The 72089-nt window shown below is 43.8% G+C and overlaps 1 protein-coding gene across 2 annotated transcripts; it reads right to left on the bottom strand.

Moving 5' to 3' along the window:
- Positions 1 to 29870: 29870 nt before the first annotated feature.
- Positions 29871 to 71116, bottom strand: KIF11 (kinesin family member 11). 2 transcript variants are annotated; one of them, XM_075841003.1, is made up of 23 exons: positions 71096 to 71116; positions 59748 to 59829; positions 59448 to 59580; positions 57259 to 57356; positions 56101 to 56179; positions 55684 to 55869; positions 55476 to 55600; positions 53818 to 53908; positions 52971 to 53213; positions 52135 to 52230; positions 50160 to 50248; positions 48862 to 48949; positions 48507 to 48695; positions 47027 to 47234; positions 46154 to 46326; positions 45085 to 45210; positions 44317 to 44475; positions 42135 to 42274; positions 36360 to 36639; positions 35481 to 35703; positions 35221 to 35375; positions 31715 to 31822; positions 29871 to 30280 (listed from the first exon to the last, which is right to left on the bottom strand). In XM_075841003.1, the coding sequence occupies exons 2-23, from the start codon at positions 59822 to 59824 to the stop codon at positions 30152 to 30154; spliced, it is 3195 nt and encodes a 1064-aa protein (XP_075697118.1). In that variant the 5' UTR covers positions 59825 to 59829; positions 71096 to 71116; the 3' UTR covers positions 29871 to 30151. The 2 variants fall into 2 exon arrangements, with proteins under 2 accessions (XP_075697118.1, XP_075697117.1); XM_075841002.1 differs by lacking the exon at positions 71096 to 71116 and adding an exon at positions 68563 to 68679.
- Positions 71117 to 72089: the final 973 nt, after the last annotated feature.

Here is a 72089-nt window from a genome sequence, read left to right as displayed (position 1 = left end):
TGGAGCCTCCTCGCAGCCTCTGATGCTGTCCTATCAGCATGAAGCTGCTTCACACAGTGTGAGAGACTGAGGCTGGAGGGAAGGGGGATCACTTCAAATAGCCATATATCCGGCTGTGGACCACATAGAACAGCGGTTCTGGTGGCATATGAAAGATGAGAATCTAAATCGCACTTCTAGCTCAGAAACAACTGAAGATATCATCAGTTGAAAACACAGTCAGGAATGGAAGCTGTATACTATATGATCACGCTGTGTTGCTGGGCTGGGAAGAGGAGAAGCTGTATGCTGATTGGACAGCGTCATACAGAAAACATTACACCGCCCAGAGTCACCTCCTATTTGGCTATTAGAGCCATATTAACATATTTAGAAAAATTAATATAGCTTTGCAAATAATAAATGTTTTTTTAAAAAAAATTACACTGTAGTTATCAGCATCATAGCGCCTATTAGATTAGTTAGGAGATAGGGAATTAATAAACTTGTAACAGATCCTTTTTAAAGGTAAACCAAAGTGGTCAGGTTTTAAAAGGGCGGACATACATATTGACAACAATGAATGGAGAGACACCTGGGAGCAGCACAATCAGACACAGTCCATAGACAAAAGGTGAGCTGTTACAGGCGGGAGACCCTTCCTTCAAATCCTGGACAACCCCTTTAAGGGGTGTAACTACCTTTTAAAATTTAGCACATATTTTCGAATTATAACTAGCTCTCCATTCTGTCCTTTATAGTCTCGCTTCAATTTACCGCTATCCCTCATATGATCTATACGGAAGCTCCCCTCTTTCTATGTATGTATGTATGATCTTGATCTCATAGGAGGCCACTAACTTCATTCATTTCTAGTTTGCCCCCTGCTGGCCAAACCCATCAATACACTGAATACACAGTCTCTGTCTGGACCCAGCACTGTCGCTCATACATCCAAGCAGCCCTCTCCATCTTCTCACTTCACCCTCCTGACGTCTCACAAGACTTCTCCTCTGTCTGTGTGGCGCCGAGCTTTGTACCACTGTTGACTTTGCTCTTTAATTGGTGTTTTATCTCTGTGTAACAAGAGTGAGCTCTGCTAAGTACATACACTACATCAGCCCTATCACAACAGATTACATGAGCAGATGCACCCACCCAGGACCCTCACCCCCACCCATAAATATGTGCAATATACATCTATAGCCCATGTTAAGGGGCTTTTACACTGGACAATTATAGGGCAGACGAGCGTTCATATAACAGGGCAGCGATCAGCAGATAATAATAATAATAATCTTTATTTATATAGCGCCAATATATTACGCAGCACTTTACAATTTAGAGGGAACATAAACAGACAATATCAGACATTACATAGTGACAAAGCTAATTTACAATTCAAACCTGAAGAGTGAGGACCCTGCTCGCAAGAGCTTACAATCTATGAGGAAATTAGGGAGACACAAAGTGTAACAGTGTTTGTTCTGTACAATAGTCCAGCCATTTTTATACACATGGGGTGGTAACATAAAGCTGCATGAGCCGGTCACCAGCCAGTATCCGTGTATGACGGACATGAAGAGAAGGAGTGTGAGGGAATCTTATTCTGATGACTAATGTAAAAGGAGGACAAAATAGACGAGGAGACAGCACTTCCAAAATATGTCAGCTTTTTAATCACCTGTGCGACGTTTCAGTCCAGCAGGACTTTTCTCAAGCAGTCCTGCTGGACTGAAACGTCGCACGGGTGATTAAAAAGCTGACATATTTTGGAAGTGCTGTCTCCTCGTCTATTTTGTCTATCTGATATTGGGGACCGCGGATCCGGTCCTATTGAGGCGTGCACCAACTTGTGGTCCAGTGCTGTGGTAATTTTCTGCTTTGGATTAATCTAAAAGGAGGGCCATGGAAAGGAGTCAGATTAGGGAATGTTATAGGTCTGTCTAAACAGATGTGTTTTCAGGGCACGTTTAAAACTGTGGATATTGGGAATTAATCTGATTGTCTGGATTAGCACATTCCAGAGGACGGGTGCAGCACGAGAAAAATCTTGGAGAGTGGGAGGTTCGGATTATGGAGGATTTTAATCTAAGGTCGTTGGCAGAACGTAGAGCCCGAGTAGGGTGGTAGTCAGAGATGAGGGAGGAGATGTAAGGAGGTGCAGCACTGCGGAGAGCTTTGTGGGTGAGAGGAATAAATTTGAATTTTATTCTGAAGGGGATGGGCAACCAGTGCAGTGACTGGCACAGATTAGAGGCGTTGGTGTAGCGGTTGGTCATAAAGATGAGCCTGGCTGCTGCATTGAGGATAGATTGGAGAGGGGAGAGTTTAGTGAGGGGAAGACCGATTAGTAATGAGTTACAGTAGTCAAGACGAGAGTGAATCAGAGCAACAATGAGAGTTTTGGCGGTTTCCTCCGTAATAAAAGAGCGGATTCTGGAGATATTTTGGAGGTGAAAATGACAGGAGCGTGAAAGTGATTGAATGTGAGGAGTAAAGGAAAGATCTGAGTCAAAAATAACCCCAATACAGCGGGCGTGCTGCTTAGGAGTTATGGTAGTGCCACACTCTGAGATGGAGACATCAGGTTTGGGTAGGTTAGTAGATGGTGGGAACACAAGGAGCTCAGTTTTAGAAAGATTCAGTTTCAGATAGAGAGAGGACATGATGTTAGAGACAGCAGGTAGACAATCACTGGTGTTTTGTATTAGAGCAGGGGTGATGTCACGTGGAACCAGCAAATGACACACTTAAAGGGAATGTGTTGCCAGAAAAACATGTTTTTTTTTAAAAAATGAAACATTTAGTGTGTGGGTGATTAAACATTGTTCAAATTTTTTTTATTTTTTTCACGAGTCAGGAAATATTATAAATTAATTCTAAATTTATAATACTACCCATTTTTGGTCACTAGATGGAGCTATTCCCAAAATTGCAGCAGTGCAACATAGGGTTAAAAGCCCTCGCTCTAGTGAGCTCTCAGCATCCCCCCCCTCCTTTATCCTGGCTAGTGCCGGGATAAACGAGGGGTTTGAACGGTGTAACCTCCTACACTGTGTGTCGCCATTTTTTGAGCTAACACACAGTGTAGTAGGTTTACATACAGTAGTAAACACACACAAACACGAACATACATTGAAATCTCTTACCTGCTCCTGCCGCCGCGGCTCCCTCCGGCCCGTCCGCTCCGTTTGCTGCCGCTGGTCCAAGTGCACAAATCCGGAAGCCGCGACCGGAAGTAGTAATATTACTGTCCGGCCGCGACTTCCGGTCCACAGGAAAATGGCGCCGGACGGCGCCAATTTCGAATTGGACTGTGTGGGAGCGGCGCATGCGCAGTTCCCACACAGACGCCGTACACGGAAGTCAATGGGACGGGAGCCGTTCGCAGTCCCTATGGGACTGTGGCTGCCGTATTCCATGTCTGTATGTGTCGTTAATCGACACAGACAGAAATGGAAAAAAAATGGCAGCCCCCATAGGGAAGAAAAAGTGTAAAAATAAGAAAAAGTAAAACACAAACACACAAATGAATATAAACGTTTTTAATAAAGCACTAACATCTTTAACATATAAAAAAATAATTTGTGATGACACTGTTCCTTTAATGAGCGGTCAGAGAGATAGGAGGAAAACCAAGAGAGAGCAGTGTCCTTGAGGCCAATAGAGTGGAGCATGTTAAGTAGGAGTTTGTGGTCTACAGTGTCAAAGGCTGCAGAGAGATCCAGAAGAATCAGTAGAGAGTATTTACCGTCCGATTTAGCCGCCAAGAGATCATTTGAGACTTTAGTAAGGGCAGTTTCTGTGGAGTGTAGAGTGCGGAAACCAGATTGTAAGGGGTCAAGAATGGAGTTGGCAGAGAGGTAGCGGATAAGGCGAGAGTAGACCAAGCGTTCCAGGAGTTTGGAGATGAAGGGCAGATTAGAGACTGGTCGGTAGTTAGCAGCGCTGGATGGGTCAAGAGTTGGTTTTTTCAGTAATGGGTTTATAATGGCATGTTTAAAAGAGGAGGGAAAGATACCAGAGGAAAGAGAGACGTTAAATATTTTAGTCAGGTGACTAGTGACAGCTGGGGAGAGGGACTGGAGGAGGTGTGAGGGGATAGGATCACCTGGACAGGTAGTAGGACGAGAAGAAGAGAGGAGCCTCGAGACTTCTTCTTCTGTTATTGGGTCAAATGCTGAGAGTGAAGAAGAGGGAGTGCGGTAGGGAAGGGGATCGATGTTACTAGGGGACTGGGAGATAATATCATGGCGGATGTTGTCAATTTTAACTTTAAAATAATTGGCCAGGTCTTCAGCACTGAGATCTGTGATTGGCGTCTGCACTTTAGGACTAAGGAGGGAGTGAAAATTATCAAAGAGGCGTTTTGGATTATTAGATAGTGTGTAGATGAGAGAGGTGAAATTGACTTGTTTGGCGCGGTGAAGGGCAGAGTTGTAAGTTCTCAGCATAAATTTGTAATGGACGAAATCTGCATCCAAATGCGATTTTCTCCACAGTCGTTCGGCACATCTCAAGCACCGCTGAAGAAAGCGGGATTGAGGCGTGTGCCAGGGTTGTCGTCGTCTTTGTCGGGTGGTTTGGAGTGTAGGGGGGGCTGCTTCATCCAATGCATTCTTGAGAGTGTTATTGTAATGTTTGGCGGCCAGATTGGGACAGGAGAAGGAAGAGATAGGGGACAATGAGGACTGTAGACTGTCTATGAGTTTCACAGTGTTAATGGCATGTAGATTTCTGTATGTCTGATACGTAGAGATGACCTGAGAAGGCAGAGAATATTTGATAGTAAAAGAGAGAAGGTTGTGGTCAGAGAGCGGGAGAGGAGAGTTAATAAAGTCAGAAACTGAGCAGAGACGGAAGAAGACGAGGTCAAGTGAATGCCCGTCGTCATATGTAGGAGAGTTAGTAAGTTGTGACAGACCTAGGGACGAGGTTAAAGATAGAAACTAGGAGGCAGATGGGGAGATTGGGTTATCAATGGGGATGTTGAAGTCACCCATGATGAGAGTGGGTGTTTCAGAGGATAGAAATTGTGGAAGCCAGGCAGCAAAATGATCCAGGAATTGGCGGGGTGAGCCCGGTGGGCGGTAGACAACTGCCACTCGGAGGGAAAAAGGGTGAAAGAGTCTGAGGGTGTGGACTTCAAAAGAGGGAAATGTGGGTGAGGGGACCGGGGGAATGACCTGGAAAGTGCAGTGTGGGGAAAGAAGTATACCTACTCCTCCACCCTGCCTGTTCTCAGGTCTAGGGGCATGAGAGAACTGGAGACCACCATAAGATAGAGCAGCAGGGGAAGAAGTGAAAGAACAAACGCCGGATCATCTGCTGGTCGTATCGTTTTAAAAAAGTGAAATATTATCGTTGACACATCTTCCTGTGTAAATAGGGAGACGCGCTGCCGACATGATAATAATGTAAGGGGACGAGCGATCAGAGTAACGACCACTCGACCCATCCATAGCTCCATGTGACAGGAGCAAACGAGTGCCGATCAACGATGTCTCGTTGATCGGCGCTCGCTACACTGGCTGCTTATCGGCCGGTGTAAGAGGGCCTTTAGGGCTGGGCAATTAATAGAAAAATAATCTAAATTCAGCGCAATTCATCGACGTCATCTTACAAATTTCGGTTTTATCAATTATTTTCTCCTGGTTTACACTGTATCTGCATCTTCAGGACACAGATACGGTGAAGGTCCCTGCTCTACCGTAAGGTCCCTGCTCTACCATTCACTATGTATCGTTAGATACGAGGCAATGACGTCACCGTGCCTGTCTGCGCCGAGCTGCACAGACCAGAGGAGCAGAGAGATCTCCTCCACTCGTCATTGGGAACGGCGTTAGGTGGGGCCATTATACAGCGTGGGGGCAGCTATGGGGGTATTATACTGTGAGGTGTGCAGCTATGGGGGTATTATACTGTGTGAGGGCAGCTATTGGGCATTATATTGTGTGAAGGCAGCTATTGGGCATTATACTGTGTGAGGGCAGCTATGTGGCATTATAATGTGTGTGGGGACCTATGGGGCATTATACTGTGTGGAGGGCAACTATAGGGGCATTATAATGTGTGTGGGGAGCTATGGGGCATTATACTGTGGGGAGCACTATGGAGGGGCAATATACTGTGTGGGGGCAGCATCAGGGGGTATATTATCTACAGTAGTATTCAGCAGGCTCAGGGGATAAATATTAATTCAATGGCGTAGCATGCAAATAGGGGGCATTGTATCTATCTATCTGTCTGTCTATCTATCATCTCTCTCGCTCATATATATATATCTAACTCATATTTATCTATCTATCTATCTATCTATCTATCTATCTATCTATCTATCTATCTATCTATCTATCTATCTATCTATCTATCTATCTATCTATCTGTCTGTCTGTCTGTCTGTCTGTCTGTCTGTCTGTCTGTCTGTCTATCTATCATCTCTCTCACTCATATATATATCTAACTCATATTTATCTATCTATCTATCTATCTATCTATCTATCTATCTATCTATCTATCTATCTATCTATCTATCTGTCTGTCTGTCTGTCTGTCTGTCTGTCTGTCTGTCTGTCTGTCTAACTATCATATCTCTCTCTCTCTCTCTCTCTCTCATATCTGTCTATCGATCTCATAGCTAACTATATGATTGTTGATGTGTATATGCATTAACTGTATATACATACTAGGGGAAAGCTATAGGCACTTATATACTGTACATAGTCTATAGCTATAGAGAGATGTGTTGCAGCATGCAGAGCTCATATCAAGGACAGACACATTTATAGTTATTTATTCTATTCAACACAATGTAACGCCAAATACATGCAATCTAACAAAAGCCACCCCTGCTTTAGATAGACTTACAAACCTAATAGATTTCAGACAACATAATGACTTAGGAAATGGCTTTGAATATACAATAATGACTAAAAGATAAACTCCCAGAGGGGAGCTGCAATGTTTTCTATCACTTCTTTACTCAATCTCTGAAGGTAAATGGATGTCTTATTGCCCCCTGTAAAGTATAAAAACAGCAGGGTGTAATGACAGCAGATGTGCCAGACGGGGGCAGTGCTGAGACAGAGAGAGATAAGGAGTCCGCACTAGTTCCAGCAATCACTGTCTTGTTACAATGAATCGATTATCAGGTTGTGGCGTCCAAACTTTGAGATCAATATGAATAAGTTGTCAGTTTATCTCGCTGTCTGCTGGTTTATCTGAGCCTGCTGTGATACAGCCCGGCCTGGATGCATAGAAACAATTCTATCTCATTTCTATATCCACAAGCACACAAATATCCTATCAAAGCTGACTGCACACAAGGGACCCTCAGAGAGAGGGGGAACTTATAGGATTTCCATTGCATTTCCTGTTTTAAAAACAACAGGATATTGATTTCCACACCACAAATAAAACCATCTACTAAACTCACTTAATAGATCAGCCATTGGCAGTGCATGTGTTTGCTTGGGGTTTATAGAAGCCATCTCAATTTAATTATCCTTATCATAGTGAATAATGCAGCGCTTTATACTGCAATGAATATCTCCTGTAAACAGAAAAGCAATCAAAAGCCACCAATAAAACCAGCAAAACAGTCCACAATAATTGGATTGGCTGCAACCAATGAAGCCGTTTAATTTGTTTTTGTGTTTTTATCTTGCCAAAATATGTTGAAGCGGGTATTATAAACTGGAGTATTTATACAAGGCTTTACAAGCGTACCCTTACCTATAGGACATGCACTGACACTGCACTGACTCCTGTTCCTATCAAATAACGCTGCGGCATTCCACGTAATACCTAAGTACTGATATTATTAAATTAATATTTGGTCAAATAACATGTATGTAATGTATTAACCGATTAGGCTCTGTTCACATCTACGTTGGTCCTTCCGTTTTTTTCCGGAACTGTCAAATTTAATGGAAACTGAGGCAAAAATTGATCCAAAACTGAAACAAACCAAAGATACACTTTTTCTGTTTTTTTGACAGATCTGTAAGCTGGAGCCGTAAAAAAAACCTGAATCTTTACCTTCTACTTGTTTCAGTTTGGTATCCTCTAGGCTGGGTTCACACCTGCGTCGGGTCATTTAGTTGCTCTGGATCTCATATCTGTCTATCGATCTCATAGCTATCTATATTATTTTTAGGCTACATTCATACGAACGTAGCCCACCTCGGACGTGAAAAAATGCAGTTTTCCAGGTCCGAGGTGGACTCGTACTAAAGTCTATGGAGGGATGCGTGACACGCTGTAAAATAGGTTGAAACAATGGTCGTGTGAACGGCCCCATTGAAATGCATGAATCCGTGTGACGGCCGTTTCTTTAACAGCCGTCACACAGACGAGATTCACGTTCGTGTGAATGAGCCCATAGGCTATGTTCACATTGAGTTTTTTGCAGGCGGAATTTCTGCCTCAAAATTCCGTTTGGAAGTTTGAGGCAGATTTTCCTCTCCCTGCACGCCGATTTTCGCTGCGTTTTTCGCCCGAGGCCATAAATCGCCACGAAATACGCTTTCTCTGCCTCCCATTGAAGTCAATGGGAGGTCAGAGGCGTAAACGCCCGAAGATGGGGCATGTCGCTTCTTTTGCCCGCGAGGCGGTTTTACCGCTCGCGGGAAAAAGACGCCTCCGCCTCCCATTGAAATCAATGGGTGGCATTTTCGGGCCGCTTTTGACGAGTTTTTTGGCGCGGTCTCCGCGTCAAAAAACTTGTAAAAAAACTCAGTGTGAACATAGCCTTAGAGAGTATTAACTGTTTATACATACTAGAAGAAAGCAGAACAACGAAATGACCTTATTCAGGTGTGTACCCAGCTCAACGGATGCCATCCCATTTGTATCTTTTGTATCCGCCATTCATTGACTTCAATGTTTAATTTAGAAAAAGAAAAAAAGAAAAAGATTTTTTCCGTCATTTTGGATGAAAAACACCTCATGCACACGAGCCTGTTCGGTCCGTGATATACGGACCGCATGTCGGCCACATTTCTTGGACTGAACACAGTTCAGGGAGCCGGGCTCTTAGCATCATAGTTATGTATGACGCTACGTGTCCCTGCCTCCCTGCTGTCCGAATATCACAAACCGAACACGGTCTTGTGCATGAGCCCTAAGGCTAAAAAGACCTTTGAAATTAATGGATACTTTGACGGAAACAGTTTTGCTCGCTTTTCTGTTCCTATCACGGAACAGAATAACAGAAAACACAACGCAGATGTGAACGGAGCCTTACCAATTTTTTGTTTTCAATCAAATACAAATGGAACTATGAGTTTAATCTTTCTATAGGGGTATGGCCAGAGACACACACAATGTAGTGACTTGTGTATCATCAAACTATACCAGTTATGTGTGCGAAAAATGTACATGACCAGACGGCCATGATGCGGCCACATTACAGCCGTCTGACGCAAGCCTTGGACCTCATGCACACAGCCATATTACAGCTGTTTTACAGAGACATAATAGGGCACCTATAGAGGGGCATTGAGCCAATGTATACCTCCAATTTCATACAGGGATTTTTTTTGATCAGATTCTGAAGGAATCCAACAGAAAGAAAAAAATGCACATGATGGAGATCATTGCCATAAGGGCCTCATGCACATTGCGGTAATACAGAACTGTAATAAGGTGTCCATACTGTGCCTCCAGTTTTCAGACGGTATGTGAGGGAACTAACCCATTCTATGGATAGGTCATCGGTATGAAAAATGGTCCCATCTTATCTTTAGTACCACTAAGGGACATGCGGTCATTTGATGGCTTATATAATACAAGGCGACACTGCTGTCAGACTATTAAGCGTATAGCCTTCGTCAAAACCCTGGTTACCATGGCAACATATGAACAACCCACTCTTGTGTTGCCTGGCGCTGACGAGGTGACAGAGGGAGCCCTTAGCTGCCGCTGTTGTTGTTGTTGTTGTTGGTATTGACCGCTGCATCTAATAGATTATTTGGCCGGGATCTGAGTTATTTCGGATCCTGGCCATTGCGGCGGGATGTCGGCTGTATATCCCACTCAATTACGTACTAAATTAAAAATTACAACTTACATTTTTTGTCCATTGTGGGGATTCATTTGACACTTTACATATAGAATAAATCTAGATAAAGACATAAATAACTGTGTAAATACATTACATTATTAGGGGCTCTTTTATCAAAATTGTAGAACAGAAGAAAAAATTACAGTTCACCTTTTATTTTTTCTGTTCCTGAGTTACGGCCTGAATTCTGGGTTAGAGCTGCATTTACAATTCTGAAGGCTTCACAGCACAAATCTTCCAGCATTCCTTAGGCCACGGTCACATCACATTTTTGCCAAATGTTTAGCGTATACGCCGGGAAAAGCTTGTTAAACATAGACTGTGATCGATGCCTAAAAGTGGCACCCATCACCCGTAGGCTATTAGGCATATGCCTAACGTATATATCATGAGCTATTTATGGGCTTTTCATTATGTATACGTTAAACAGATGCCATAATAGCCCATGGATAACGGATGCCACTGTATAGCATCCATCACAGACATTCGTCACTCATAGGCTATTATGGTGTCTATGCTTGAGAAAGGTCCTGCTGGACTGAAACGTTGCATTGGGTGAATAAAGGGGGTTTTACACTGGGCAATTATAGAACGCTCGCTGACGATAATTGCCCTGTGTAAACAGGGCAGCGATCAGCAGATGAATGAGCAACTGCTCATTCATCGGCTGATCGTGTCATTTAAAAAAAAGGATCGCTCGTCCCCGTACATAGCTCCTTGTGACAGGAGAAAACGAGCGCCGATCAACCAGCTGTCTCTTTGATCGGCGCTCACTGCACCGGCCAAAATCGTCCGGTGTAATAGGGCCATAAAGCTTCTATTGATATTTTGGAAGTGCTGTCTTGCTTTTTTCTTTTTGTCATTTAACGTATACGTCATGATGACATATATGTTGAATGGCCTCATAGGAGCTCAGCTAACCTGTGAGGGGTGTGTCTGACAAGTTTGTCAACTGTTTCTAGTGACAACCAGGAGACTTGTGTATACAGGCTGTAACTTGTGATCAGTACAAGATAAGTAATGAAATGTATTAAAGAGGCTCTGTCACCAGATTATAAGTGCCCTATCTCCTACATAATGAGATGGGCGCTGTAATGTAGATAACAGCACTGTTTCGTTTTTTTAGAAAAACGATCTATTTTCACCAAGTTATGAGCGATTTTGACTTTAGGCTAATGACTTTCTTAATGCACAACTGGGCGTGTTTTTACTTTTGACCAAGTAGGCGTTGTACAGGAGTGTATGACGCTGACCAATCACCGTCATACACTTCTCTCCATTCATGTATTCAGTACATATTGATCCTACATTGTTCACTATGTGCTGTCACATACTCACACATTAACGTTACTGAAGTGTCTTAACAGTGAATAGACATCACTTCCAGCCAGGAAGTGATGTCTATTCACAATCCCGACACTTCGGTAACGTTTGTGTGTCACTCACACAGCACATCGAGATCACACTGTGCTGTCCTTTACAGTGTGATCTCACGAGATTACGCTTGCTGTGCTTTAAGTCCCACACAAACATTACCGAAGTGTTGGGATTGTGAATAGACATCCCGTCCTGGCCGGAGGTGATGTCTATTTACTGTCAAGACACTTCAGTAACGTTAATGTGTGAGTATGTGACAGCACATAGTGAACAACGCAGGATCACTATGTACTGATTACATGAATGGAGAGAAGTGTATGACGCTGATTGGTGACTGATTGGTCAGCGTCACACACTCCTCTGTACAATGCCCACTTGGTCTAAAGTAAAAACACGCCCAGTTGGTCATTAAGAAAGTCATTAGCCTAAAGCTAAAATCAATCATAACTTGGTGAAAATAGATCGTTTTTCTAAATAAAAAAACACTGCTGTCATCTACATTACAGCGCCCATCTCATTATGTAAGATATAGGGCACTTATAATGTGGTGACAGAGCCTCTTTAACAAAGATCCTGAACTCTTTATGTAGATGTTATCTATATATATAAACTGAGCTCAAATGTGGACATATCCTTTAAATGGGACAGAAAAGGTCAGGACGGGAGTTCCGATTTTTACTTAAACAGGCTGAAAAAAACGTTTAAAAAGTCAATTTAAGATCAGTTATCAAGCAAAAACCGTGCCTCAAAAAACCGCAAGTGTGAAGCTAGCCGGACTGAATATCCCAGCATTGCCAAGCATTGCGCTACAGGATTAGAATGATCTAAGCTCAACATCTATACCGAACCCTCCAGCTGAGTGAGCTTTTATTTGCTGTGTTAAAACAGCGTGGTCCTTATTGCCATAAAATAGGTGGTTTGTTTCATACTACTCTGTTTATGATTTTAATCAAACCAATGTTTACTTGAAGGTGCTTAGGTTTTTATGTAGCATTATAAACAGGGCTGTCCACATATGTTTTTGATTGAGGCCGACGAAAGAACGAGATTTGGCTTTAGAATAAATTGAGATTTATGTGGAAAGTGATCCACACAGCAGCCAACAAATTGCATGTCTGGCAAACAAGCCGCATGTAGCTACTCCAGTTTTACAGCACTCGCAATGTAATATGCGTGAAGAACTAAAGCAATGCATGTTCTCCGCACTGTCAGATGTACGTAATGTGTCCGGAGCTTTGGTTAAAGGAGATTCAATAATACTATTGTAAATGTAGAAATGTCGGAAAGTTAATGGAACAGTCCGGGCAAAACTGATACAATGGGGCAGATTTACTATTTAAAATGCTCCAAATGTATTAACTGTTGTGTGCCACATTTATTAACTGTTTAGACAGTCTTTTCATCACTCTCGACAAGGGATTATATTAATGAGATAGGGAAGTGGCTTAACTTTTTAACAAAGTGTCAGCAGAAAATCAGCACAAAAAACGTATGTTATCTGAGTCAATCGAGAGGAGGTGTAAGGAAGAAATAAGTGTCTAACATAGCTAGGAAAATGCTCCAAACTTATCATCCAGCGTGCACCACTTTGATAAATTTGGCGCATTTCACGACGGCCTGGTCTAAGTTTACACTGTCTAAACTTAGATAGTATTACTAAATCTGCCCCATTGTGTTATACCTGGTACCAGAGGGGGCGGAGCATGACACAGGGGTTCACAGAACACCAAAAGGGGAATCCCTGCACTTGGTATAAAACGGTAGATCAGTTTTGCTTGGATTTATATTAATATTAAAGGGGATATGTGGGGGAGCAAAAATGATTAGCACTGTACTCACTGCAGTATGTGGGTACACTTGCTAATATAAATTCCGGTCCCCCGTTGATTATGAGATGTTAATCGATTTTTATAGCACTGGCAGGTGACCGGAAGTCGAGTGGCACAGTCTAACTTCATGAAGACATGACTCTTCGTCATGTGACCGGCCCCGCAGTACTCTATGTAATCGCTGTACTACTGCTCCTGCTTGTACATAGATGTACAATGTATATGTTGCTCTGTTTCATTTACAGGTTATCTATATACAGAAAATGCTGAGTATTTATACTGTTGCGGCCGACATGTGACGAGCTCATCGCTGTCAATCCGTATACAATGAGAAAATATTGCATAGTATGGTTGAGAAAAACAGCGCCTGTACTCTTGGGGGCTTATGTTGAGGGGTGATGTGCAGATTTAGTAGGGGCATGACAAGCATGACAAGGGAGGCATGTGGATACTTTTTGGCGTTATGAAGACCGTGGTTAGGCAGCATGTGGATATTTGGGGGGTACATAAGGAGCATGAAGAGGTTGGGATGTGGATTTTCATAAAGACAAGCATGAGCGGTTTATTGTGCATGAGAAGTGTGGGATGTGGAATATTGGTTGGCATGATAAGCATGGTGAGGAGACATATGGGGGGCAGTCTGTGAGGGAGTGGGGGGCAGTCTGTGATACGGCTGGGGCAAGAGGCAGTGAAGAACCTATTGAATTAGTCCCATTCCCTCCATTGATGCCATCAGCAGCTCCCCAAAGGCCTAACCTGCAGTTTACACGCAAAAACGCGCAGATATTAAGGCTACATATGGCAGACTTTTCCCACCACGGATTGTGCTGCCGACTTCACCCTAAACATTGGAAGGTTTTTCCAAACAACTTAAAAAGCACGCTACGGATTTAAAAACCCCATCCACATGTATTGTACTGTAAATAGCCGCAAATTTGCATTGCCTAACAATCAATTATAAACTGCACTGATTTATATGAACGCTCCCGATCATTGCCCTGTGTAATAAGGGCAACGATGAGCCGATGAACGAGCAAACTCTCCTTCATCGGCCAATCTGCTCTTTTATGCAGAGTTAAGAATCATCGATGTCGGCAGCACATCTCCCTGTGTAAAGAAGAGGCTTGACGGCAGCACGGAGGGCTTAACGGGAAGCCTCCATGACTGCCATAGGAGGGACAGCCAATAGGGGAAGAGAGGGTTAGTTGAGGCAGGGAGAGGGAGGAGATGGAGCGGGGAGGAGCCGGGGGTGTTTCTGTTCTTCCCGCTGTTTTCGGCATTGAGCCGGAAGCAGCGGGAGGAGCAGCAAGTAAAATAATCAGCTCCGCTGGCCCGGATCTTTCAGGCGGACCCGTCTTCGCGCCGAGCCCGGCGCTCTGTGTCGGCGGCCCGCAGGGATGCGCTCCCCTCCCCCGCCCCTGTCTCAGACGCTGGTCACAGGGCGGTGGGGGGAGAGGTGAGGATCACTGCCCCTGCTCCGATAAAGCAGGGGGTGTCAGGGGAGCGGCGGTAGCTCAGGCTAGGCCACCCCACCGCTCCCGGAGGTCCCGCCACCTGATCGGGGGAGTCCGGATGTGGCCCCCGCGGGCCTGCGTCGCAATGGGAGCCCTTAGGGACGCTGCAGGCCAGGCTGCTGGGACGGGCGCCTCCTCCCAGGGCCTGCGTCCTGGCAGGAATCCCCAGCCGCGACGGAGCTCGGCGGTTAACAGGGAGTCGCAGGCCGGGCTCCCTGTCACACTTCCACAATCAGAGGCAGTTTTTCGGCATGCAGTCCACGGCCGCCCTGCATGGTGATGTTCCGGCCAGGGGGCAGGCTTCCTCAAGAGCATCGGTGAGGACGTCAAGATCGACGACGCGGCAACAGGTTCGGTCGGGACTCTGGGTCCCTGAGGTCGGGCGGCAGGTTGTCGGCTCATCTGCCAGCGTGCCTGGATCCCTGTGCGGAGATGTTGGTGCGAGTACCAATCGGCAGCAAGAGATGATCTGGAAGATGGGGGAGCTGGATGAGTCGCAACGCGGTCAGAATTTTCCGGCTGGCGGGAACACAGCGCCTGGGCAGCCTGGTGAGTGTATAACTCTTACTCTACCGTATTCAGCAATTTTCATGTCGGGTGTTGGGGGTGGGGGCAGCGAGCGCGGAAGTATCGGCGGGCGCGATGCATAACAGTTTTAGTGGGTTGTTTGCGCGAGTTGGTCGGGAGATTGGATAGGGCAGCGGCGCCTGTAGTTCCAGCGGGGTCCCCGGGGGGAGGTCCGTGACCGGATTTGGAGGACAATGTACGTGGTAATTTTCTTTTCTGCCGCTTGCTAAAGTCATTTTGGAATGGCAAGCGGGATGAGAGTAAGAAGGGGGAAGAGGAACGTCGGCGGTATAGGCTTATCCCGCAGACGTTCGTCAATTGGTCCCAAGTTTGGCTATTTGGCAAGCGTGATCGGAGGAAAGGTGCCAAAAATTGCTCGCCGTTGTTTTATTATTGGTATGCCATCGGATTGGCCTATGGGGCGTACGGGGGGAAGGTAGATTGTTCAGGGGCATTGTACGGTGTACGTCGCTACCAAAAACATGGCAGTCTCCACTTCTCGGTGTTGTCTTTTTGTCCTAGAGGTTGACTGGCCTCTATCCTCTTTTGTCAGGCTTGGTTGCGGTCCGGTCGGCGATCAGGGGATCAAAAAAGGATATTGCGCAGTGGTTACGAGTTGCGGCCCGGTTAAGCAGTCCTTTCCCGGGAGGGTGGGCAAGGTGGCAGTCTAGTCAGTCCGGACAGGGCTCTGGGTCAAAGTTGGGGTTCTGATGGCAATTTCACGATGGCCGATGTAAGTTGGGCGCCACGTGTAGATTTGAGCGTGTCTGTGCGGAGCGCAACGGGTCTTTGCATTGGGCCGGAAAAGGCATGCGAAAGGTAGGCGGCCGGGCCCTCAGTCTTCTGCCGTTGGTCCAGGGGCGGCGCCGGTGAGGGTGAAAAGGATTGCCCGGTATCTAAGTGAGTGCCCGGATGGGGGTGCAGCTAGGATACTGACGAAGGGTTTTGTGTGGTTTTTGTTATCCTTCCTCCTCCACACGAGGTTCCGGTTACCCGTCACAACCTTGAATAGGCTTATTTGCACTCGGCTGTCGGCTCGGGTAAACTTTGGAATGAAGTGTCGTTGGGTCGCGGGCTGGGCCGGTTGCCGATCCGCCGATAGAGAATCTAGTGGTATTCCCCTTTGGGTTTTGGGCCAAAGCGGGGCCTCATAAATTCCGGCTGATTCAGCATTTGCTTTCCCAGGGGATAGTACGTGAATGTGGGGATAGATAACGACTTATGCTCGGTTGTTTACGGGTCATTCGACACGGCGGTGCATTAGTGCGGTAGGCGGGGCCCGGGTCGGTGGTGGCAAAAACTGACCGCTAGGCAGCGTTCCGGTTGCTGCCTGTACATCCAGAGAGCCAACGGCTGTTGGGTCGGCTTCCGTAACGGGGGGTTTTATGTCGATAGGTGGCTTCCAATGGGATGCTCTCGGTCTGGCGCATGCTTTGAAGCAGTTAGTAGTTTCGTGGAATGGGTGACGAAGGGCGTAGCTGGGGTGGATTTATTAATACATTAGCTTGATGAGTTCGTGCGTCGGCTCTAGCGGTTCCCCTGTTTGCGGTAACGCATTGTATTCATCGCAGAAGGTTGCGACGGATTTTGGAATCCCTCTGGCGCCTGGTACAACCGGGGGCCCGGTTTCTACCATTTGTTTTAAGGGATCTAAATGCATTCAGTCGCAATTTAGTGCAGGCTTCCTGAAGGAAAGAAATTACTGCCATTGCGGCAGGAGGTGAGGCGGGCTAGGCGATTGAAGAAGATCATCTTGCGCGATCTCCAGTAGCTGCTGGGGAAGTTGAAATTTGATTATGCCAAGGGGTAGAATTTTAGTAGGCGATTGGCGGTAGCAACGGCGGGTATCCTGGCATCCCGCTATTTTTTGGGAGGATTGGTTTGGATCACAAGGCTGACCTGCAGGTCGGGGATGCGTTCCTAGGACAATATAACGATAGATCACTGTGGATGTCACCGGTAAATGATATGGGAAAGTTGGAGCTGTTGACTGATGCGGCGGGGCCGGTGGTTTTGGCGCATAGGCAGGAGGTCAATGGTGTGCGGGGAACTGGCTGGATAGCTGGGTGACCAGGGTCTTACGCGGAATCTGGCCCGTCTTGAGCTCTCCCCAGGGTGGTTGTGGTGACCATTTGGGGGGGGACAGGCCCAGGGATAAAAGGTTCGGTCCCACTGCAATGATATGGGGGTGGGTTAGCAATTAACAACTTATCAGCTTCTTCTCGATTTCGCTAATTGGCACCGGCAGTGGAGCTGTTCGGTTTGGTTTGCCCGGAGCATCTCTGGGATCGGGTTTTCGGTACCGGGGAACGGTTGATGGGGCGGTCGCTGGCTAGGGTGACTTGTAGCACTTGTTCGGCTTGTTGGTAGCAGCGGGAGGAGCGGGCAAGAGTTGGGGTAACATCAGTACGGAAAAGGACCGGTTGGTAGCATGGTTGTACTGGGGGATGTTGGGGAGGTGGTGGGGGGGTCGCATCGGGGGTATGCGTCCTCCAAAAAAGGTACATGGTTTGAAGACTTCATAGGGGTTATCCCTTTGAAGTGGTCTTCTGGTGGTTGTAGCCATCTGCAGAGGTGAGCGGGGCCTCCGAGCTGGTTCACGGCTGGAGGTAAGGTGTTGGTGATGGTTGCAGATGGCTAACTCGAGGTAAAGCGTATCTAAACAGTTTTTCCCTGGCCAAAGTGAGTAGTTTGTTGTTGGTGGGACGTTTTGATTTAAATCACGGGGTTTCCAGGATGTTTCCAGGAGGTGTCCAAGATGTGACCCAGATGTGGGTCTGTGGGGGGATAGACTAGAGTTGTTTGCGGCAGTCCAAGACTGATCAAGTGGGTCGGTAGGGTTCTGCCCTTCCGGGGTCGGCGATGTGTGCGGTGGGGTGCCGGAGTCGCCATTACTACGTCATGAGAATGGTTCGATTTTGTCCGAGTATCAAGTTGGTGCTAGATGTTTAAAAATGCTTGGCTGAGGTTGGCGTGGGGCAGGGGTATTACCCGTCCCACTCATTCAGGATATGCGCTGCTACTGAAGCGGGGCGTTGGGGGTTGGAGGATGAGGGTGTTCGTCGCAGTAGCCGATGGGAGTCCGATGGGTTTCGGTCTTACGTGCGCCCTCATTTGTTGGGTGTGGGTAATGGTGTTTTGATTGTTTTCATATGAGGTGCTTCTTTTCTTTTCAGATCATCGCCCTTGTTTAGGGGGGCTTTTGGGACAATCTTTGGGCACTGGGGGATGTCTGGGGGTGCGCCCGTTTCGGGAGTTGGTGCGGGAAATTAAGCGCAATTTATTGTGTTATGGGCATCTTATCCTCACCTAGTGATTGTGTGGTCGGACATAGTTCCAAGGAAGATTTGGCATTTAGCGAGATCAGCCGAGAAGGTGAAAAAAGCCCGCGGTTAGGTAAACCGGGCGGTGTCACGTTTTGTTGCCAAGAACAGGGGCATTTGTGTTTGTCACATGGACCTGGAGTCAGGAGTCGGGAATTATTGGAGGGGTGAGGGGGTACATTTGACCGAGGTTGGAATTGATCCTGGCTTTAGCAGACGGAATTGAGAGGGCGGTGGTGGTTTGGAGGGACTCACAGGCTTAAGGTGGTCAAGGCCTGTTTCGCTGTGGCGGGGGGAGTCCTTGAGGTTGGTCAGTACAAAATGGTGGGGGGGTCGCATTGGGGGTATGCGTCCCCCAAAACGGTAGATCATTTGAAGACTTCATAGGGTGTTATCCCTTTGAAGTGGTCTTCTGGTGGAAGGTATATCACTTGAAGGCTTCATCGGGTGTTATCCCTTTGAAGTGGTCTTCTGGTGGTTGGAGCCATCTGCAGAGGTGAGCGGTGCCTCCGAGCTGGTTTACGGCTGGAGGTAAAGAGTTGGTGGTGGTTTGCAGATGGATAACTTAAAGGAAATCCGGTGTTAAAAAGGGCTTCAAGGACGTCCCCTGCTCTGTTAAGTGTTAATAATGTTGATTGTTATTTATGATTCTGACCCATGTTGGGTCATGGAATTATAGGAGGAATTCTCTGGTCGAATTCCTAAGGGAGTTATCCGAATGTTTCGGATTAAATTGCATTAAAAATAATGTCAATTAATAAACGGCTGCTGTGGCCATTTCACATCCAACCTCGGTTGTCACGTGTCTTTATGGGAAGGGAAAGGGGAATAAAAGGTTAGCAGGGTCAATCAGCACAGGACTCTACTTAGGCCAGTCAAGAAGAGGCTGGACGGCAGCACGGAGGGCTTAACGGGAAGCCTCCATGACTGCCATAGGAGGGACAGCCAATAGGGGAAGAGAGGGTTAGTTGAGGCAGGGAGAGGGAGGAGATGGAGCGGGGAGGAGCCGGGGGTGTTTCTGTTCTTCCCGCTGTTTTCGGCATTGAGCCGGAAGCAGCGGGAGGAGCAGCAAGTAAAATAATCAGCTCCCACCCTCCCGCCCTGAATTAGGTGGTAATTTTGGGGATCTGGATTGGTTGGTGGGTTTGTCTATTTTATCGTGCTTTTGAGGTATGCTTATGTAACTTGTGTTTTCTTTTATTTCTTTTGAGCAGGTCCGGGTGTCATGGCAGCTGGCGGGGGGAGTCCTTGAGGTTGGTCAGTACAAAATGGTGGGGGGGTCGCATCGGGGGTATGCGTCCCCCAAAACGGTAGATCATTTGAAGACTTCATAGGGTGTTATCCCTTTGAAGTGGTCTTCTGGTGGAAGGTATATCACTTGAAGGCTTCATCTGGTGTTATCCCTTTGAAGTGGTCTTCTGGTGGAAGGTATATCATTTGAAGACTTCATCGGGTATTATCCCTTTGAAGTGGTCTTCTGGTGGTTGGAGCCATCTGCAGAGGTGAGCGGTGCCTCCGAGCTGGTTTACGGCTGGAGGTAAAGAGTTGGTGGTGGTTTGCAGATGGCTAACTTAAAGGAAATCCGGTGTTAAAAAGGGCTTCAAGGACGTCCCCTGCTCTGTTAAGTGTTAATAATGTTGATTGTTATTTATGATTCTGACCCATGTTGGGTCATGGAATTATAGGAGGAATTCTCTGGTCGAATTCCTAAGGGAGTTATCCGAATGTTTCGGATTAAATTGCATTAAAAATAATGTCAATTAATAAACGGCTGCTGTGGCCATTTCACATCCAACCTCGGTTGTCACGTGTCTTTATGGGAAGGGAAAGGGGAATAAAAGGTTAACAGGGTCAATCAGCACAGGACTCTACTTAGGCCAGTCATGAGGAAGATGCGCTGCCGACATGATGAAACAGTGTAGGGACGAGTGATCGTAGTAACAAGCGCTCGTCCCTATACAAATCCAATCATTGCTCCATGTGATAGGAGCAAACGAGTGCCGCTGAACAAGCTGTCTCGTTGATTGGCACTTGTTTACACAGCCCATGTCAGGCCGAGTAAGGGCTTGTGCACACGTAGCAGAATTGCTGCGTATTTTACGTCCGCAATTCCGCACAGAAACTACGCAGCAGAATACAGTAGCAGCAAAGTGGGTGAGATTTAACAAATCTCATCCACACGCTGCGGAAAACTTCCAACCAGAAATTGAACTGCGGTGCGTATATTTTTTGTACCGCATCATGTAAATTCCTGCTGTGGAAAGTGGACTGAATTGCTGCGTTTGTCAGAGGAGACGTCACCATCTCCCAGCATTGAGAAAAATGCAGCAAAATACGCACCATTTTCTGCGTTAAAAACTGCAGGTAATGGAGCGTTTTTTCCGCAGCGGAATGTCTGCTACTTTCAACAGAACTGCTGCAGAAATTTTCTGCATCAATTCCGTTACGTGTGGACAAACCCTAAGGGCATGTTCAGACATGGCGGAATTTTTTCGCTGCAAATGTTGGTGCAGATTCGGGGCAATTACGCAACGAATCTGCACCAACATTTGCATATTTGACAGGTAGTTCAGACGTTGCAGATATCACAGCGGACTTGCCACAGATTTCAGTTTTTGCATTGCAAAGGCTGAAATCCGCAGTGAAATGCCGCTTCTTCTCCGCAATGTAATGTGCACGCTGCGGACTGAAAATTCTGCACCGCAGCCTGATTTCCGCACAGTTATTTTCTGCAACGTCTGAACTAAGTTTCCTAAAAATGTATAGAAAGAAATGTAAAAAACGGCTGCTGCAGAATTCTGTCCACAGCGGAATTCAACAGCAATTCCCCCACATGTGAATGTGCCCTAATAGTATCTTAAGTAGCAGAGCAAAAAAGGTTTAAAACAATCTTTATGTAGGGCATAAAGAGCTACAGGATCGTATACAATGCAACTGATTATACACCTGCAGGGAACCTCTAATTAGATCTCACTAAAGATGTACAATGTTTATCCTTATTGTATAAGACGCACTAAGAACAGAGCATTAACAAAGTGTTAATTGGTCATTTAATGAAGAGATCATTCCGATAAGCTACATTTCTGTACAGTAAGAATGCTGCCATCTACTGACCAGAAATGAGAATACAAAGTGAATTTCCACCCTTGAACACCATTTTTTTTTTTAAATTACTTAAATAGGTCCTGAAATCTGTGTTGAGTAATTTCTTAATATATCTTTACAGTGGTTAATGCTACGTTTTTCTGAGACAGAGCTCCAAAGCTACTGTATAGACATAGAGTTAAACATTAAAATTCTGGTCTTTCTGGGGTACTGGCGTTTCGTATTCCAGTCTTAGGTCTCATGCACACGACTGTTGTTTTCTTCAGTGTGCTATCCGTGGTATATTTTTGTTATGGATAGCATACTGAACCATTCATTTCTATTTGGCCTTTCACAAATTTCTGATTTTCTTTGCCGATCCATGTAACCGTTCTGCTATTCTTGTTCTTATTTGCGGGCCATCTCTCCCACTCTAGTGCATGGGTCTGCAAAAAAAAGACAAAAACGGACAACACACGGAAGCTACTAGGATCCGTGTTTTGTGGTCCATAAACCAGTTGTGTGCATATGCCCCTAATAGGAAACAAGCTGGAGTAAGATGCAACAAAGTTAAGGGGTGCACGCCTCTTAAAAACTTTGTTGCATCGCCGGCTGTCAGTGCGCCACCGATTGATATCTACGCCAGCTGACAGATTTTCTCTATAATTTGCGCCAGTTTCTGGAGTAAATTATAGCCCACTCTTTTAAGTAGTGAAAGTGGCGCAAATAGCCCAAAATTCAAGGTTTTGCAACTTTTAGGCTGTTTGTGACTTTTCCACGCCAGAAAACTCGCTTAGGAAAGATAATAGATTCCCCAGGGATTGGGCGTTTTGTGTCATAAAAACTTATTATATATATATATCCTAAGGTGGGACGGAAACGTTGCACTTGCCATGTTGGCACAATAAACCACATTTTTTTTTCACCTTGATTACCGGAGTGCTGCTGGATTTATTTCTGGGATATCTACATGGTCTTTGGATCAAGACTGGTACCCTTTATTATTGGACTATTTTGCTTGGAAACCGAGTGCTGCTGTCTCTCTCTGCTGGTGTGTATATATACAGTGAAGGAAATAAGTATTTGATCCCTTGCTGATTTTGTAAGTTTGCCCACTGTCAAAGTCATGAACAGTCTAGAATTTTTAGGCTAGGTTAATTTTACCAGTGAGAGAGAGATTATATAGAAAAAAAAAAAAAAAAAGAAAATCACATTGTCAAAATTATATATATTTATTTGCATTGTGCACAGAGAAATAAGTATTTGATCCCTTTGGCAAACAATACTTAATACTTGGTGGCAAAACCCTTGTTGGCAAGCACAGCAGTCAGATGTTTTTTGTAGTTGATGATGAGGTTTGCACACGTTAGATGGAATTTTGGCCCACTCCTCTTTGCAGATCATCTGTAAATCATTAAGATTTCGAGGCTGTCGCTTGGCAACTCGGATCTTCAGCTCCCTCCATAAGTTTTCGAGTGGCTAGGCCACTCCATGACCTTAATGTGCTTCTTTTTGAGCCACTCCTTTGTTGCCTTGGCTGTATGTTTCGGGTCATTGTCGTGCTGGAAGACCCAGCCACGAGACATTTTTAATGTCCTGGTGGAGGGAAGGAGGTTGTCACTCAGGATTTGAAGGTACATGGCTCCATCCATTCTCCCATTGATGCGGTGAAGTAGTCCTGTGCCCTTAGCAGAGAAACACCCCCAAAACATAATGTTTCCACCTCCATGCTTGACAGTGGGGACGGTGTTCTTTGGGTCCTAGGCAGCATTTCTCTTCCTCTAAACACGGCGAGTTGAGTTAATGCCAAAGAGCTCAATTTTAGTCTCATCTGACCACAGCACCTTCTCCCAATCACTCTCAGAATCATCCAGATGTTCATTTGCAAACTTCAGACGGGCCTGTACATGTGCCTTCTTGAGCAGGGGGACCTTGCGGGCACTGCAGGATTTTAATCCATTACGGCGTAATGTGTTACCAATGGTTTTCTTGGTGACTGTGGTCCCAGCTGCCTTGAGATCATTAACAAGTTCCCCCCATGTAGTTTTCGGCTGAGCTCTCACCTTTCTCAGGATCAAGGATACCCCACGAGGTGAGATTTTGCATGGAGCCCCAGATTGATGTCGATTGACAGTCATTTTGTATGTTTTCCATTTTCTTACTATTGCACCAACAGTTGTCTCCTTCTCACCCAGCGTCTTACTTATGATTACTTAAGGGTATGTTCACACGGCCTATTTACGGACGTAAATCGGTCGTTTTTGCCCCGAATTACGCCCGAAAATAGCGCCTCAATAGCGCTGACAAACATCTGCCCATTGAAAGCAATGGGCAGACGTTTGTCTGTTCACACGAGGCGTATATTTATGCGCCGCTGTCAAAAGACGGCGCGTAAATAGACGCCCGCGTCAAAGAAGTGACCTGTCACTTCTTTGGCCGTAATTAGAGCCGTTATTCATTGACTCCAATGAATAGCAGCGCTAATTACGCCCGTAATTGACGCGGCGTTCAAGCGCCTGCACATGCCGGTACGGCTGAAACATCCCCGTAATTTCAGCCGTTACGGACGCTGTCGTGTGAACATACCCTTATGGTTTTGTAGCCCATTCCAGCCTTGTGCAGGTCTATGATCTTGTCCCTGACATCCTTAGAAAGCTCTTTGGTCTTGCCCATGTTGTAGAGGTTAGAGTCAGACTGATTAATTGAGTCTGTGGACTGGAGTCTTTTATACAGGTGACCATGTAAGACAGCTGTCTTTAATGCAGGCACCAAGTTGATTTGGAGCGTGTAACTGGTCTGGAGGAGGCTGAACTCTTAATGGTTGGTAGGGGATCAAATACTTATTTCTCTGTGCACAATGCAAATAAATATAGATCATTTTGACAATGTGATTTTCTGTGTTTTTGTTTTTTTTTTTATAATCTACATCGACTTACCTGCTAACGCTGATGCTGCTGCAGAATCAACTGAAGCCTCTGGTGCCGATGTGTCCTCGCTCGTCTGACACGATGCAGAACCTGTGAGTGACGTCACAGCGTGATCTGGCAGAAGCTGGGCGTTCTGAAGAGAAGTGGATGATACTTCTCATCAGAACGCCCAGCTAGTAAAAGTATTAAAAACGCCCCGATGATCCCCAAACCTCAAAAGGATGCTCTTCAAATTACCAATTATAGGCCAATATCCCTCCTGAACACTGATATAAAAATTTTTAGCTAAAATCCTGGCGGGTAGAGTAAACCGCTTCCTTGACGGGATTATACATGGAGACCAAGCAGGCTTTGTCCCTGGAAGGCAAACAAGCGACTGTACCAAGAGAGTTATATCCCTGGTTCACCTAGCACGCAAGAGAAATGTGGCGTCAATGCTTCTCTCGCTCGACATTCAAAAAGCCTTCGATACAGTATCTTGGTCTTACATGGATTTCGCCTTGGGGAAGTGGGGTTTTGGTAGCCACTTTATGTCATGGGTGCACGCCCTCTACTCCAACCCTACGGCTAACGTCTGTTACGCGGGCTACCAGTCTGCTTCTTTTCCTATTGAACGGGGCACCAGACAAGGATGCCCTCTATCCCCTATTCTATTTATCCTAGCACTTGAACCCCTAGCCATGATGATTCGCCAGAATCAGAACATTAGGGGACTGGAGTTAGGGGGAGTGCAACATAAATTGTCTCTCTTTGCAGATGATATGCTACTCATGCTCTCCCAACCCCTTATTTCCCTTCCTAACTTAATGCAAACTCTATCAGATTTCGCTGCTATTTCTGGACTTACTATAAACCCCGCAAAATCTATCGCTTTAAATGTTAATCTATCACAACAAACTCTGCACTCACTACGAAGCCATTTCCCCTTCCAGTGGGCCGGACACTCATTGAACTACCTGGGTATCCATTTGACCCCTTCCTATGAGCAGCTGTACACCGCTAACTACCCCTCCCTTATTCGCTCAATAACATCCTTGATGACATCCTGGCAATCCACCTATTTATCTTGGATAGGCCGTATTTCTGCAGTCAAAATGACCATCCTTCCAAAGCTTCTTTATTTGTTTCAAACCCTGCCAATCAAAGTCCCAGCACACATTCTGCGCCTCATCCAGAATCGGATCTCATCATTTATTTGGAAGGGAGCACGCCCTAGAATATCCAGGTCCACCCTCTGTTCACCAAAGGCAGATGGGGGACTGGGGGTTCCGAATGTCTCCAAATATTACCATGCAGCTATGATAGCATCCTTAACTAAATTGCATGCTTCTGCAAATATGCCTCTATGGGTGTACCTGGATATTCCGGAGATGTCGCCAACCCCGATCCAATCAGTGCCCTGGTTACCTCCCTCTCTTCGCTCCTCTCACCTATCCCCCCCACTCATGCACATTTTATCGGTATGGGACTCAGTTAAATATTCTAGCAGATTGATCTCGCCGCATCTTCCCCTCCTTTCCCTGTGGCATAATCCCTTGTTCTCCCCAGGTGCAGACAATTACCAAGCCTTTAAATGGTGGTGGTCTAGTGGTATACTCAGAGTCCATCATCTTCTAACGCCCACCCATTCCCGGATTCTCTCGTTCTGTGAGCTTCAGACCTCTCAGCAGATCCCCAACGGCAAAGTGTTCCGATATCTACAACTTAAGAATTGGATTACTTCCCTTCTCCACAACAAGACTGCTTCAGACTCTTACTCACAGTTCGAGCGAATCTGCGAAAACAACCCTAACACTAAAGGGATCATATCAGTCTTATATAAATGGCTCCTTAACAACCCCACACCTGTTCCCCACACATATGTGGATAGATGGCACCGGGATCTGGGGGTGACGCTCGAACCAGCAGAATTGGCATAATATCTGGAGTATAGTATCACACTGCTCCATTAACACAAATATTTTAGAATCGGCTTATAAAGTCATGATGAGGTGGTATTTGGTTCCTAGCCGACTTGCACGTGCCTTTCCCACCTACCCCGCCTCTTGCTTTCGTGGTTGCCACTCTCCCGGTGACATGCTCCATATTTGGTGGTCCTGCCCTAAGCTTATCCGATTCTGGAGTAGGGTATTTGGTCTCGCCCAAAGTTTGTTTGGCATTATTATAAGAAGAGATCCGAAGATAGGCCTTCTCCATCACAAACCCCCAGAGCTTACGAACGCACAATTTCGGTTATTCTCTTATATCCTTTTGGCTGCAAAAATAACTATAGCCCACTCTTGGAAAAAACATACAGTAACTTTTGCAGGGGTTAAAACTAGAATGGACCAGATGTTTGTGAACGAAAAACTTACAGGAATCTTACTAGATAGGGTTGCCGGTTTTGAGTCGCTCTGGTTGCCCTGGATTAGCTACGCATACCCTCACTTACCTGCCACTATGATCACTGCTTATTAAGTCCAGTGACTTTTCTTTTCATTCTAGATTTCTGACCGACTCCTCCCCCTTTACCAATCCCAGCTTTCCGCTATATTCTTCCCAACCCTTCTATTCCCCCCTTCTCTGTCTCTTGTTTTATAGGATGTTTCCTTTTCATATATTGATCCTGCATTTACTGTCATTACATTCACGAATGTTTGTCATTTTGTTTTTATAACATTATAATTCACTGAGTGAAATGATTTATATTTAATTTTATTTTTATCTGTTTTTGATATATGTCTTTTACCTAAATGTAAAACTGTTCAATAAAATTTGTTGAAAAGAAAAACGCCCCGATGTACGCACATAATACACACCCACTTGGACTTTTACTTTTAAACACACCCACTTGAACTTTTGCAAGCCTCATTTGCATAACTACAAAAATGGTCATAACTTGGCCAAAAATGCTCGTTTTTAAAAAATAGAAACGTTACTGTAATCTACATTGCAGCGCCTATCTGCTGCAATAGCAGATAGGGGTTGCAAAATCTGGTGACAGAGCCTATTTAAGTGTTTTCTAATCATCCATTAGCCTTCTAACACAGTTAGCAAACAGAATGTACCATTAGAACACTGGAGTGATGGTTGCTGGAAATGGGCCTCTATACACCTATGTAGATATTGCATTAAAAACCAGACGTTTGCAGCTAGAATAGTCACTTAGCACATCAATCTATAGAGTGTATTTCTGATTAATTTAATGTTATCTTCATTGAAAAAAATTGATTCTAAACTTTGAACGGTAGTGTATATATAAAAAAAATTAACCAGCCCAGTATTTGAGGGTATGTTCACACGACACCGCAAAATACATCTGACATTACAGAGCTGTTTTCAGGAGAAAACAGCGGCTGAATTTCTGAAGTTTTTGCATGTACTCACGTTTCTCGCAGCGTCTTCTACGGACGTAATTGGAACTGTTCTTCATTGGAGTCAATGAAAAACGGCTCCAAAAACGTCCCAAGAAGTGTCCTACACTTCTTTGACGCAGGCATAATTTTACGCAGCGATGTGTAAAATTACACCTAGTCTGCACAGAACATCGTAAAACCCATTGCAAGCAATGGGCAGATGTATTGGAGCCATCTTTCAAGGCATAAAATTCGAGGCGTAAAACGCCTCCATTACATCTGAAAATAGGTTGTGTGCACATACCCTTAAAATTTGGACATTCACTTCAGGGTGCTTTTATACGCTCCAGATTTGCAATAACTTATAGTAAGGCCTTATTCACACGAACGTTTTAAACGTCCGTGTGACGGCTGTTGAAACAAGGGGCGTCACACGGACCTATATACTTCAATGTGCCCCTTCACACGGCCGTTTTTTTAATGGAGTGTGTGAAGGGTCCTTGAGAAAATAGGACATGTCCTATTTTTTTCACGCTTCACGTATCCCTCCATAGACTGTAATCTATGGGGGATGCGTGATATCGCATCTTGCAGCGCAGGGCACTAATCCACCTCGGACGTTAAAAACTGCATTTACGCTGCATTTTCTCAGCGTGGGCATAGGATTTTCTAAAGTCCGCAGTGTTTACGCTATGAGGGAACCCAGCTAACGCAGCAAAACGCTGTGTGTGAATCCAGCTTAAGGTTATCTTCAAACGGCATATGTTGGAGTAAAAAAAAAAAATACAAGGCTTTGTCTGAACCCATACGCCAAAGTCGGGTAGGGGGAATTATGGAAAGAGTAATGAGCGCGATCCCGCTCGTTTAACGCGTTAAATGCGGTGGTCAATAGCGACCGCAGCATTTAAAATAGTTAGAAAGGAGGGGGTGACCCCCTCTAAGAGCCCATCGTGCCCCCCCCCCCCCCGCAACACAATCATGGGGGGCGATGGTTGCTATGGCTGCCTGTGGGCCTAATGAAGTCCCCCAGGTCCACCATCTTTGTGCTCCTATTAAGCCCTGCCTCTTAGACATGGATTGGGTACAGCCTCATGCATAAAACTGCGCCAGTGTTACTCCTAATAGCCAATTAGATCATCCTGGTCATTTTGCTCTTGGAAGATTAATGTCAGAATTTAGTTGCTATATTTTCTTAACACCGTTTTGGTGCAATGGGAACGGTAAGCTCGTACTAGCATTAATTCCGCTAAATACATTAGGGTAATGATGAGAAAGATACTTCTGAAAGAACAACCGCTAGTAGAACATCTTCCCGACAGCAAAGTCTTCTAAGCAGGTGGCATGGCCAGATATTTTTATGCCACTACAGAACGAAAGGTTATTTTGCCACGGCAGCAACGACCACCCAATGCTGCTGTAGATTAGCGGTGCTGTAGATTAGCGGTGCCGTAGCTTAGCTTTCCGCTTTATGTATGAGATGCGTCAGATGTATAGGAATAGCATATTAGTTTGCGCTTTCTGTAACTTCCTTAGACTTGAATAAGAGTGGCACTCACATGCCGTCATCTCTCTATTCAGTATGTGAATGGATGCGGCTGCCATGCAAAATGGGGGTCAGCATGCTCCCGATAGAAGGGGTACCTCCTCTGGATCCCCAAACTAGCAGACATTTATGGCATATTCTGTGGATGTGCCATAAATGTTTCAGATGGGAAAACACCCTTCATGAAATAATTACCCCACATTTAATTTGACATTATAAAAATAAAAAAATCAATGCACAAAAATCAATATCAGGCCCATTTTATAGAATTCTGCTAAGCCAACATATTTAAATATACAAATAGATATTTTAATTGATAAAAATAATCTGGAAAACTTAAACGTTTATTCAGCAACAAGAAAAAAACATAAAAAAAATTAAAATAAAGCCATTTATTGCAGAATGGTTGTTCCAGCTGCCAACAATAAATGACCTGGTGAGGTTTAATGTTCAACATATATAAAAAGAAGTCACGTAGAGACAGATAAAAGTTCAGACGCTTTAAAACAATCAACACGAAAAAGACACAAACGAAAGGTTAAAAATAAAAAAAACAAATGTTCTGAGTGAGGCGGGAGACTATTTACACGAGTGGTGTCGTCGCTCAGTTCTGGACTCTTAGCGGCAGTTTGGATCTGGGGAGGGAGGTGTCGGCATCTTCGGAGAGTTTTGATCGCTCCAGGATTGTTGCACTTGCTTTGTTTTCCTTTTCTTTTCGGTGTCCTTTCTTTTGCTGTTGAATACAGTGAAAAGTAAGTTAAAGAAGGGTGTGATAAAGACATACAACTAGTTAATAGGATTCTAGAGTGTTATTTATTAGTATTCTATATATTTTATGTTGAAGGGAGTCTGGGCACTGCACTGTTTTTCATACTGATGACCCATCTACAAGATAGGTCATCAGTATATGATCGGTGGGGGTCAGACACCCAGACTCTGCACCGATCAGGTATCCCGGCTGACTCTGGGCACCAGCAGTTATGCAGTGGTCTGTGCCAGAAGTCTGACTCCGGTCAGTGTGTAGCAGCCGTGCTGGGTTCCTGCAGCTCTGCTATATGGTGACCGGAGCCACCTGCTTCCAGCACCAACTACTGCATAACTTCTGGTACCCCAAGGCAGCCAGAACAGCTGATCGGCGTGGGATCTAGGTGTTGAAACCCCCACCGATTAAAAAAAAAAAAACACCCCCTGCCTGGACACCACCTTTAGGCTTTGTTCACACGGAGTATTTTGCCGAGTTTTTTGATGCGGAAACCGCGTCGCAAAACTCGGCAAAAACGGCCCAAGAACGCCTCCCATTGATTTCAATGGGAGGCGTCGGCGTCTTTTTCCCGCGAGCAGTAAAACTGCCTCGCGGGAAAAAGCAGCGACATGCCCTATTTTCGGGCGCTTCCGCCTCTGACCTCCCATTGACTTCAATGGGAGGCAGAGAAAGCGTAATTCGCGCTGTTTCATGCCTGCGGCGCTCAATGGCCGCGGGCAAAAAACGGCACGAAAATCGCCGTGAAAATCGGCGTGCAGGGAGAGGAATATCTGCCTCAAACTTCCAAACGGAATTTTGAGGCAGATATTCCTCCTGCAAAATACCCCGTGTGAACATAGCCTTAAGATGTATTCACACTAAAATAAACCTTCACTTTTTAAATGGACCTATTAAAGCTGCGCTGTGATTGGTTTTAATAAATGTGGCCCTAGAGTGCTCAGTCAAGAAACAGGCAAAGTATATTAGGGATTTAAACAGATTCAGGTCTTATACATTGCATTGGTCGTCCAACCCCCTCCTTGCAGCTGGACACACGTATTGGATAGAGAACAGGTTTTTTTTTTTTTTTTTAAATGCAACTCCTCTCTTATATATTAAAACGGTCTGCATCTGTGGCGTCACTAATCAGACACTGCGACTGTGGCAAAAACCTGTCAATGTCGCTTCAGTTTCTCTTTACCATAGGAAATTGCAGTCGCATCACGGTATTCCCGCAATTTTATTACTTCTCGTACACGAGTGGTAGAACCCTGTATATTACACAGTTGTGACCCTGCTGCTAATCATACACATTTTAAAAGAATGAAGGGGTTAATGTCGATTCGTCTTTCAAACTAAACTTCTGCTTACTCAAAAAGAGGTTCTGCAGCAGTTCACACGTGAAGGTAAAAGAATAAATTGTACCTGGAAAAAGGGAACGCCGCCATTTTCCTGGCAAACTACATTGACATCTATGAAGGATTTCTCACTCATGATGCTGTCATTTACAACTGGTTCATCTTCAAGGGAGTCCTGATCAAGAATGAAGTCAATTAACAGAGATTCACAAAAACGCTAAACAAAAAAGGGTAATCCACATACCGCTGCCAAAGTAAATAAAACTGCACAAAAACTGGCCCCACCAAATTGTTAACGTAACCCCTTCCTGGAAGAGGCCAGGAAGGAAAGTATGGAGCTTGCTCACGTGCTGAGCCCGCTACACAAGACGCTTGTTTAACCCTCTAGATGCCGTGGCCAATAGCAACCTTGGCATCTAATCAATTATAAAAAGGCCAGGGCGGCCCCCTCCAACAACTTATAGCCCCAACATAGCGGTAAGAGAGGTTTTGTAGAACGAGTTCGATTTTCTTTGGTCACCATTGTGGGGTAAACAAACATTGGCACCTTCAGACTGGACTGTCCGCACATATAAGACGAGGGCACCAACTGCAGGCGTTACATGGGTGCTCCAGAATTCTAAGGAACCCCCACTTTTTTTTTCTCATTTACAAAGTGATGAATGTGTACAAAGAGTTAAAACGACAGGTCAGAGCAATTAAGCGGCCATGACTGCTTTTCTGCAACGAACAACCGTAAGGGTATGTTCACACGCAAAAACGTCTGATTATACGGAGCTGTTTTCAAGGGAAAACAGCTCCTGATTTTCAGACGTTTAAGCCACTCGCGATTTCCGCTGCGTTTTTTACGGCCGTTTTTGGAGCCGTTTTCACATAAGCCGTTTGATAAGTCTATGAAAAATGGCTGCAAAAACGTCCCAAGAAGTGACCTGCAATTTTTCGCAGCCGGTTTTTTACGCGGCCATTTTTCAAAACGGCAGTCTAAAAAAACGGCCCATCGGAATAGAACGCCGTTTTTCCCATTGAAATCAATGGGCAGTTGTTTGGAGGCGTTCTGCTTCTGATTTTCCGGCCGTTTACGGCCTGACAAACGGCCGAAAATAAGCCGTGTGAACATACCCTTAGAGCGCCTTATTAAAAAGTATGCTTTTATTGGTGGCATATTTCATTTGGAGTAATTTTGTACATGCTTTTTTTCTGTGCCGTCTTTGAAGTCTAAGGCCCTATTCACACTTTTTGCCGCGGAAACAACGGCCGAAATTGGCTCCCATTGATTTCAATGGAGGTGGAGGAGTTTTCGTTACTGTGAGCAAAAAAAAAAACGCTCGCGGTAAAAAGCAGCGACATGCCCTATCTTGAGGCGTTTCCCGCCTCAAAAACCCCATTGAAATCAATGGGAGATAGAAATAAACGCTTTTTTTACGCGATTTGACACGTTTTTCGGCAAAACCGCTCGCGGTTATTCCATTTTTCTGTTGCAGATAGCTAACAAAAAAAAACACACGTGGAAAAAAAGCGCGTTTGGTGCAAATCCACTTCACAAAACTGGAGCGGATTTTCAGTCATAATTTTCTGCCTGCAATAAACTGTGTGAACATACCCTAAGGGAACTAAAAAACACTGGAAAAAACGCCATACCCAGAGGATGCTGCGTTTGATGCAATTTTGTTAGTGCTGTTTTTTCCAAAGACGCCACAGATCATAATGCAGTTGAATGTAGTGCATTTTACTATAGACTTTAATGTTAGGGTATGTGCACACGTAGTGACCAAAAACGTCTGAAATTACGGAGCTGTTTTCAAGGGAAAACAGACCCTGATTTTCAGACGTTTTTTCAGCAACTCGCGTTTTTCGCTGCGTTTTTACGGCCGTTTTTGGAGCTGTTTTCATTGGAGTCTGAGAAAACGGCTCAAAAAACGTCCAAAGAAGTGTCCTGCATATAATGTATAGAAGTGTCCTGCATATAATGTATATAAGTGTCCTGCATATAATGTATATAAGTGTCCTGCATATAATGTATAGAAGTGTCCTGCATATAATGTATAGAAGTGTCCTGCATATAATGTATAGAAGTGTCCTGCATATAATGTATAGAAGTGTCCTGCATATAATGTATAGAAGTGTCCTGCATATAATGTATAGAAGTGTCCTGCATATAATGTATAGAAGTGTCCCGCATATAATGTATAGAAGTGTCCCGCATATAATGTATAGAAGTGTCCTGCATATAATGTATATAAGTGTCCTGCATATAATGTATAGAAGTGTCCTGCATATAATGTATAGAAGTGTCCTGCATATAATGTATATAAGTGTCCTGCATATAATGTATAGAAGTGTCCTGCATATAATGTATAGAAGTGTCCTGCATATAATGTATATAAGTGTCCTGCATATAATGTATAGAAGTGTCCTGCATATAATGTATAGAAGTGTCCTGCATATAATGTATATAAGTGTCCTGCATATAATGTATAGAAGTGTCCTGCATATAATGTATATAAGTGTCCCGCATATAATGTATATAAGTGTCCCGCATATAATGTATAGAAGTGTCCCGCATATAATGTATATAAGTGTCCTGCATATAATGTATAGAAGTGTCCTGCATATAATGTATAGAAGTGTCCTGCATATAATGTATATAAGTGTCCTGCATATAATGTATAGAAGTGTCCTGCATATAATGTATAGAAGTGTCCTGCATATAATGTATATAAGTGTCCTGCATATAATGTATAGAAGTGTCCTGCATATAATGTATAGAAGTGTCCCGCATATAATGTATAGAAGTGTCCTGCATATAATGTATATAAGTGTCCTGCATATAATGTATAGAAGTGTCCTGCATATAATGTATAGAAGTGTCCTGCATATAATGTATATAAGTGTCCTGCATATAATGTATAGAAGTGTCCTGCATATAATGTATATAAGTGTCCCGCATATAATGTATATAAGTGTCCCGCATATAATGTATAGAAGTGTCCCGCATATAATGTATAGAAGTGTCCTGCATATAATGTATAGAAGTGTCCTGCATATAATGTATAGAAGTGTCCTGCATATAATGTATAGAAGTGTTCTGCATATAATGTATAGAAGTGTCCTGCATATAATGTATATAAGTGTCCTGCATATAATGTATATAAGTGTCCTGCACTTCTTTTGACGAGGCTGTATTTTTACGCGTCGTCGTTTGACAGCTGTCAAACGACGACGCGTAAATGACAGGTCGTCGGCACAGTACGTCGGCAAACCCATTCAAATGAATGGGCAGATGTTTGCCGACGTATTGTAGCCCTATTTTCAGACGTAAAACGAGGCATAATACACCTCGTTTACGTCTGAAAATAGGTCGTGTGAACCCAGCCTAATATCTAACCTCACAAAAAAAACATCATTAAAAACGCCACAATACATGCAGCAAAATACTAAATCCAGCCTTCTGGTGCAGCGGAAATAGGAGTTTATTCACACAGAGAATCTAACTGCCTGCATCAGCGACCTTCAGATGACCAGTTCCATTTCTCCAACCACTCCCCACACCCGCTGATATGGAGGACGCCTCACCTCATCCACAGGCTCCTCCGATATGGAGACCACACTGTTGACCGCCGCCTGAAACTCTTCCTGCTGCTTTCTAAACTGTTCTAGGAGGAGATCTCTTGGGTGAGACTTTATGAGAGAAGAGGGGTAAGTATAGGCTCTCCTCTGAGGTGTGGCACCTGCAACAGAAATTCGTGAAAACCCTCTGTACCTGGATCAGTAAAACCCAGTTTAAAATCCAACCAAGCAAAAACTACAGCAGCGACTGTTCCTCGGCATCTCACCTGTAGGGACGTCATTTCGGAGTTCCTCCTGCAGGTAAGCATTAACTCTTTTCAAGCCGGCCCTTGTTTGCGCGTGAAGCTCCAGCTGCTGTTCTGCAATCATTTCTTTACCACTGTTGACCTGTTCAACTAGCCTGGTGAATTCACCCTCCTCAGTAAGCTTCTGCTGGTTCACCATGTCTGTAATCTGACCCCCTGAGGAGGTGCAGCTGTCATCCATACCCTGGGGGGGTTACAATAAAAAAAATCACTAAAATGATCAATTCATCTACAACATTTACAGAGCGTAGCAATAGTACTGGGGCAAAGATGGATGTGCGCCGTGTCAGCGTTATATCAATAGTCGATATTTTTAAAAACGTATGGTCTGACCTTAGAATAGGCCGTTACTATTAGTGGGGGGGGTCTGACTCCCAGCACCCCCACGAATCAGTTGTTTGAAGGGGCCGCAGCACTTGTACGAGTGTTGCAGCCTCTGTTTACAAGGATTTATTTTCCCTTTGTAGCAGCTGTACAAGGTATTGCAGCGTTGTCCCATTCACTCATATAAACGCCGCTGCCCCTTCAAACAGCAGATTGGCGTGGGTGCCGAGAGTCAGATTACACCTTTAATCAAATAAATGCATTGTGCTTGCTATATAAGGGGTGACTCATCAAGACCACCCTTTTCCACATGCCCTATTAGTGCATACGTACATCACAGATCCCCCTGATTCGTATGGCCAGCATGTAATTCTACATAGGATGCTGCAGGGAAAATAGCCGCAGCTTTCCCCAATAACCGATTGCCAGGGGTTTCGGAAGCTGGGCACATGGCTGGGCCAGCGTCTATATAACTGCAATATAAATATGCAATACTTAATGAGACATGGGATTTACCTTGTGGAAGCTTTGAAGCTGGGTTTTTGTATCTAGTAAGTAGCAATCCTGCTGATCCATAATAGAAACCATTTTGTACCGGGTCGTCTCACACCAGCGCTCCGTTTCCTGAGACAGGGCAGTGATGTCGCCGCCGAGCTTCTCACCTAGGCGGTTTGATGCCTCTATGGTGCTTATGTTAGATGCAGCCAGCTGCCGAATCTCACTGGCTACACCTTCACTGCGGTCTATGAATACCTTGTGATGACTGGAGGTGAGATCAATGGCTTCGGTAGAAACACTGCAAAAAAAAAAATAATATATATATATAATTTATAGAATCCAAAAATCAGGCAGCACTGCAAGGTATAAGCAAGGTAGAAAAAGGTGCTTTATTGGTCCATATACACACAACGTTTCAGCTCAACACAGGAGCCTTTCTCAAGTGAACCGATTCATGTCATAACCACACATTTATAGGAGAACCAATATTATAAAAAAGTAGTGCCAATAAAATGCAACAACACATAAGTTTGCCAAAAGGTACATAGTGAATTCATATATGCAACATTAAATGAGTGAGGAATGTGTTATAAAGATACTATCACAACAGGACTGTAATACATAACATAATACATTACAGAAAGTTATATAGTCTAACAATCTTTAAATTGTATATAATTAGATAGGATCGTGCACATGTGTAGATATCACTACACTTGAGGGACTCACCGAGAATAAGGATCCGGCTCCAACGTAAACACAAAACATGTGCTGCAATCACCATTGTGGAGCTGTCAGAAGCATTGGATGCATTAGTATTCGTGCTGCGCATGTCATGCATGCGCAGTCACGAAGGGAACGCCAATCAGCCATACCCGAGGAGGGCAAATGCCAATCATAGACATGCGAAGAAAATCCACAATGAGAAATGGAATTTTAGGAGTGAAGGGGAAAAAACCTTTATCACTCCTATTTGATACAGGAAGACAATATGTACTAGAATGCCAAATATGTATGTGCGTATATAAAGAGACCTCAGTCTACTACGTAGAGGATTAAATACAGAACCCTAAATCACGGGTATTCTGAAAATGACATGAAATGGTAATGAATCCTAATACCAAGGAAGACATGGTTTGAATATCTAATGTAAGAGGTGTAACTGTATGCAAAATTTATTTAATAACGGTACCCAGAGGAAACTCAACGTTTAAGCCCCCTGGTTTAAGTGTACCCAATCTGTAAATCCACTGCAACTCGCGGCGTTTCGCCACCCCTGCGTAGTGGGGGTACATGATCTACTATCCAAAATTTCAAGTCTCTTTCACCGTGTTTAAAATCAGAAAAATGTTTAGAGACCGGAAGGTCAAGTCTCTTTTTTCGTATAGTATAGCGGTGTTGGTTCAGTCTCGTTTTAGCATCAAGTGTCGTTTCTCCTACATACAGGAGACGGCAAGGACATTGGAGTACATAGATAATAAATTCAGTATTGCATGTCAAAAAGTAATTGATGAAGAATTGTTTACCAGTATCAGGATGCACAAACTGACTGCCCTTGACCAAAAGCGTGCAGTTCGTACAACTGAGACACGGGAAACAGCCCTTCCTGGGGGAAGATAAAAAAGTCTGTCGTTTAATTCTTGATGGACCAAAGTCCGATTTTACTAACATCTCACAAATTGGGTGGTCTACGGTAAGTGAACAGGGGCGGTCTTCTGAAAGGTTCTACATGTGGGAAACATCGACCCAACATGGGCCAATACAACCGTATAACATCATATATCCGATTACTCATTTGTGTATGAGTGGTAATAAATGGGATACGTTTTTGATCCCTATGTATCCTGTCCTGTAAAAGATCAGCTCTAGGGATAGAATCTACCCTACGTCTGTGCTGTTCTAATATACGTTTGGGGTATCCTCTGGCTTTGAACTTATCCATCATCTGATCAAGGTCAACAGAAAGTTTGTCAGGTCTATCTATGATTCTCTTGGTTCGCATAAGTTGACTAACCGGCAAAGAATTAATCATTTTTCTAGGATGTGAGCTGTCATCTCAGTAAGCTATTCCTATCTGTAGTTTTAACGAATAAATCAGTGTAGAATGTAGTTCCACTCAGTTCCACTAGCACATCCAAAAATTGCAAAGTACTTTTGGAACTGACCAATGTAAACTTCACTGTCTGATCTATGGTATTCAAGAAATTATGGAAATCCGTAAGCTCAGAGGAACTGCCAGTCCAGACGAGGAAGACCGTCTATGTACCTCCACCATCGCAGCACATGCCGAAAAGGTTTTGACACAGACGAGATCCTCCTCGAGTGAACGCATATAAATGTTAGCATATGTAGGGGCAATGTTGGAGCCCATGGCAGTTCCCTGGCATTGGATAAAAAACTGATCACAAAAAAGGAAATAATTCATTGATAGAATAATTTCCAAAAGTGATAATATAAAGGATCTACATTCAATAGAGTAATCCGACTGTTGTAATAGTATCTCAACGGCTCTCAATCCACCCTCATGCTGTATGGACGTGTAAAGCGAAGTTACATCGAAGGAGGCCAAGATGACCTCCGCTCCTTCATCAAGTTTAATCTCCTGTAAATTTATTTTAAAAATCCGCTGTGTCCCGTATATAAGAACGTGCCCCCATAGCAAATTCCCTTAGACATCTGTCAAGAAAAATCGCTATATTAGAAAAAATAGAGTCAGATCCAGAGACGATCGGTCGCCCTGGCGGGTCTGTCAGAGTTTTATGAATTTTAGGCAATATATATATCACGGGGGTAATGGGATGTTCGACAATCAGAAATTTTTTCAAGTCGTCATCAATGAGGCCCCCATTACTGGCGTTATTGATAGCGTTTTGAATAGTCCTGGAGATATCAAATTTAGGGTCATACGAGATTGGTGTATAGATGGTTGTGTCTGCAAGCTGGCGGTATATTTCCTTCAAATATTGTGAGGTATCCATGACAGTAGCCCCGCCTTTATCAGCCGGTTTGATAGTAATACTGGATTAGGATTGATTACCATTTCATGTCCTTTTCAAAATTTTATTACATGTTTTTAATACACTTCTTTGTTCACAGATCACGTATTTTCATATCACATCGCGGCATTGATCGACTCACCGATACTGGGACTGGCTCATTTATACTAATGAAATATGCGTATTGTATTTTCTGTTGAAAATTTTGACAACTATAATTAGTATTTTCAAATGCATTGAGACGCGCCAATATTGGACATGTGGTTTGAGTTAGACATGTACAACTATGCAATATGTGCGTGCATGTATATATATATATATATATATATATATATATATATATATATATATATATACACACACATATATACACACACACATATATACACACACAATCAGGAGCTGATTTATCTTTTCAGAATACCCGTGATTCAGGGTTCTGTATTTAAAGAGGCTCTGTCACCAGATTTTGCAGCCCCTATCTGCTATTGCAGCAGATCGGCGCTGCAATGTAGATTACAGTAACGTTTTTATTTTTAAAAAACGAGCATTTTTGGCCAAGTTATGACCATTTTCGTATTTATGCAAATGAGGCGTGCAAAAGTACAACTGGGCGTGTTGAAAAGTAAAAACTGGGCGTGTATTATGTGTGTACATCGGGGCGTGTTTACTTTTACTAGCTGGGCGTTCTGATGAGAAGTATCATCCACTTCTCTTCAGAACGCCCAGCTTCTGGCAGTGCAGCACTGTGACGTCACTCACAGGTCCTGCATCGTGTCGGCACCAGAGGCTACACTTGATTCTGCAGCAGCATCGGTGTTTGCAGGTAAGTAGCTACATCGACTTACCTGCAAACGCCGATGCTGCTGCAGAATCATCTGTAGCCTCTGGTGCCGACACGATGCAGGACCTGTGAGTGACGTCACAGCGTGATCTCTGGAGAACACGGCTGTGTCTGCACTGCCAGAAGCTGGGCGTTGTGAAGAGAAGTGGATGACACTTCTATACACAACGCCCAGCTAGTAAAAGTAGTAAACACGCCCCGATGTACACACATAATACACGCCCAGTTGTACTTTTGCTTTTCAACACGCCCAGTTGTACTTTTGCAAGCCTCATTTGCATAAAGACGAAAATGGTCATAACTTGGCCAAAAATGCTCGTTTTTTTAAAATAAAAACGTTACTGTAATCTACATTGCAGCGCCTATCTGCTGCAATAGCAGATAGGGGTTGCAAAATCTGGTGACAGAGCCTCTTTAATCCTCTACGTAGTAGACTGAGGTCTCTTTATATACGCACATACATATTTGACATTCTAGTACATATTGTCTTCCTGTATCAAATAGGAGTGATAAAGGTTTTTCCCCCTTCACTCCTAAAATTCCATTTCTCATTGTGGATTTTCTTCGCATGTCTATGATTGGCATTTGCCCTCTTCGGGTATGACTGATTGGCGTTCCCTTCGTGACTGCGCATGCGTGACATGCGCAGCACGAATACTAATGCTTCCAATGCTTCTGACAGCTCCACAATGGTGATTGCAGCACATGTTTTGTGTTTACGTTGGAGCCGGATCCTTATTCTCGGTGAGTCCCTCAAGTGTAGTGATATCTACACATGTGCACGATCCTATCTAATTATATACAATTTAAAGATTGTTAGACTATATAACTTTCTGTAATGTATTATGTTATGTATTACAGTCCTGTTGTGATAGTATCTTTATAACACATTCCTCACTCATTTAATGTTGCATATATGAATTCACCATGTACCTTTTGGCAAACTTATATGTGTTGTTGCATTTTATTGGCACTACTTTTTTATAATATTGGTTCTCCTATAAATGTGTGGTTATGACATGAATCTGTTCACTTGAGAAAGGCTCCTGTGTTGAGCTGAAACGTCGTGTGTATATGGACCAATAAAGCACCTTTTTCTACCTTGCTTATACCTTGGAGTGCTGCCTGATTTTTGGATTCTACTACAGCAGGTCTGTTAGCCCTGACCTGGTCAGGTCGGCACCCACCTACGATTTACAAGGCTGTGCGGCTGACATTGTATTTGGACACATATATATATATATATATATAAAAAGTTACTGGAAACCTGAGGAACCCACAGCGAAATCCTGCAACGACGTACAGCATAACGTAAGTGAACAAGTTTATAACAAACCCTATTCACTTAGGGGCAGATTTACTAAAGCGCACCCGCAGTCGGCAAGATGCAACTAAATTATTATAGAGCAGCACGCTTTTTAATTATAAAAAAAGTAGCCACATCTGGTGCAAGAATGTAAACTCTAGCCCACATTTTAGTTTGTGGCAAGAGCATAGATTTTGAAATCCACAGCATGCTCCGTTGTGGAAAGGTAATGGATTTTCACCAAAGATTTTATTAACTAATGAATAAAATCCACGGCTACACACCCACCAACTGCCTCTAAATCCACGTGTTCTACATAGATTTCGTAGCAGATTTATAGGCCGTTTCATCAGCGTAAAATTGACACCACGTGTGAACACAGCCGAATGTCTATTTTAATGGGCTAGCCATTTCCCAAGTTTATTCTCGAACACAAACAAATGCAATGAACATAGTGCAATAGAAAGTCTATGGGCCCGACCACCAACTGCTTTCTGAGAAAAGCCGTTCAAAAACGAAGCGGCTCAGCGTTCACCAGAGTGCTTCTGCCGCTTCATTTTACCCTTCGGTGGGATCTCCGTGCTCGGACCCCCCACCGATCAAAGCTTGACATGTCATTAGGATTTATATGAATTAAAAGATCTTACTTATCCAGATTTTGCTGAAATTGACCGGCAGAATTCTTAAGTTTCCCTCCTTTAACAAGAAGACCCTCAAAGCTCTGATTTGTTTCCACGGCAAGGAGATTCAACTGGCTTTGGAGCAAACTTAGGACATTGCTCAGTCCCTATAAAGAATAGCATAAATAGGTTTCATTTATTTATATTCTTCTATTTAAAAAAAAAAAAAAAGAAGCTTAAACATTCAATCTGAAAAACTAGAAACTTCACTTTTATCAGTCTTCTGACCGGTCATAAAACAACAATGGTTGTCAGAGTCACAGCAGGCCACGCCAACCCATCGGTGATCAGACCAGCCTCGTCTCTTCAGCAGGACTCCACCTAATCCGCAGTAGTCACAGTAAGGCCTTCCCTCCCCCATGTACTGGACTCCTGTGATGTTTTCTGCTGGGTGGAAGCTACATACGAGCCTATTACTTCTATTAACAGAGACCGATGCCAGAGGACTACGTAGCACCATCATGTAAAAGCAAAGAAAGATATAACGTGATGCGATCAGTGACCTCTGGCAATGGGTGGATGAAACTGGATATTTAAGCCATGAAGGCAAGCGAGCATGCATAACCGAGTCACCATGGCAGATTTGCTAGTCGCAATTAAGTTTTGTCCAGCTCTGCAATTGGTCTCTTGGTTACAGACCCTCATTGACAGGTAAAAGGGGTTGTCCCAGAATCAACATATGTCACCTATCCACATGATAGGTAATAAGTGTCTGATCGCTGGGACCCCCACGATCACTAGAAGCGGGATCCGGCGGCCCCTGTTTTTCCTCACCATATGACCGTATTGAGAACTTTGACTGGAGTGGCAGACGAGAAGACACACGGGCAGTGAGTAGGAAGGGGGGGGGGGGGGGGGTCAGGACCCCTGTTGTAGTGATTAATGGAAAATCAGAGGTGCACATAAAAAGTTTGCTACAAATCAACGCCTCACGATAGATCCGCAGGTAAAACTGGTGCGGAAAATACAAAGATTTCCGCAGCAATACACGCTGCAAAAATGTTCTGTTTGCTGTGGATTTCCATGACGGATTTAGGCTGGGTTCACACGTGGCGGAATTTCACTTGAATTCCGCTGCGGACACTCCGCAGCGTTAATCCGCAGCGGAGCCGTTTGTCCATTGACTTCCACTTCTATTTAGAAGTGTTCGTTTAGACGATGCGTAAAATTCCGCTGCGGAGCATAGGCTGCGGAGCGGAATTTGGTGTCCGCAGCATGCTCTGTCTGTTGCGGACCAGTGGCGGACTGGTTGCGGACTCATGGCGGAATTTCTCCATTGACTTCAATGGAGATTCTAAGTTCCGCAATGAAGTCCGCAGCTGTCATGCACATGTTATGTGTGCTGCGGATGCGTCTGGCTTTTTTGACATGACATTTCTTCATTCTGGCTGGACCTATGTATTTCTAGGTCTACAGCCAGACTGAGGAAGTCAATGGGGCTCCAGTAATTACGGGAGCGTTGCTAGGAGACGTCAGTAAATAGTCACTGTCCAGGGTGCTGAAAGAGTTAAGCGATCGGCAGTAACTGTTTCAGCACCCGGGACAGTGACTACCGATCCCAATATACAGCAACCTGTAAAAAAATAGAAGTTCATACTTACCGAGAACTCCCTGTCCGGCTTCCCAGGATGACGTTTCAGTCTAAGTGACGGCTGCAGCCAATCACAGGCTGCAGCGGTCACATGGACTGCCGCGTCATCCAGGGAGGTCGGGCTGGATGCCGAAAGAGGGACGCGTCACCAAGACAACGGCCGGTAAGTATGAAATTCCTTTACTTTCACTAGGGAAAGTGCTGTCCCTTCTCTCTATCCTGCACTGATACAGAGAAGGGAAGCACTTTTCCCGCAGTCCGCAGCAGCTAGTCCGCATCAATTTACTGCACATTTTGGGCTGATCCGCCGCAGAATCTGCAACGCAGATTCTGTGCAGCATTGATGCGGACAGTTGCGGAGGAAATCCGCCACGTGGGGCCATGCCCTTACCTGCAGTTATTGGAGATCCCCTGCAGAGTATCCTGCCTGTGGGAACATAACCTTAAATGTGGAGGTATCTTTTAAGCAATCAAGGTACCCCCAAACCCCTTTAGACATTACTACCGAGCACTTGAGAAACGCAGGTATAGGCTGCCACAATAATTCTACATTGCTACCTGTGAGTGCAGACTCCGGGCGGCTTCCAGCTCTTCTTTCAAACTCTCAGACTCGGCCTGAATAGTGGAAAGAGCAGACGTAGAATCCAGATGTAATCTGTGCAGCCTCCTAGAATGCTCGGTGAAGAACCGCTCCATGTCGTCTTTATGAGAGTCCACCTGCGAACAGTTACATTACATTCAACTCCTGCACTATAGTGAGCTCTGCAAATGGAAATAACAGTCTGAATATACACAAACATTTTGTTGTTACCAAGGCCGATGAGTTCACCGCAAAATATCACTTTTTGCAATGACCGTCTATAGGTAAAATATTTAATTTTTATTCCATACTTAATATTTTTTTGACATCAATGAGGCTTTTATATGGTGTCAAAACAGAACCAGTATCTTAATTTTTTTCATTTTTATAGGTAATAATAAAAAAAAAAAGGAAACAAGGACAGTAAATTGAAGATCGCAGTGACGCACTGGGGCGAAGAGATCTTACAGGTATGTTCTCTCCGGCTTGGACATTGCAAACCCAAAAAAGTACTAAGGGGGTGAGAAAATATGTTCAACTTTGGAAACCATTCAATTGGAGCTTTTAACAAACACACCTATATAAAATAATTAATACCCCAATATGTTATTTTGGATTCGCTCCCATCAGCCAAAGAAGAATAGAGAGATTTTAAAGTTTACAAGTCCCCGCACCCACCGATGGCTCAACTGTACTTTGTAGAAACATTCTCCACTTTCTTTTTAGTTACAAATGTATTCACGCACCTTGTCAGCAACAGCTGAGAAATTCTGCAAACATCGACTCATCTGCGAATTCAGATCCAAAACAGAGGTCACAACTGGCAGCAGGTCGGATGCCAGGGCTTTCTGCAGAGCAAACCGGTGCTGATCCTGTCAGGAGAGATTACAGTAAGTGATACACAGAAGGGCATCGCGGCATAGAATTAGAGAACATGATAAATCATTTATAAACCACACAGTGCAGCCAACTACGTTAGTAAAATAGAGTTTTCCACGTAACCGCTGGTTGACCCCCTCCCCTCAAAGCCTTTAGAAAGGACCCTGCAGATTTGCACACCAGTGTGATATTTAATCCGCTCCCCTCTCATATGACTTCACATTTCCATTGTAGTTAGAAGGGAAATGCCAGCCGGAATCTCCATAGAGAAAGCAGAGATAGTGAACCATCCGATCACTACACACACATTAATACAGTAAGTGGCATTTAACATTGTGAATGTATCAGATGCCCCGAGAACAACATCTTTTGTTATTGTACCTGTTAACAAGGACCCGTCACCTCTCCTGACATGTCTGTTTTAGCAAATACTTGTATTCCCCATGAAATAATTCTGGATAATTTTTTTTAGAACTCTATTGTGGTGCCGTTCCCCTATTATTCCTCCTAGAAATGCATGAATATTACCATTCCCCTTGTCAAAGGGGTGAGTCCCTGCAGCCTGACCATATCCATACAGTTGACAGTGTGAGTTTGTGTATGGACACACCCAGTGGTCAATTTATTTATACATTTCTAGGAGGAATAACTGAGGACCAGCACAACAAGAAAATATATATATTCCAGAATTGTTATTTTATGGTGATTAGTACTTACTACACCAGGCATGTCATGAGTGATGACAAATCCCTTTTAAGAACCCAAATCCTTCCCTCTAAGGCAGCTCAGCGGTGTATGCAGCCACACAATTAGAATGGAGAGCGAAACATTTTTATTTCTTAGAATACTTGTTGCTCTCATTTATAATGGTCTGTGCTGTTAAGACACTTAAATTTTGATTAGTTGTTGTATAGCCACGATTTCATTACTACGTACCATCAGTTTCTGCAGTTCATCCTTTGCTTGAGTGGATAGGCTTTCCTGCTTTACTATTGCATCTATGCTCTGAGACACTTGACTGGACACAGTATTTTGAACCGCATTAAATGATGTGGACACGGCAGCAGCGGTGGCACTTAAAGCCGAAGAGCTGGCAGAGAGAAGGTCATCTACAAGAAAAAAGTCCAGCAAGGAACCAAACCTCATCATTCACATTTCTACACGTGTGCGTGCATTGTGTGGTTAGATTTCAATATAGCAAATTAAGTGTTCTGAACTATAATAAGCTTAAAGAGGTATTCCCAGAATCGACAGTTCTTACCTACCCACAGGTTAGGGGATCATTTTTGGACCGCTGGGGGCCCCAGTACTGGGACTTTCGATCGTGAGAACGGGAGTCGCGTACCCCATGTTCCTCCTCATTGCTCGACCGCAGTGATGTCAGGCATGAGTGATGACGCTCGATTCAAAGTCTAAGAGAATGATGGAAACAGCTGAGGACATCGCTCAGCTGTTTCCATTATTTTCAGAGACATTGAATGGAGCGGAAGACGCATGCTCAATCACCGCCCCATTCAAACCCCTCCCCACTGTGGGGGCTGCAGTAGCAAGAAACAAGGGCTTAGTCACCCAATTCTCGCAATCAGTGGGGGTCCCAACGGTGGTACCCCCAGTGATCAAACAGTTATCACCTATCCTGTAGATTCTGGAAATACCCCTTGGGCTGAACTTTGAGAGTAGGAAGATCTACAATGTAGAATCAATATGAACTTAGGCCAGACTTCTAAAGCAATAGAATATGAAATACACGTGTAATACATGCTTTGAGGGGGGGGGTCCTCTTTCCCGGATGTCAGATCCTGTACTTACTTATTGAGCTGGTACAGACATCCATCTTCCCCCGCTGCTTTGCACTGTACTCATCCACAGATTTATGAATTGCGCTAAACATGTCATCCATTTCTTCGGCAAAGTTCCCATGGACCTGGGCGTTGTGCTCTTCCACCGCTGCCTTGCGATCCAGTTTGGCATGGAGACCAGACACATCGTTTGTGGTTTCTTTTACGGTGCTCAGCAGCTAAAAGGAGTAGTTACATTGTAAGCTTTACGAAAATCCTTACAAAGACCAGCAAGAAAGGAATGATACAGCTGGCTAGATCTCTAATATGAGAAAACATTTCTATAGTAGTTTACGGTTTGTGTTTTGTTCATATGGAGACTGGATACGTTTATAAATCCCTATGAACGCATCCGATAGCATGTCAAGTGCTCTGTTATTTCAGCTAGAAAAACCCTATTAAAAAAGCGGTGGTCTCCGACAACCACTGTCCATATGTGCCATTACAGGAGTCCCTGGCTCAGGACCACCCTCTGAGACAGTAGAGAGCTGCTTAGTAAGAGTGGCCCACAGTTTAGCCGACCCAGCCCATCTATGAATTACATGGTCTGCAAGTAATACTACATCAGCACGGCATTAAAAAGGTGGAGATTCAATTTAAAGGGGTTTTCCCATAATTATTTCTAACCTTTCCACAGGATAGGTGATCAAGATCTGCGGTCGGACCCCCACCGATCAGAGACCCCCACCAAATAACTAGAATGGGTTTACCTTGCCGTTCCTGGGAGCCCCATAGGAATTGATGGGTAGCACGCATGTTCGGCAACCGCTCCGTTCATTTCTATGGGGCTGCCGAGCGCCATCTTCGGCAGCCCCCTAGAAATATATATAGAGTAGTGGCCGAGAATGCACACTACCGCTACATTTCTATGGGGCTCCGAGGAACAGCAAGGTAAACCCGTTCTCATGATCGGTGGGTGTCCATGCGGCCAGACCCCCACCGATCAGATATAGAATCACATATCCTATGAAAATCGGTGATAAATAATTATGGGAAAACCTCTTTAAAGGGGTATCCGGTTACAACAGGTTACCCCCTATCTGTAGGGTAAGGGGTAACGTGCTGATTGGTGGTTGTCAGACAGCTCGGAGCCCCACCGTTTACGAGAACCCTGAACCCCTCATTTGAACCGAGCGGCAGGTTGCTCATGGACACTGCCGCTCCAGTCATTCTCCATGGGAGCGCCGGAGATAGCCAAGCGCTGCACTCTATCTCCGGCGCTGCCATAGAGCATGAATGGAGCGGCAGTGTGCATGAGCGATCTGCCGCTCTGTTTACGGGGACCCCGAATCCCTCGTTTGAACACAGTGGGGGTCCGAGCTGTCTGACACCAACCGATCAGCAAATTACCCATTACCCTACAGATAGGGGGTAACTTGTTGTAACCGGAATACCCCTTTAAGGATTCGTTGTGTGTATGTGGACAAGCGACAATGGAGATGAAGAGTTACCTTATTAGCTGTATTGTGAAGTTTCTTCTCTGTGGTCTTTAATGCAGAAGTCACAAACTCCTCCTGAGCCAGCTGAAGTTTAGAGTCCTGTAGATTCTTATGGGTTTCCTCCAGTTCTTTGGCCTTGTTCTGCAGCACAGTGTTACAGTCCTCCAGCTCCTTCTTATTGTCCGAGAACAGCTCCGTGACCTGCCGGGAGGAAAGAAATTAAAAAAGGCAATTGAACAAACGCTGCGTTACGAATATACAGAAAGAGGTGACGTATACATTAGATAATATACATTTTATATAGTTGTCAAGGGCAACAGCTCGATTTCGACTTGGCCAAAAAATTAAAAAAAATGTATGAACTCACTCGTCTCAGCTCCTCCTCAATAGCTGCAATTTTCTCAGTGTATTCTGTAATCTGTTCTTCTTGGCAGACTAGTTTACCCTGTAGCTGCCTGTACATACAAGACAACAGCGTGAGTGCACAAACTCCATTAACCCCTTAATGACCAGGCCTTAAAATGCTCTCAATGACCAGCTAAACTGTTTTGTTTTGGCCTTTCAGGAGTCATAAGTTCAGTTTCTCAACGACGTGGCTATACGAGGCATTGTTTTATGCGGGAGAAGTTGTATTATTCCTGCGCAGTTTAGGGGTACAAAAATTGTTGCGCATATTATGTCATTTATTTTAGCGACGTGAATATAGAAAAAAAGTGACGCCATATGATTTTTTTTTATCCTGTTCACGTTTCACGCTAAATAACCTGTTACACCAATTCTTTAGGTATTATGGTCGTGAAGAAACCTAATGGGGGTAAGTTTTTTTGTTATGTAATGTATGGGCAATAATGTTCATTTTATGCTAAATAATGACATGTGGGCATTTATTATTTTTTGTTACTTTTTTAAAAATTGTTATTTAATCCAATGAAGGGATTACTTTTTAACAGCTTTATTTTATACTTCTAACGTAATAGCATAGTCCTGTACGCTATGGGTATGTTCACACGCACTATTTACGGACGTAATTCAGGCGTTTTACGCCTGGAATTACGGCCGAAAATACTGCTTGAAAGCGTCGGCAAACATCTGCCCATTCATTTGAATGGGTTTTATGATGTTCTGTGCAGACGGTCATTAAAAAAAAAAAAAAAAGACGCCGTCGTCAGTTTTCCATGGACTCCATAGAAAACCAGCTCCAATTACGTCCGTAATGGACGCTGCGAAAAACGCCTGCACATGCCATTACGTCTGCACGTGTGAACATACCCCAACACATTACACAGGCTACTGATAGGGCAGCAAGCTTTTTCAGGACAGACAGACCTGGGGTCCTTTCTAGGTTCCCAGGGCTGACTGCAGAGTGTTCCCCTAGTCTCCATAACACGATTGAAGAGGGGAGTCCCCTTTGATCATGCCACGGTCCGCAATTAAAGGGTTAAACAACTGGCATAGGAAGTTCCTCCCATCCCAGCTGTATTCATGAGGCTTCTCTAAGTACGGGACATGGTAGTAACAGCTATTGCTTAGAGAATGAGCGCTCATAACCCTTTTCTACAGCAATCCCAAGAGGCGTTGTTGTAGACTCCGGACCTGCACTATCAAGAAAGCAGGCGGTTGGGTATGGGTTAATTTCTTCAATTTCATCTTTTTAGCTACACTTACTCGAAGTTTTCACTAGAGAGATAGACTCCATTCTTCTCTCTGGCTGTAGCGAGTTCCCTCTTCAACCGCTCAATCTCTTCAGTGTATTCCTATAGAAAAGCAGATTACCATTTTAAAAAGATTTGCAAATTCACCTATTTGAAAGGTCTACCCTGTGCCCGATACAGCGCCCCTCTTATCCTTGGGCTGTTTGGAGTATTGCAGCTCAGCCTCATCCACTGGAACGTAGCCGAGCTACAATACCACACATCAGTGGTGCTATATTTGGGAGAACCTTGTTCTAATCCTATACAACTCCTTTAATGGAAGACATATCCTGTATGCCACAGGTCCGACAGTCATAAACAGAAATGAAAAGGAGGAGGTCCTACTTTTATAGTTCTGCTTCAAAAGATTGGTTTTTATTATATTTCGTATGGAAGGAAAGGTTTGTTGCCTTTAAGCACAGAGAGAAAAAAAAAAAAAAAAGACAGACCCGTGACTCATAAGGTAATATTTCCGAAAGGTTTTCGAACACTACGGTTCAGGTAGTCCTATTCCCCAGTTTGTCGTTTACCAAGTCAGTTGATCATGAGGAAGACAAAAGAAAGAAAAAAAAAAACACACCTTTTCCACGTTCTTTCGCCCGTGGGTTTGAGGCCAGGTAAAAATTGATCTTATAAGGATTATTCCTGGTAAGGACTACATAAACCATCGTGTTTGAGACAACTTACCAACACTTCTAAAATGTGAATTCAATTATATCTATATTAATAACCCATCAGGAAATTTTACCCTGTAAGTTGCGGGTCTCGTTTTCGCTTTATATAGTCTAAATATCTATGGACCATTAGGACCGAGACCCTCGCTGGCAACATCACCTTTTAAATTGTCCACATAAGAGGAATGGTGTGCACGGTCCTATAAGAAAATATATTGCCATTGAAGGGGTTGCCCGGTTCCAGTAAATTGTTACTTTTATTGATAATTAAGTTTGTATACACACACACACACACACACACACACACACACACACACACCACTTTCTTTATTAATTCCTTTACAGGTTTTCAAAATCTCTGCTAGTTACGAAGTAGAAATATTCATTGTTTACTTCCAGTGGATAAAACTCTGTCCATGGTCATGTGATTGTCACAGATGCTGGGATCATAAGACAAAGCTCTGACACACATGCGGTAACGAGCCGTGCACCTGTGTGTCCGTCACATGACCATGGACAGAAATTTATCCACTGGAAGTAAACCATGAATGTTCTTACTGAACAACAAGCAAAGGAGGAAGGAATTAATGCAGAAAGTATATTGGAAAATCGTATAACAAAATACAAAAAATAAAATAAAATTTGCCGAAACCAGACAATACCTTCAAAGGCTATGTACACCTTTGAAAGGCAAAACGTGTTTGTTTTTTTATAATTAATAAAAAGGTGAATCAGTGTGTTTTGTTTAACTTTGTAAATACTTTATTACAAATTTGTTTTACTTTTTTATTAGATACAGCCGCACTGTATTCTCTATACAGAGCAGCTGTATCTAGCACTAGTCACTGAATCAGTCAGTCCCGCGGATCCGATAGTTTCAGTGTCTGTGGGTCCTGCGTGTCAAACTATCACATCTAAGTTATGAATTAAGATGTGATGCATGATCCACCTGTAAGCTATCGCATCTTCAATGTGATAGCTTACAGGTGGATCATGCATATCAGAGAAACGCAGAACCCACTGTCACTGAACCCGTCAGGTCCACGGGACTGACTGATTCAGTGAAAAGCGCTATATGCAGCTTCTGTGTAAAGAGAATACAGCGCAACTATATCTAAAAAAGTAAAAAACATTTAATAAAATTTACAAAGTTACACAAAAACACACAGATTCACCTTTTTATTCTAATTTTTTATTTTATTTTGCCATACACAACTGATAATCAGGTCTTACTATCTAATAAATTTAATTTACAGCAAGAAAAAAGTTATTTACCTTGATGAGGGCCCGTTTGGTGAGTTTCTGATTAACCTCAGGTTTATTCATGATACTCTTTGCTCGGTTGGCATATTCCAAAGTGCTTACAGTTTCCTAATCGGAAAAAGGCAAAAAATGAAATTGTTCATAATTTTATAAGAAACGACAATATGATAAATGAGAATACAAAGTCTACATTGACATGACCCTGCCACAAACCGAGACATTTTGATACAGGTTGGTAAACTACGCAACTATTAAAGCTGCAGTTAAATGCAAGCGGCGGCAAATTCTTGCCACAGCCACATTGATTTTCAGACATTGTGTAATTCAGCGCAGCCATCCCACTCATCTGACTTCAGATAACATAAAAACCCAACCTTAGGGAACGAGCACTGCAAAACAAAAGGCCAGATGTTTGTATCATGATAAATGGCTGTTCAATCAGCCTTGTACTGTTAATTATAAAGCTCTTCAGAACAGCATATTCCTACCATGGCAAGCATTTTTATTGCTCCAATGCATCTTAAATAAAAACAATTAGGCAACTTTACAAGTAGTCTTATTGAAAAAAATGTCCCACTGTTTTATGCATACAGCTCTGATGCAGAGCTATGTGTCTCCATAGCAACAGACTACAAACAAACCCTGTGTGTAGTCGAATTCTGCAGATGAGTTACTTTTTATCTGCCCCCTCTTCTACGGTTATGGGAAGTTGCTCTAAAGGACTGCGATGACAAGTAGTGTCTAGGATTTAAGTCAACCGGGAGAAGAGGGTGGATCCATGTACGGCTATAAACCACAAAGTAGATTTTCCCCACGTAAACTAAGAGGCACATCAGATCATAAGTTACCTCTAAATTGATTGAGGCCGGAGAGACTGTGGCAATAATGGAGGTTTTTGTCCTTCCACCTAGAGAGTCCTGCAGGATCCTTGTTAGCTTAGATTCCCTGTATGGGATGTGTGGAGCTCTCTCTACCAGAGCAGTGATAACTCTACCCAACGTCAAAAGAGACTGGTTAATGTTCCCAGCTTCACGGGCTCTCTTGTCTACAGCGCCGGAGCGACCAATGTTCTCACTGCCAGCCAAATCCACCTAAGGGAAAGAAAAAAAAAGGAGACAGTACAACAGGCGCTACAGACAAGAGGTTCAGTTCACAAGCATTCAGCACCAATGAGTAGAAGACCTAATGATAATTTCCGTATCTAGGTTAATATTGAGAATCCGTAATAAGCAAATAAAGGGGTATTTCCCCCATCTTAGACTTATGGCGGATTGCTAGGCCGTATCATTAGGATTAGTGTGTGTGTGTGGGGGGGGGGGGGGTCTGGCTTCAGGGACCTACACCAATTCCAAGGACAAAGGGAACGAGGTTCTTCAGCCTTTTCTCTGCACAGCGGTGCATAGAATCCCCCAGCTGTGGAGGAAATTGCAGAACAGCTCCATTTAAGTGAGTGGTGTTACAATTCCCTGCACAGTTGGTGCACAAGTACGCAGTTGTGCAAAAAACAAACACTGAAGTAGCCAGTTAAGCCCTGCAGCCCCTGCATTTTGGGAAACTGCAGGGGACATGGCAGTCATAGCCCTACCAATCAAGGTGATGCCATATCCTAGCAATGTGCCATGACTTCTAATAGCGTGAATACCCGCTTTAAACATTCACACCTAAAAACACAATTAAATCAAAATAAAATCTTACCAGATTAAGTTTCCCAATTTTTACCAGCTCTTCTCCATCAACCGTCGTTTCTTTCATGTGAATTGTTACTGAAAACACTGAATGTGACCGACTGTAGAGAGGAATATTAAAAACAATTAAACACAAGGTACTGCAAAATAAAAACGGCCACATGAAACAGCAATGCATGTTATCTACAGTCTGCACTTGAACAATTCAAAGTCTAAATACTGAATGAAGTAACTCCACCTCTCAGAGCGGGAAATCCCAGCAGAGTCTGGAGCACAAATTAAAACCTGAATTACAGCCAACCAAAAATATGCCTGTGCACGAACTGTCGCAGCTGGGGAAACTGCACAAGGCTCGGTTATTACCTTCCATAGTATAAAGAATACTTCTCTGCTCAGAAAGGAAGCTGCATTTTTACTGACAGGGTGAGTCTATGTCAAACAGAGTATGTCGTCAATCTTTTGTATCAACTTATGTGTTGGATATATATTTTTAGCCAAATAATAAAAACTGCATGTTAGATTCCAGCCTAAGGCCCTGTTCACAGAGGTTGAGATGCATTTGGATGCAGAATCCGCTGCAAAAAAACGACCAAAATTGCTGGCCAATGATTTCAATGGGAGATGGAGACGCTTTTTTTCCCCACAATCGGAAAAAACGCTCGCGGGTAAAAGAGGCGACGTGCCCTATCTTGAGGCGTTTTCCGCCTCAAAAACCCCATTGAAATCAATAGGAGACGGAAAAACACGCTGTGAACGAAGCATTTTGCCGTGTTTTATGGCAAAAACGCTCGTATTTTTTCCTTTGCCTGTTGAAGACAGAGGCAAAAAATGCGTAAAAAAACACGTGTGGTGCAAAACCACTTAAAAAATAAATAAATAAAGGAGCGGATTTTTACAGGCCGAATTTTTTGCCTGCAAAAAATAAAAAAATAAATAAAAAAATCAGTGTTAACAGCGCCTAACTGTCTAGTCACACAGCAGCCTGTCAATGCTTGTAAGAAGGGCGGTGGGCAGCGCGGTCCTCATGAATGCATCATATTGATAACAAAGTCCACTTTATTATTTGATCACTCCTATTAGCCAAATGGCATAATAATGTAACATGCTGCCTAACATGAGCTTTAATGAAACCTTTGAAAAAAAAAAACAAAAAAAAAAAAACAACAGTTTGATGCTGAGGCAATCTAGTAGGTATCGCGAACTGCAAAGCATCACCCAATTCCAATCTCCCACCCATATAGGGGAAGGCATTGTAAACATACCTTTTGCCTCGGTCATGCAAGCTGCATGTACGAGAAAAAGAGGTTTAGTTCCCCCGGCACGATGGTCGCAAGTGCCACTCCGAGTGGCGGCCAATCAGACAGCTAGAGCAGTCACTCAGCAGAGGGACTTGGCTGGCAGCATGCAGAAAGCCAGGAGCACTTCCACATCAAGTGCCCTCTTCTGTGGCACTTGCAAAAACTGCACCAGGGGAATTAAGAATGGAACTTACATATCCGAGACAAAAAGTATGTTTGCAATTCCTACCCTTATATAAAAGCAGTCAGCAGTATTAAGGCATCAAAACTACTGACAGATTCTCTTTATTCAAAAAACAAAAATCAATGTATAACAATAAAACCTTAAGAAGCGACCTTATTAAAAAAAATATATATGTACGGAACATACCTGGAGTAAGCGTTCATTAGGGTGGATGCAGTGGTCCTCTTTGCTGCGCCTCTTTCTAAGATATGATAAACTTCATCCTTGTTGTGTACAGTCACTTCTTCCAGGCCCTTGATTATTACGCCTCTCTATGGAGACAATTATATTACATTCCAGTCTCTGCCTTAGAAGCCGACTACACGATACAGATCATAACCAACTCAAGACTCACTTTGTTGCGGGGATCATCAAACATCTGCAGCCTCTCGCTTACATCTGGAGCCGGACTTAGAAGGTCAAAAAGTTCCTCGTTGTAGATTTCCAGCAATGACACCTTCACAGAGAACTCCGTGCCATTCTCAGAAAGCTTTTCAAATATCTGGTGAAGAGTCCGAGGAATTATTCCTGCCAGAGGGTCCTGCGTACAACAAAGATTCTGGTCAGGAGTTGAAAAGTTTTGAAACATTGAAGCCTCAAAGTAATCCTAGGCCTCGTTCAAATCCTCCAACGTGGCGTGGCAAAGACTTACACAGCATGTTGGCTGACAAGACAGAATTAAAAAAAATAATATTTGCAAAAAATTAAAATTGAGATGAATGTTACAGGCAAGCTTGACCGCTCCACATCCAGGATCAGGATCCAGTCTTACCTGTTCCCAAGTAAACTCCTCATCAGCAGATCTTTCACCTTCCATAGTAAAGGTTTTCCCTGTGCCAGTCTGACCATAGCTAAAAGACAGTAAGTAACAGAAGACAATGTATGGTATTGATGTGGTAGTCAGTGGAATTTACCAACATACAGACTTTAAAGTTTCCAAAAGGAAGTCAGGGTGGTGTCAAAACCTTGGTGAATGGGACTTTGAAAGTCCCACTGACCATCTACCAGCTGCAGACATACCCTAAAGAGGTCTTCTGGTCAAATCTGTTAGACTGGTGAAGCAGTTACTTACTAAAAGAGTACAAACCGCAACCTACATAAATCAGCCTTCTCTGGCTGATGCGGAGGATCTAGTAGCAGTATACATAATATTCTGTCTGCACACGAGTTCAATTGGCACATACACCGTTAACATTAACACATTGCTGTAGCGTCATCCACGTGGAAACAAGACCTTGTTGAATGATTTTCAGATTTTTCTTTCCAATAAAAACACAGGCTGCGAAAGCAAAAAGCTGTACTTCAAACATGCACGTTCCACGTCATGACGCTTCAGCTTTATTGGAAATAAAATAAAAGATGAAGGTACAAAACGGGCGAGGGCTGGGTCTAGATTTCCTCCTACTGTTATTGTAGAATATTCTGTACTTGTGCGGTGGAGTTTGTGCAGGTGGCTGCAAACTGGAGTCAGCACGAAGATGAAACAAGTCTGAAACTAGGGGCAGGTTGCAAACTGCATGTCAGGAGGTCTGAAAATGAATATCGCAGCCTGGAACTTGTTCCCATGTCAACGGTGTGTCCCTACCTAATTGGCAGCAAGGCAGGCAGTGGCATAACATATGCTCGCCCCTGAAGTCCCGTCCCTCCCCCGCTTCAGCACCGTGGTCCCGTTCTCAGCCGCTCCAGTCCTGGAAGCTCCTGCAGTCACTGTTGCATTGGTGGAGAACGGGACCTCAGCAGTGGAGCCGGTGACAATTCAGGGGGGTGAGTATCTGCTAGTTTATTATGTCATGCCACCCACTGCTGATTGTAAAAAGTCCTGGATAACCCCTTTGAAGTTATTTTGAAATAAAATTGTTTGACAGGGCTGTCTAGGGTATTTGACGCGGTTATTACAGGTCACACATTCATAACAAGAACATATACTCACGCAAAAATGGTGCAGTTATAGCCCATAATAACCTCATTCAAGATGGGACATACCACGCTCCTGTACACTTCAATTTGTTTAGCTGAAGGGCCAAATACCTGTAGAAAAAGGGAAAGGGTATTAGTACTAAACTCTAATCACATTACAACTTTCCTGCACCCGAAGAGCTTACACTAATATATATATAACCCGCAGACATCCACAAAGGGTAGATGGTGGCCAAACAATCAGGACTAAAATAGTAAATGCTAAATTCAGTATTGCCAACTGTCTGAAGCCCTTTCCCAACCCTCATAGCTTTTACAAGTGTGGGCTCTGTGATATTGTCATAGAGCGGGGCGATTCGTGGTTTCACGCTGTGCCCGAATATATAAGACCCTCTTGCTGTATGCTTACATAGTGTACAGGGTAGCAAATAATGTAATCCGATTCTGCATGCAAACAGCACTGCATAGAAGGGACATATACAGATCACATCAAACCGACTTAGAAACTAATCAGACCATGTCTGGCCATACACAGGGGAGTATAGACATACCGTACAGTACAAATGTCAAAGTGGGTTGGCATTTTTTTTTTTTTTTTACAGTACTGGAAAGCATAGGCATCTACAATTTCAATGCCCAGCTTCCCGTTTAAGAAAAGAAATAAATATACAAATGGATCTATTAACCCCTTAAGGACACGGCCAATTTTGGCCTTGAGGACAGAGCAATTTTTTTTAGATTTTCTGCTTTGAATCCCGACGCTCATAACTTTTATTTTTCGTACGACGTAGTTGTATGAGACTGTTTTTTGCGGGACGAGTTTTACTTTATGTAGGTACCATATTTTGGTACAAATACATTATCGTTTAATTTCTATACATTTTTATTTTGGCGAAATTGCAGAAAAAAAAGCAGTTCCGCAGCAGTTTGAATTACTTTTTTTTTACACCATACACCGATCATAAATAATGTTATACATTTGTTGTACAGGTTGTTACGGTCGTGGCGATACCAAATATGTCTATTATATCATGTTTTGGGACTTCTATTTTAAAAAGTTTATTTATGAAAAATGTGTGTTTGTGTATTTTTTCACTTTTTATTCATTTATCATTATTTATTTTTTTTTACATTCATTTAACTTTTTTTTTTTTAATCCCATACAGGGATTTCTCATTTTGATTTTGTAACTGTAATGTACTGGCATAGATCTATATGCCAGTACATTAGCCTGTTACTGATCGTACACAGGCAGCTGTTACAACAACAACAGGAAATATGTTCAGACAGCCCTGGGGTCCTTCAATGGACCCTGGGCTGTCTGGCCATACGAGTTGTGGGCTTTGATCGCGTCAGTTTTTTTCTGTGACGCGATCAAAGTGCAGTCCCCCCTCCTTGAACGCCGCAATCAGCTTTCATCGCGGCGTTCAAAGGGTTAACGGCGGAGAGAAGATGTTTCTCTCCTCTGTCAGAGCAGGGCCGTGGCCCCGCTCTCGATCGCCCGTAGAGACGGCTGTCACACAGGACGAGAATGCTCGTCCTAATGCGCGAAGTACTCGCCGCTCAGGACGAGCATTCTTGTCCTGTGTCAGCAACCAGTTAAATGAATGCCCAAAGTATGCAACACTAATTTTTTGTGCTCTACATCAGTATATACTTGATGTAGAGCACAAACTGTGTGAACCAAGTCTAATCAATTTAAATTAAAAATGTTCAAAATAGGAATCACCCCTTCTTCACAAGCTGCTAAAATACAGTATATATTTTACAAAGCAGGTTTCCCTGATAATAAACTGATCAGGTGATGTCCCACTGATGGGACCCCAAGCAATCAGCTGTAATCAATAATGGAGTCTGTCAGCAAATGTTCAATTCCCCTTTAGCGCCACCACAGGGCAAACTAAGCATTACAGGATACCCATTGAAATCCCTAAGCGGTCCATGTAAGGTACAGATGTACTGGGTCCTCCACAGAGGCGCTCCTTGCACTTGCTTTTCGCTCCAGCTAATTGATGGAGATCCCCTATATTTGAAAGTGGGTTTCCCAAACCAGAGAAGTCCTATAAGCCACTATTATGAGAACGTAGCTTAACCTCCAGAGGGTCACAATAATGGTAGCCATCAGACTGCAGTGAACAGATTCATTAACATCTTCCTGTAATAATCACACAAAGAAGGTAGAAAACCGCTGCCTTCACCTACCATATCAAACGTGTAGTTTTTCTTTCCGAGTTTGTCATTTATACCACCAGTCCGGACAGAAACATCTTTATGCTGGGAGTCACATTCTAACACTGAATGAGAGTTAGCCTTCCGCTCCAACTGATTGAAGGGTCTGAAAGTAATACAAGATCCACATTGAGCCAGTGCCAACCTGATAGCCCCCATAATAACTTTGGTTCCAATGAACAAAACAATTAATAAATTCTAATACAAAGTCGTCTGCTGGTGCAATCTATAGAAAATAAAAACAGCAATAAATCCACCATCCAGAGCACATACCTGCATCTTACAACGACTTGGATGTTCTTTCCCTTGTCTTCTTTCTTGTTGGACATGGTAGATGGTTGGGATGACATAGTCACTAAAAGGGAGGGGGGACAAAACACCAAGAATTTATGTATTAGTACTTTAGAAGTTGGTGAAACGCTAGTAAGAAAGCTAAAAATTTGTTAAATAGATAAAGGGCCAATGTATTCGAGCCATTAAAGGAACAGTGTCACCCAAAAAAAAATTTTTATATCAGTTTGATGTTAGTGTTTTATTAAAAACGTTTGTATTAATTTGTGTGTTTGTGTGTTACTTTTTTTTATTTTTACACTTTGGCAGTCCCCATAGGGAAGATTTTTTTTTTTCCATTTCTGTATGTGTCGATTAACGACACATACAGACATGGAATACGGCAACTCCAGTCCATAGGAGTCAATGAACGGGACCCTTCCCATTGACTTTGCACTATGGCTCTGTCCTGCACAGACGCAGGTCAGAGTCAGACAGAGCAGAGCAGCTGTGTGCAGGGAGAGAGCAGGCGCCATCTTGAAGACCAGCTGCACTGCAGGTAAGATGTGTCTCTGCATGTCCCACTCTCTACCTCACAGACCCCCGCTCTCGTGACCCCCGACGGGCCCCCCCACCCCCGACGGGCCCCCCCCCGACGGCCCCCCCCCTTCCTTGTGTGAAGGACACACGATGAAACTGTACTGGGAAAGCCCTGAACAGTAAATCTCTCTAGTTGTGCTGAGACTGTTTGGGGATGTGACTAATGAACCTCTCAGTCTCAGCACAATTAGAGAGATTTACCGTTCAGGGGTCTGGGAAAGCTGGGTGACCACCATTACCCCTCCTACTGGAGTGTGATATTTATTAGTCACATCCCCAAACACACTCCACTAGGAGTGGTCACCCAGCTTTCCCAGACGCAGATATAACCAGGAAAGGGCTGGATGGACAGGCTGAGGGTGCACAGGGTTTTTGGTGACCCCCTCTGTCATGTGATCGGACCTAGGTTACCGGTTCATCAGACGGGGTTCATGTGACTATAACTCTGTCCATAACAAGAGACAGTGCACTCAGGACAAGCCCTGCCCTCATGCCATAGTTGTGTGGTTCTGTCTGCGGTGATGGCGGTGGGTGGCTCTGACACCCGCCTCCCCCGTCGGGTCATCTCAGGACAGAAGGGGTGTCCGGATTGGAGACACACCGCCGCACCGGTCCTCAGGTTGTGTCTGGTATTGCAGTTCACCTCCATTGAAGTGAATAGGACAGAGCTGTAATACCACACACGACCTGAGGACAGGTGCGGCGCCATGTTTTCCTGGACGACCCCTTTAAGACTGTGTGTGTGTGTGTGTGTGTGTGTGTGTGTGTGTGTGTGTGTGTGTGTGTGTGTGTGTGTGTGTGTGTGTGTGTGTGTGTGTGTGTGTGTGTGTGTGTGTGTGTGTGTGTGTGTGTGTGTGTGTGTGTGTGTGTGTGTGTGTGTGTGTGTGTGTGTGTGTGTGTGTGTGTGTGTGTGTGTGTGTGTGTGTGTGTGTCAGAGTGGAGTGTGCACGGGCGCCGCTGATACTTCATAGCCGCTTATCAGCTGTTTTGAAGAATCAGCGGCGAGAACACACACACACATCCCCCAAACACACAAAATCAAGTGTAATCAAGCGTTTGTGTGTTTTTTTGCACGTAAAATGTGCAAAAAAAAACAAAACATGTCAAATACACGGCGTGTGAACCGGTCAACTGAAAAGTCATTCACTTCACTTTCATCATTCTAAGGCTGGGTTCACACTACCTATTTTCAGGCGTAAACGAAGCGTTTTACGCCTGAAAAGACAGCTCCAATACGTCGGCAAACATCTGCCCATTCATTTGAATGGGTTTGCCGACGTACTGTGCCGACGACCTGTAATTTTACGCGTCGCTGTCAAAAGACGGCACGTAAAATAACAGCCTCGGCAAAGAAGTGCAGGGCACTTATATACATTATATGCAGGACACTTCTTGGGACGTAATTTGAGCCGTTTTTCATTGAATTCAATGAAGAACAGCTCCAAATTACGGCCGTAATTGACGCCTCGCAAAACGCGAGTACGAGCAATTACGTCTGAAATGACGGAGCTGTTTTCTCCTGAAAACAGCTCCGTCATTTCAGACGTAAATGTAGTTAGCGTGTGCACATACCCTAGGGGTATGTTCACACACAATGTTTTCAGCTGAAAAATCGGAAGCAGAACGCCTACAAGCATCTGCCCATTGGTTTCAATGGGAAATACGGCATTCTGTTCCGACAGGGCGTTTTTTACGTGGTAGTTTTCCCAAAAACGGCACGTAAAAAGACGTCCGACCAAAATGAAGTGCACATCACTTCTTGGGACGTTTTTGGAGCCGTTTTTCATTGACTTTATAGAAAAACAGCTCCAAAAACGGCCGTTAAAAAACGCGAGTTTGATTAAAAAATGGCTGAAAATCAGGAGCTGTTTTCCCTTTGTTTAGTAAGCGTGTGAACATACACTTAGCCTTTTGGTGTGTCCTATAACTTCTTCCAGCTGCAGAATCACACCCAATATGGCTGCCAGACACTGCTTAGCAATTTGCAGACACCTTTACCTGGCTTGTGAGAGGGGGGGGTGAGGTTCCCTCCCACATTTACAGCAGCTGTGAGTTAGGCTATGTTCACACGGAGTATTTTGGGGGAGGAATATCTGCCTCAAAGCTCCAAACGGAATTTTGAGGCAGATATTCCTCCCCCAAAATACTCCGTGTGAATAGCAATGATCGCGCCGTTTTTCGCCCGCGGCCATTGAGCGCCGCGGGCAGAAAACACGCTTTCTCCTGCCTCCCATTGAAGTCAATGGGAGGTCGGAGGCGGAAGCGCCCGAAGATAGGGCATGTCGCTTCTTTTTCCCGCGAGGCAGTTTTACTGCTCGCGGGAAAAAGACGCCGACGCCTCCCATTGAAATCAATGGGAGGCGTTCTCGGGCCGTTTCTGCCGAGTTTTGCGACGCGGTTTCCGCGTCAAAAAACTCGGCAAAAGACCCCGTGTGAACATAGCCTTAGGTTGCTTTGCCTTATTCACCTTGCTGTAATTCTGGGAAGTGCTCCCCCTGGTGGCCAACATTGGAAAACATGTCAAATTATTTAATTTTTAATACTTTCCACCATACGGAAAAAAAAAATAAAATACAGCAAAAAACTTAAAAAATATAATAGAAATAAGTAACGACACTTAAAAAAAAAAGGTTTAATTTGCGACACATTCCCTTTAAGTAAGCACATCTATTAAATGCCCATATTTTACCGAAACAGGAGTAGCACTCTAATCCTTGAGCTATTTCTTGCAGTTGCACACACTTGGCCAAACTGAGAATCCATTTTTATGGGGGGGTGTATATAGTGATCAGTTTATGTAAATGGTCAGCATTACGGACTAGTGCAGGTAAACAGGAAATTCACAACGCAACCAAAGTCCCCAGATCAGCATTGGGGACCAAATTTGAAAAAAATATTTACACTAGAGGTTTGTTAGTTAAAGTGCAACAGGAGTTTGTCAAACTTTTAGACATGTCAGAAGTTTTGATTGGTGGGGGGCAGAGTGCTTAAACCCACACCAATCACTAAAACAAAGCGGCAGAAGTGCTCGTGTGAGCGTTCAGCCGCTTCGTGTCTGTTCGGCTTTTTCCGTTAAGCCGATGTATCGGAGTACGAGCTCAGACTTTCTATTGATCCTGTTCTCCGATACACTGAATTCCGGAAAAAGCCGAAAAGACACAAAGCAGCTGAACGCTCACACGAGCACTTCTGCCGTTTTGTTTAGGGGTCTCAGTGCTCGGACCCCCACCAATGAAAACGACTGACATTTCAGAAGTTTGTTAAACGTTTAGTTACCCTTTACCATCAGCTCTACTGACAAGTCTATTTTAGTAAATACTTGTATTTGCCTATGAAAAAAAACAAATAAAAAAAAAAAGTTCCAGAATTGTTTGTTTTTTTCTTAGAACTCTACGTTGTGCTATTCCTGTTATTCTTCCTAGAAATGTATAAATAAATTGACAATTGGGCGTTACCATTCCCCTTGTCAAAGGGGTGTGTCCTGAGGCTGAACACTGATTGGACAGTGTCAGACTGCAGGGACACACCCCCAATTGGTAACACCCAGTTGTCAGATGATTAAAAAAAATAAAATAGTTGGAACGTCTCAACATAGATTTTGAAGAGAAGATGCTCCAGAATTGTTACATTATGGGGAACAGGAAAGATATAAATAGACCTTATGTCGCATATGGGTGTAGGCGTGCAGGAAAGACGCTTTCAAAGTTCACATTATGCGGAACACAATTATTTAGGCCTCATGCACACGACCGTAATAGATTTTACTGTCCGCAAATATGGATCCGATGGCTACGAATACATATCCGTAGCGGTCCTCAATTGCGGAAGTGCCCATAGACTTCTATGGGCGAGAATGTGCCGCAATTGCGTACAAGACAAGAATAGTACGTGTTCTACATATTGCGGATCATTTCTACGGCCCGAACACATCCGCAAATATACAGAAAGGTGTCCATGTCCAATAGAAATAAATGGGTCCGCAATTTCATCTCTAATTACGGATGAAAATTACGGTCGTGTGCATGGGGCCTTACTAAAACGGACTAAGGCAACATGCACACGACTGTAAAAACACGCCTGTAATAGACTTCTATTGGCCACGGGTAACTTCCCGTTTGCGTATGGGAAAGTGCGCAGGCCGTAGAAAAACATAGAACATGTCCTATTTCAGGCCGTAATTACGGCACGAGCAGGCCCATAGAAGTCTATGGGGCTCCGGTAATTACGGATGGCTACGTGTGTGCACCCGTAATTACCGGAGCGTTGCTATGCGACGTCAGGGGATTTAAATTTTTGAATAAAGAGAAGCAGAGAAAATGGCATCTGAGCGATCATGTGACCCTTTTAAGGGATTTGGACATGATTGTTACATAGTTTCTAGACCCCCTATTTTTACGTTATCTGTATTTATGGACCCGTATTTACGGGCACGGGTCCATAAATACGGGTTAAAAACGTGTGACAAAGGACCCGTATATACGGGAGGGAAAAATACGGTCGTGTGCATGGGGCCTAAGTGTCAGCTTAGATTTACAAATAAGAGGAACAATTCTTATTTTCTTAAAAAAAATAAAGACAAATAAAAACAAAAAGGAACATTTCAGAAGAAAACATTGATAGTTGGTTAGCGATGACCCCATAGGAGTCACAGGGGAAAAAAAGTGCTACAGCATAATGTGCCCTAACCACTTTGGTGTCGATTAGACATTCTTAAAGGGTCATGATTTTTATTTTATTATATTGCTTTTAATATAATATTAACAAAATTTTTATTTAATTGTGCTCTAATTTTTTACTTTTACTTCTCTATGGGGGCTACCATTTTTTTTTTTAAATCTCAGACAGACCAAAACGCAGCTCGTTCGTAGAGCGAAATCCGGCACCATTTATGTGGACCGGAAGCCGCTGCCGGACAGTAAGAAGACGACTTCCGGCCGCGGCTTCTGGCCATATGTTCAACAAAGCGAAGGCGCAAGGAATAGGAGCGTAGACCAGCGGAGGCAGGAGCAGGTAATTTATGTTCGTGTATGATGTGTGTATTATGTTCGTGTTATACTGTCGCCTGAGCCCTGTATCTAATCCTCCTACACTGTGCAGTCGCTCATAAAATGGCAGCATACAGTGTAGGAGGTTTGAAGACATTGAAACCCTTCCTTCTCCTGGCACTAGCCAGAAGAAGGGAGGGGGGATTGTGTGAGGACACTAGAGGACAGTGTGTCCACCCCAAATTTGCAGCATAAATCAATGAGGTTGCTTTACCACAGTGACCATGCTGCAATTTTGGGAACTGCTCCCTCTAGTGGCCAGCACATGGAAATGTTATAAATTAGAATCTAATTTATAATATTTCCTGACTTGTGAAAAAATTAAAACAATGTGTAATCACTTAAATAATTGTTTAACTAAAAAAAAAAAAATTAAAAAAAATAATTTCTAGCGACACATTCCCTTTAAGAGTCAGGATCTGACTGCACATCATTGAGGTTGGTGGCATTTTCATAGTACAGATCCAATCTACTACGCAGAACTTCAGTGTACAGGGTTTTGGAGAAACGAAGATCACAAGTCTAGAGGACATTAGGGGGATCTAGAGGATAACAGCATTTAGTCTGTGAAACTTTAGAAAAATGTAGACCTTCATGAAACTCAGATCCACCGAGACTTACTACTCAAAATCAGAAAATGCCTTTAATGCTAAAGGCTTACTCCTCATTAGCTTAGAGAGGGACAGCACTTGCAACCCTAAGGAGCTTTTTAGGAGAAGCTTCAGGAATCGTACAATTGCCCAGGCAACCGGACTGCCCACTTAACTTCTGGTGGGACTTCAGGCCACACACATAACTAGAGTTAAACTTTAAAATCGGTGGCATGAAAAACACAGAAGCGGAGTCAATGACAGCATTAGGGTATGTTCACACTGAGTTTTTTTGCAGGCTGAAAATTCTGACTCAAAATTCCGTCTGTAATTTTGATCTGCCTGCACACCGTTTGCGCGCCGTTTTTCGACCGCGGCCATTGAGCACCAAGGGCAAAAACCACTTTCACTACCTCCCATTGAAGTCAATGGGAGATCAGAGACGTAAACGCCCAAAGATAGGGCATGTCGCTTCTTTTTTAAATCAATGGGAGGCGTTTTCAGCGTATTTTCCACGTCAAAAAAAACCTGTGTGAACAGGGCCTAAGACTCCACAAAGCAACTTAAAAGCGGAAGTGCACCCCCCAAAATATTTTTGAACCAGTAAGACAGTTCATGGAGAAAAGCGACCACAACTATTGCTATAATGTATCACCGGTTTTAAAGGCAGAAATCAGAGTTCTAGCACTGTGCATGGCTGCAGGGTCTTCATTTTGATAGGCAGTTGCGATTACAAAACACAGACCCTCGTAGATCTTATCTGCAGTACATGTCTGTACAAATAGATTAAGTAGAGATCCCCTTTATATGTACTTCTGAGCACAGATCATGCTCAATGATTCTCTGTATTGCAAATTTTGGATATTTCTGGTTTATTATTGACGATACAGATCAAATCATTACACTCATATTGGTGACACCTGATAGGGTATTCCAGCCGTAGCAAGTGATGGCAGATCACTAGAATACAAAAAAATGGGAACTCAGCACTCCTGAGTTCCCATTGGAAGCCTACTCATGCACCCTTGAAAGACGGAGTCCTGCGGGATCAAGAAAGATCACTAGAATACATCACTTGCTGATCAATAGAGGCCCAACCTGCAAGTCCCCTATGGATTGCTAGTACCAAGAAGCAGGGGCGCTCCTCCTGAATTTTTACCTGCACAGTACCTCAGCCTTTCAGGCACAGCGCAGGTAGTGCAACCCATTCATGTGATGACATCCTAGCAATATGCCATTCAGGTTGTCGAAGGAAAACCCCTTTAAGAATAGACATGCAATCATGAGTTAAAGGGGTTGTCCAGGTTAGGGGCTATTTTTCATAGTTATCACCTAGCCACAGGATAGGTCAACAGTATATTATCGTGGGGGTCTGACAACCGGACCCTACACCAATCAGCTGCCGAGAGCTATGCAGTGGTCAGTGCCAGAAGCAGAGGTCTCTGTACACTGTAAAGCGGCCATGTTGCAGCTCTGCTCCTCTTCGAGTAGAAGCAGAGCTGCAGTAACCCAGGGGCAGCCAGAACAGCTGATCGGTGCAGGATCCAGGTGTCGGACCCCTGCGGATCACATACTAATGACCGATCCTGTGGTTAGGTCATCAGTATAAAAAACAGCCCCAAACTGGACAACCGCTGTAAAGAGAACCTGTCACTAAAGTCTATAACACGCCCATCTCAAACTATTTTTTTTTTTATACTAATACCTGAAAAGGACTAGTTTGACAGTGACATCTAGATTGGGATTTACAAGCAGTCCAGCACATGGCATCGGTATAGGCTAGGGCTACGCAACATAAGATCGCAACGGTGCACTAAAATTGCACTAATTTCTGCCGACTGTCAAGTCACTGCGCGATCACATTGACCAACATTAATTGCGCTACAGCAGCGTGACATTGCAATGTTACATCATGCAACCACAACTCACCACATAACCCCGGCTGCACAACGACTTATAACTTCATATACATATCCTGAATCTGACTATTTTGACAGTGAAACGTCTAGAAATTTACAAGCAGTCCAGCGTCACGGCGTCCGCTTAATCCCCAAAAAAAATCTAGCGCCAGGTTCTCTTTAAGCATGACACAACAGGGGAAGATTTTAACCAAATTAGGTTTTGGGACCACACATAGAAAAATAAATACCATTTCCCATATCTACAATGGTCCTCTATATGGTTAGAAATATCACGCCCTCGTCGCCTCATACACGGTTCTCAATCTATAGCGTTTAATACCGTATACAAAACAATAGTAAAAAACAAAATAAAAAAAATAAAAAATCTGCCTAATTTGACCGAAATACGAGTCAAAAATTGCTACAACAGTAAAAATTTAATAAAAAAAAAAAAAAAAAGACACAAATTGATAAAATAATTCTGGCTACTTCAGGGGTTAAACCCACTTTTAAATGCAAATTTATCTTCCTGGCCAAAGCTGAACATATGGATTGACATGCGAGAACGATGAAAGTACCAAAAACAGAGAATCGATAGTCAGTATCGTACGAGGGATGATCCCGCTATGTGATACACCGTAATCGTGCACTGCTCTAAGGAGGACGGATCAGCTGCTCCTACCTGTTAGCGGTTCCGGTCCACACTGATCACGGTTCCTTATACTTGATGGTGAACGTTACACAGCCGCCGGCTCCCTCTACACTGGGGAGATTTGAAAATTGCGCTACCGATAGGAACAGCCAATGAAACCTCAGATCCACCAGAGAAGGCGGATTGGCCAGAGAGGAGACACGGACACGTAGATTGGTCCGCAAATGACACGTCCTTACTGATTGGACGGGCTTTGTAACACGTGATCATGTTTAAACTACAGAAGCCTTTTTGTTCTGCATCCCTAGCAGATGCTGACGTCACGTATATTGGGGAGAAGCTCCGCCCACTAGACTGTGGTGACGGTTTCCTGTTTACTAGGAAACGAGCCCAGCGCCCTGTAGTGTGTGTGAACTATGGCAGCGAGGATCACATTATAGCGTTTTTACTTTTTTAATCTTTCAGCCATCTCTCAGGTCACAGCACTAATGATTCCTCTACAGGAGAAATACAACTTTACAGACAGAGCGGAAACTCTTAGGTCTCATTCAGACAAACGTGAATAACGCATGTGTGCTGCGCATGGAAATCACATGCAGCACACGGACCCATTGATTTCAATGGGGCCGTTCACACGCAGGAGTTTTCATGCAGCGAGAGTCCGTTGCGTGAAAATCACTGCATGTCCTATATTGGTGCGTTATTACGCAGTTATTTTTTTTGAGGGAAGTGTCATATTTTTAATGGCGCTATTTTGGAGTCCATATAACTTACGGATTATAGGGGTTTTCCTAGAATCATAAATGATAACTATCCACAGAATAAGTAATCATTTTCCCCATCAGTTGCAAGAATGGAGGAGCTTGAATGGATCGGTGGTCAGGCATGCTGCTGCCGCTCCACCAAATCTCTATGAGAATGATGAAAACAGCCCAGCTCTATACTTTGGCTGTTTCCATCCGGATTTACATGCAGCTTTTATGGCTTCTTTGCACAATAAAATCTGGAACAAATACACAGAAGCGAGTATACTGTCGATTTTCAAAACTGCAGGATGCTCCCAAATACAAAACCCCATTCACATGAATATTATTGGTTTTTTTTTTTGCAGATTTTTGATGTGGAAACCATGTGTGAACTTATGCAGATTGTCCAATAATGTTTGACATAAACAACCACGGAATTTGAGACAGACTTATACACTTTCCAAAAGCCCTTTCAAGGTCCATGAAAACAAGTGCCGATTGACGATAGATAGATAGACAGACAGCTCGTCGATCGGCGCTCGTTTGGTCCTTTCACAAGGAGCAATGATCGGTTATGTCTGGGGATGAGCGATCGTTAATACGATCATTGGTCCCCATACATTTCCATTATGTCGGCAGCACATCTTCCTTTTTACGCAGGGAGATGTGCTGCCGACTAGCGTCCATTTTATTGGCCATGTAAACGAGCAGATCAGCCGATAAATGAACGTTTGCTCGTTCATTGGTTGATGGCTGCCCTGTTTACCCAGGGCAATGATCGGGAATGAGCGTTCATAGTAATGCTTGTTTGCCTAATCATTGGCCCATGTAAGAGGGCCTTAAAACTAGTGTCTGTGCTACAATTGGGGTTCTCAGGTATTCCATCCCTAGCAATCAGTCTGTTTCCGATGACTTAAGTCCTCAAAGGCCAAAATGTCAGTAAGATTAAGGCGAAAATTTTATTGACCAGATTTTTGCAAAATTAGATTTGGTGAAGAGCCCCTTTAAGGGGTGCGGTCAAAAAAGAATGTGCATTTAATATGTATGGTCATTTTATACTTTTGAAACAATGTTTAGCATATATTTGGCACCATATAAGATTCCATGGCAGAGCAAGAAAGGCCACTTGGCCTGGATTATAACCAATCCATTATTATGTCAGATAATTGAGGTAATTAGTTGATGATAATGTTACTTTATTTTGTCTATGCCAAATATAGTCACACCCTCTTAACCAAATAAACAACTTGTCATAATTTCTCTAAATATTGGATGACACCATCTGCCCTCATTCATTGACCTTATTTATAGGAGGACAGCAGTAAAGCTGAATTCACACGTCACTGAAAAAAAACTCGATTTTTGCAGCGATTTTCACAAAATTGTGTAAAAAAACGGAAATTCTTTACTCAACGTGTGAACCCAGCCTCAGTGCAGTTGCGCACGACTGAGTGTCACTCGGGCTGTTCTTCACGGCTTCTGAGTGGCACCCAATAATTTTCATGGACCCATTCACTTTAGCGGGTGAATCGGGTCCATGAAAACGGACCAGACTTTCCGATCCGTGGAAAGATAGGACATGTCTTATCTTTCCAGGGATCACGGACGGGACCCGGCCAGCGCACAGTTTCGTGTGCATGGCACATTAATACTGAACAATTGAAGGCAGGGCTTTTCTGTAACATGGCAAACAAGAAACATATTCTAGGTGCAGGTCAAAACTTCAGGAATGCTTCTAAAGACAAAGTATTTTGGCCGTGGTGTGTCTCCCCTCCCCCAAAATGAAAAAAGCCTTAAAAACAATACGTAAAACGTACCTTCCCTTAATTTAAAATTGTGCTTATCCCCTTGACGAAGACCAGACCAGTCCAGACCCTAGAATAAATACAGACTCCAAATTAAATTTATACCCCAGACCAGACCTTAAAATAAATACAGACCCCAGAATAACTATAGACCCCAGACCTCAAAATAAAAAAAACCCACACCAGACTCCAGAGTAAATACAGACCCCAGACTAGACTCAGAATTAGACCCCAAAATATAGATGTCAGAATAACTACAGAGCCTAGATCAGACCATAAAATAAAGACACCAGACCCCAAAATAAGTTCAGACCCCAAAAATAAATAGAGCCCAGACCAGACCTTAGAATGTAAACCCCAGAATAAATGCAGAACCCAAAATAAAAAAGACCCCAGACCTAACACCCTAAATACCGACCCCAGACCACAACCCAAGATAAAATTAGACCTCAGAATAAATATAGACCGCGCCAGACCCCCAGAATAAACTCAGATCCCAGAATAAAAAATAGACACCAGAATACAGACCCCAGAATATACACAGACCTGACCTCAGAATAAGTACAGACCCCATACTAGACCCTCTAAACTAATACAGACCTTAGAACATACCCCAGAATAATTACAGATCCCAGACCACACTGCAGAATAAATACAGTCCCCAGACAAGACCCCAAAATTAAAACAAAAAGCCCAGACCAGACACCAAAATAAATTCAAACCCTAGAATAAATTCATATCCCAGAACTGCAGACACCAGACCCTCTAAAGACCCCCAGAATAATTACAGACTTCTAAATACTGACCCCAGAATATTTACAGAAACCCTAAATACAGATCCCAGAATACAATACAGACCCCCTAAATCAGGGGTCTCAAGCACGCGGGCCGCATGCGGCCCCTGGGGCTGTCATCTGCGGCCCGCGGGACACAGAGCCGCTAGTATCGGCTCTGCTCCGAGACTCTGGAATTCCCTGACATCGCTGTCCACATATGAACAGCGATG

This window comes from Rhinoderma darwinii, chromosome 11 (genome assembly GCF_050947455.1).
Source record: "Rhinoderma darwinii isolate aRhiDar2 chromosome 11, aRhiDar2.hap1, whole genome shotgun sequence".
Lineage (NCBI taxonomy): Eukaryota > Metazoa > Chordata > Amphibia > Anura > Rhinodermatidae > Rhinoderma > Rhinoderma darwinii.
This window is presented reverse-complemented; position numbering and strand designations above follow the sequence as displayed.

Excerpts from the sequence above, each read along its gene's own strand:
- KIF11 (XM_075841003.1), bottom strand. The coding sequence starts at position 59,824 with ATGTCATCCCAACCATCTACCATGTCCAACAAGAAAGAAGACAAGGGA. Across the intron at positions 48,950-50,159 it reads CTCTCTAGTGAAAACTTCGA|GCAGCTACAGGGTAAACTAG; the intron begins GTAAGTGTAGCT and ends TTGTATGTACAG. Across the intron at positions 47,235-48,506 it reads TTCACAATACAGCTAATAAG|CTGCTGAGCACCGTAAAAGA; the intron begins GTAACTCTTCAT and ends TACTCCTTTTAG.